The sequence below is a fragment of the Pelophylax lessonae genome, assembly GCF_965119305.1.
Source record: "Pelophylax lessonae genome assembly, chromosome: 3".
Classification (NCBI taxonomy): Eukaryota; Metazoa; Chordata; class Amphibia; order Anura; family Ranidae; genus Pelophylax; species Pelophylax lessonae.
In genome coordinates, this window is record NC_138770.1 from 644,447,332 (window position 1) to 644,519,420 (window position 72,089).

The 72,089-nt window shown below is 43.7% G+C and overlaps 1 protein-coding gene across 1 annotated transcript; it reads right to left on the reverse strand.

Annotated features, from left to right (window-relative positions):
* Positions 1 to 17,767: 17,767 nt before the first annotated feature.
* On the reverse strand, positions 17,768 to 45,509 carry LOC309551666 (calmodulin-1). Its single transcript, XM_082252346.1, has 6 exons — positions 45,388 to 45,509; positions 27,557 to 27,587; positions 24,777 to 24,920; positions 24,474 to 24,580; positions 20,315 to 20,450; positions 17,768 to 18,067 (listed from the first exon to the last, which is right to left on the reverse strand). Exons 1-6 carry the CDS (start codon positions 45,388 to 45,390, stop codon positions 18,039 to 18,041), a joined length of 450 nt encoding a protein of 149 aa, XP_082108472.1. The 5' UTR covers positions 45,391 to 45,509; the 3' UTR covers positions 17,768 to 18,038.
* Between the last annotated feature and the right edge of the window lie 26,580 nt (positions 45,510 to 72,089).

The following is a 72,089-nucleotide window of genomic DNA, read 5'->3' on the forward strand; positions in this document are numbered from 1 at the left end:
ACCCTGCACATAGCGCACCCCTAAACCCTGCACTCTGTACATAGCGCTCCCCTAAACTCTGCATTCTGTACATAGCGCACCCCTGAACTCTGCACTCTGTACACAGCGCACACCTTAACCACCTCCCACCCGGGCCATTGTACATATACGGCCGGGTGGGAGTCTCGTCCTTCTGAATGGACGTTCCGGAACGTCCTTCAGAAGGAGCGAGATCGCGCCGCCGCGGGCACGCGCAGCGGCGCGATCCCGATGTGCCTGTGTCCCTCGGACACAGCGCAACAAGATGCGTCAGGAGGGCCCTGTGATTGGCCCTCCTGATCACATGACGGCTGTGTCCAATCACAGCCGTCATGCAATGTAAATACAGCCGTTGTAACGGCTTCGATCTCTTCTCCTCCCTGACAGATCCTGTCAGGGAGGAGAAGAAGAGGATCGATACTGGAGCTGGGGTGATCAGTGAGTATTTCTAAGTACTCACTGATCACAGGGGGGGTCTGTGCTGGTAATCAGATGATTGATTACCAGTGCAGCCCTGGGGGGAGGGGATGCCACTAGAGCCACCAGGGATGCCCACCCATGACCACCAGGGATGCCCACCATGGCCACCAGGGATGGCAAACAGCCTGCCAGTAGTGCCCTCCTATCAGTGCTGCCCACCAATGCCATATATCAGTGCTGCTAACCAGTGCCCATTATTGCCATCCACCAGTGCTGCCCACCAGTGCCCATTATTGCCCACCAGTGCTGCCTATCAGTGCCCATCAGTGCCCCCCATCAGTGCCCCCCATCAGTGCCAATCAGTGCCGCCCATCAGTGCCGATCAGTGCCACCTATCAGTGCCCACCAGTGCCGCCGATCAGTGCCCATCAGTGCTGCCTATCAGTGCCCATCAGCGCTGCCTATCAGTGCCCACCAATGCTACATATCAGTGCTATCTATCAGTGCCACATATCAGTGTCCATCAGTGCTGCATATCATTGCTACCTATCAGTGCCCATCAGTGCTGCATATCAGTGCCACCCCATCAGTGCCACCCCATCAGTGCCACCCAATCAGTGTCTCCTCATCAGTGCCTGTCAGTGCGGCATCATCAGTGAAGGAAAAAACGTATCTATTCACAAAATTTTATAACCTAAGCAAAAAAACTTTTTTTTTTTTTCAAACTTTTCTGTCTTTTTTTATTTGTGCACCAAAAAAGAAAAAACCTGACAGTGATCAAATACCACCAAAAGAAAGCTCTATTTGTGGGGAAAAAATGACACAAATTTGGTTTAGGTACAATGTTGCATGACCGCGCAATTGTCATTCAAAATGCAACAGCGCTTAAGTGCCCAGTATTGAGGTAGTTAAAGTGATTGCAAAATCTTGTTTAAAAAAAAAAAAGAAAAATAGGTTATACCTACCTTCTCTGTGCAGTTGGATTTTCACAGGGCAGCCATGATCCTCCTCTTCTAGGGTCCCGCGTTGCTGCTCCTAGCCACTCCCTCTCATTGAGTGCCTCCACAGCAAGCAGCTTGCTATGGGGGCACCCGAGCCGAGCTGCAGCGCCGTGTGTCCATTCAGACACGGAGCTGCAGTTTGGCACCGCCCCTCCCCTCACTCTCCTGATTGGCTCTCTGACTTTGACAGCCGCGGGAGCCAATGGTGCCGTGGCTGTGTCCTAGAGAATCCGGAGGGAGAGTCTCGGGTGGCCGAGACTTGTGGACATCGCTGGACAGAGATGGACCTCAGGTAATTATTAGGGGGTGCTGGGGAGGCTGCTACACCCAGATGGTTTTTTATCTTAATGCAAAGAATGCATTAAGATAAAAAAAACCTTTTGATTTTACAACTCCTTTAACTCTGAACTCCATACATAGGGCATCCCTGAACTCCACACATAATGCACTCCTGGTATTTATTGTCCATTTAAGATGTGCAATTTGGCCACACCCACCGCTCAATGCAGCTCATTGGAGAGAGGGCATGGTGGAGTTCCTGCACCTATTTTCTCAGACAAAAAGCCCTGGGTAAATTTACAACCGGTCCTTTGAGGGCAACCATAATGTTAGTGCAGCCCTCGATGAAATTGAGTTTGACACCCCTGGACCAGGCCATGCAAGGACATTCACCTTTTTCTCCTTCAACCACTGTGTGGTAATTTTTGCTGTGTGCTTTGGCTCATTGTCATGTTGGAAGGTAAACCTTCTTCCCATGTACAACTTTCTGGCAGAGGGCAGCAGATTTTCCTCAAAAATTTCTTGAGGCCCAAAAATGTCCAGACAGTACAAATACCTCCCAAAAGACCCCTTTTTGGTACGTAAACAGTCCAAAGTATTTAGTAAGAAGCATGGCGAGTTTTATGAAGTTGTAATTTTTTTTTCAGTTTTTTTGAAAATTCACAATTTATTTCTTTTTTTTTTATAGTCACCAGTGCAGTACATCATCATATAACTGGTGTGACAGTGACCAGGGACACTGACTGGTGACAGTATGTAAAATAAATATTTTTTTCTTTTATATCACTTCTACGAACACTGTACTACTCTGGGAAGTGATCAGGTTTTCTTTTTTACACATTATTATTGCTTATACCAGACAATTTTACTGTTATAAGTAACAATTTTTACCTAATGAAATGGATTCATTCAGTGTTTACTACTGTGGTTAGCTGTAATTGGTCACAGCTAATCACATGGTACAGATAGGCTGTGATTGGCAAGGTCTGTACCATGCGACCAACACAATAGATGGCATAAATTAACTCCATTGTGTACAACGGTCATGTGATCTGCTGTCCTTGGTCACAGTGATCACTTGGTACCAGCAGCGGCTGGTCCACTGATTAGTCATCCGCTGTGTCTGGTGGTAAGGCAGTCTGGGAGGATATCATATGACGTTCACCCAGAACGGTAAATGTCCTGCCTGGCCATCATTTTACTATAGGCCAGGTGGGAACTGGTCAAGCTCTCTTTTTCAAAAGTGAAACTTCACCAAATCCTCAAAAATAAGGCCTGTTTACATACTGTCGTATCGGATCGCGGGCAGAATCGCCACAATCCCCAATAAAGTGCAAAGGCACCCAAAAAGCGGCGCGATTTGGCCCATGATTTGCAATGATTCTGGATAGCTGGCAGAGTCGCCACGTTTCTGCCCACGATCTGGGGCACCAGTATGTTAACGGAGCCTTAGAGTCTGCTTGACAGTGGTAATGCTCATTATATATGTTGGTGTGCTGTAGTGCACTATCCCACTAAGGGCCCTTTCACACATGGTGCACATAAAGTGTGCTGGTGTGCGTTTTGCGTGAACAATACATCGATATAATGCATGAGACTTTTTTTTTTTTTACTTCTAAAATTAAATTTATTCAACACTATATAGCGGTGCATTGTAATACAATTTATGTATGTACCATTTTTTGATATGCACACCAATGCAGCTCACACATGACAGAGCGGATTGAACATTACAACACGAGTATGAAGCCAACTTCCAGAATTTTTTGTCCTGGTTCCTTACCAACCACTTTCACGGTTTCACAAATAAGGAAAACTTTAACCTCTTCTGGAACGCCCCACACAGATATACTGCAGCAGGGCGGTGTTCTATCAGATTACCACTACCCATCATATATTGTAATGGAAGTGACATTTCCGTTAATTGCACATGCTATTCACCACTACCAGGTTTGCTAATCTGACAACACGTACAATCAGAAGGCGGCAGTGGACATCTTACTACAACCAGGTACCGCTTGATTTATTTTAGCAATAAAGTGAGCATATATAAATATAGTATATTGACATCCGTGATGCTGTTTTGATATTACATTTTAAAAGAAGCTGGACACCAGCAGTAGGAAGGTGGCGGAGGCCATGTTGGTACACCCCGCACTACTCAGCACTAAACCCTTTAGGCTTTCAAAATTATACATCCAAACAGCATCACAGATGTCAATGTAGCACTGTCCCCATAGGGCTTGCTGTATGAAGACTTGTTGGGCCTCCTCTGATTACAAGCACACACTTAAGGCCCGTACACACGTACCGATCGTCGGCATACAAACGTCGGTGGACGAAGGATCTGCCGATTGTACGCGTGTTAGTATGGTGCCTCCGACAGATGTCTGCGCACAATCAGCGGACAAAAGTCTTTCTTGCAAACATGAAAATTTTTGTATGCCGACACCAGAACGGACGATTGTTCGCCTGTCAGTACACAATTCGGCCGACAGACCGCAGATTTGCAAGACTGGGCATGCTCAGAAAATAGAAAACACAGGGAAAGTTAACCATTACATGACATCACTTCTGCAGTCGGCAGACAAAATTCTTGTGCTGTCCTTGTGCTGTCTTTGCACTTTTCAGCAGACACCGACATCCCGGGGAGAAAAGAGGAACATTTGTATGCCGACCATCGGTACGTGTGTACGGGGCTTTAGGGTACAGTTCACACATTCATCCTTATGCCCTGTACACACATGCAGATTATCTGCAGACTTTTGTCTGCAGACTTACCTTTTCTATGTAGTGCAAGGGCCTGCCAGATTGCATACAAATTGAAAGTGTTTAGGTTTGACCTCATATTATATGGTTTTGGTAAGTCTGCAGACAAAAGTCTGCAGATAATCTGCACGTGTGTATGGGGCATTACTCCCAATGGCTCGTTGCTAAAAAAAAAAAAAAAAAAACAGTCCAGGGGTATTGATTTTTGGTGTTTATTTTGGAACTTGGATGGGAGAGGGGAATAGTGGGATACTCCAACTGGAACTATGTACATTGGATAAGGACAACTCTTACTTGGCCTCACCAGGTTGCTTGTGAAAGCAGCTGCACTGCTTAAACCATACTGCCACATGTATGGAAAAGGTTAAGTCTCCTTGCTCTCTTTCCAGCAATAGACATGGTGAACTACATTATCTTTGGGATACTCTCTAGCATCCGCTTTACCGACACCCGTCCACTGACTCTTCTAGCTGCAGGGATGGCCCCCTCAGGATAGGCACCTTGACACTGCAGTACACTACTCACTGTACTGCAGAATCAGATCCATCAGGGTCTCCCCTTCCAGTCAGCTCTACAGGACCTCCGGGTTTAGTTCCTCTATAGCTCTCTCTAGGCCCTCAGGTCAACTACCTGAGGATGCATGGCCCTTCTACAGACGAAGAGGCAGCTGCCCCCTCCCTCCGGGACTCCGCTATCCAGCCAAAAGATCCCGAGCACATGTGCTCCTGGCATTTATACAGTATCCCAGCATGCACCAAGGCATTTTCCTCGGCCAAATCACCAGGGTTGTATCAAACACCTGTGCACTCATTTGTCAGGTTGCCTCCCACTGTCCAACATGCCTCCCTGTTGGACCAGTGTGAAACACTCTGCAGACAGACTGAGTTGCACCTGAGCACATTCAGCAGACCTCACTAACAGATCCTGCTCTCTGGTAGGCAGAGAACAATATAGATTTACTTGCAATCCCTCTGGTAAGCAGACAGGATTCAAAACTATACTCTCTCTCTAGCACCTACTTATTAGGGTGCTACATCAATATACGTTCACTTTATTGGTAAAATTACTCTGCAAATCAAGGCGTAGCTGGGTGTAATAAGATGTCTGCCGCTGTCTTCTGACTGCAGGTATTCTGTCGGATTAGCAAACCTGATAGCAGTGGAATACATGCGCAGCTGACGAAACATCACTTCCATTACATTATCTGACAGGTAGCAGTAATCTGCTAGAACAGCGGCCCTCCTGCGCAAAATCACGTACCTGTACATGATTTCGTGCACTGCGTTGGGTGCGCACCGACCTGATTTTCGCTGGCACCCCGCGATCATTCTCAGGAGAGGCAGAAAGGCAGTCTGTGAGAGAAGATGGAGATCTTGTGTTTCTACTAAGCAGGAACACAGATCTCTGTCTCCCCTCAGTTAAAGCACCCCCCCCCTTACCCCCCAGTTAGCAAGCACTCCCACGGAACACATTTAACACTTTGATTGCCTCTGATGTTAGCCCCTTCCCTGCCAGTGTCAATAGTACAGTTACAGTGCATATTTTAGCACTGATCACTAATGTCACTGGTCCCCATAAAAGTGTCAAGTGACTGTTAGTGTCTGATTTTTCAGCCGCAATGTCACATTCCCACTAAAAACCGCTGGACGCCGCCATTATTAAAAAAAACCAAAAAAATCCTATCGTTTGTAGACGCTATAACTTTAAACCAACTTGCAAACCAATCAATATACGCCTATTGGGATTTTTTTTTTTTTTTACCAAAAACGTAGCAGAACACATATTGGCCAAAATTAAGAAATTACATTTTTTACATTTTATTGGGTATGTTTTATAGCATTTAATAATGGGAATTTTGACATACTTTAAAATCTATTTCTCTGATGTTCATTGATGGACACAGCTTCAGCTCTTGATAATTGTTGGTTATACTGCCCCCTACAGGAGTTGGACAATAGGCAGAAAAAGTCTGGCTACGCCCATGAGCAGTCCCAGGGGATATACTCTCCCCCTCTCTGCTATATGTACTCAGTTCAGTTACAAGCAGTTTCAAAAAATTATAAATCCACAGAGGGGTGGGTGCCCACATCCAAGGCATGCAAGGAAATTACCTTTTGATGTTTAGGGGCCTGGGGCACAGGGAAGGCAACACCAATGTCTTCATTCAAATGAAAATCATAGACAACCTTTGGAAGGAAATAATATACAAGAATACCCCCTTGATATATGGGATTATAAAGGCACCGCTAACCAAATTGTAAAAAAAAAGGATATATTTTATTTATTCCATGTAAAAATTGCATATCGCATGATAGTAGTATAGAGACATACAAAACAGTGACCATCATAAAAAATCACAGCTATGAAAATTGTTTTATCAAAAAATGTTACAGTCTCTTTCTTGAAGGTATGTGCTCCTCCAGTACCCTATTGGGTACGCTATCCTTGGATACTGGTGGAGCACATACCTTCAAGAAAGAGGCTGTAACATTTTTTGATAAAATCATTTTCATAGCCGTGATTTTGTTATGATTGTCACTGTTTTATACATTTTTTTGATGCTTCTAGAATACCATCATTCGATATGCAATTTTTACATGGAATAAATACAATTTATACTTTATTTACAATTTGGTTAGCGGTGCCTTTATAATCCCATATATCAAGGGGATATTCTTGTTTATTATTTCCTCAAGGGGTGATGATTGGATACATTTCTTACCTTTAGAAGGAACGACAGACAGAGAGGAGGGAAGGCGTAGATCAGATGATACTGACCCCACGGGGCCACCAGCGCATCTGTGGCATCCGTCAGAGGATCCCTTGACCAAGCCACAAACCTCTGCACCTTTCTGTTGAGCCAAGACGCCAACGGATCCACCTCTGGGGTGACCCACCTGAGACACAAATTAAGAAACACGTCCGGATGAAGGGACCACTCCCCTTGGTTCAACATCTGCCAGTTTTCCACCCTGAGAATGTGTACTGTGGATAGGGCTGGAACGAATCATTCTGCTCACCTTACAATGTCGGCTATCTCCAGAGCCGCCAGGACACTTCTTGTGCCCCCTTGGTGATTTACATAAGCCACAGCCATGGCATTGTCTGATTGAATGAGCACTGGACAATCCTGAAGACGATCTGTCCAATAGTCCAGACAGTTTGATTGCTAGGAGTTGAAAGACATTGATTTGTAGTCTGGACTCTTCCAGAGGCCAGATCCCCTGAGCAGAATGCTTGCCGAGGACGCCTCCTCAGCCGGACAGGCTGGTATCCGTGGTGACCACTGTCCAATTCAAGGGAAGGGAGGATTTGCCCAGCCGAAGCGCCAGAGAACGAAGCCACCATATCAGGGACTCTTTCATTACCCGACTCAGCCGGATTTGATTGTCCTCCATTTGGTCAAAATCTCCCTTTGCACGGACCTCGTATGGAACTGTGCAAACAAAACTACCTGCACAAGTCCAGAGGGATGACCATCTGTTCGACAGCAGGAGACGACTTGCAGCCTGCAATTTCTGGAGTTTGTCAAGAGGACGGTACACTGGCTAAGGCCGAGTCCAGAGTCACGCCCAGATAGTCTAGCTTTGTGGACGGAACCAGGGCAGACTTCTGAAAATTCAGAATCCAGCTGAACTCCTGCAGAGCTCATATTGTGATCTCCAGGTTCTCCACCAGAGCAGAGGGAGACTCCACTCGCAGAAGGAGATCGTCCAAGTAGCCCAGTAATCGATCCCCCATTGGCATAGCAAGGCTAGCAGTGAAGCCAACACTTTTGTGAAGACCCGAGGAGCGGAGACGAGACCAAAGGGTAACACCATAAACTGATAATGCTCCTCTCCCACAGCAAAGTGGAGAAAACACTGGTAACTGGCAAATATTGGAATTTGAAGATAGGCATCCTTGATAACTATAGAGGCGAGGAAATCCTCCTGATGCAGAGATGCCACCACCGTTCGAATAGACACTATTCTGAACTTCTGTACTCGCACAAAGCAGTTTAGCGCCTTGACGTCCAGGATTGAAAATGCTTTGCCTTCCTTCCTTCCTGGGGTCTGTGAACAGGTTTGGGTAAAAACCCTGAAACAATCCGAAGTCGGAACCGGGACGATCACCCCTTGAAGGAACAGGTCTTGTACCGCCTCAAACAGACCCTATAACCGGTCTGGGGACAGGCGCAGGATGGAAGGAAAAAACCTTGTTGGGGGGACAAGAGCAAAAGTCCATGGGTCCAGAAAAGCAGCGAAGACGTCCCCCACCCCTGATACGGGTGAGGGCGCACCTTCATGCAGAAGGAGCCTTGTCCGCGGGTCTGCAGAAGCCTGTTCTCGGCTTGCCAGACCAGGTTTGTTTGGATCTGCCAGAGGAGGCCCTCAAAGGCTTCGAGCCCTTGTCAGTCGACCCTGAGGGACAAAAAAACTTCTTATGAGCCGAGAAGAAAGGTCCACGTCTATGACGAGGTTCCTTGCCCTTATTAGCTTGAGGAAGAAAGGTACTCTTCCCCCCTGTGAGTCCTTTAATGTCATCCAGGGTAGCTCCAAACAGGCGATCTCCTTGAAAGGGAAGATCAGTCAAGGCCTTTTTAGAAGTCTGGTCAGCAGACCAGCATTTGAAACAAAAGACACCCCGAAGGACCACTGCCAAAACAGAGAAACAAGCCATCAGAGGAGCTGCATCCAAAGAAGCATCACAGATAAACTTCAGCCCCTGGACCAGCTGGTTCGCCAGCTCAGTAGAGGCAGGGGGAAACCGTTCTTCCTGCAGGTCACGGCATAGTAGCTTAGCCCACTTGGTCAGAGTTTGCGACACCAGGATTCCATTGTGGAGACACTCAAAATAGACAGTGTTAGGACTGCAAGTAACACAGGGTGCCGTGTAGAGGCCTTGCAGCTTGCACATGCGTTTGCAAATGCGTGTCAACTAAACCCCTTCTTTATTTATATCGTGAGACAGGTCTACTTGGTCGGTGGCAGACTGGAAGGTGAGTACATTAGACTGGGGGCTGGCTGACTTCCATCCCACTCTTTTAATCCTTTCAATTCTCAGTTTTTCTGTCTCACTTAAAGTCCCAAATAGCCTATATTGTTTATGTAACCAGGGATGGAGACGCTGTACCTATGGGCTGGTGCCTCATTTAAAGTCCCACCGTGCGATTTTTGTGCGAATTTTGTGCGTTTTTGGTGGATGCAGCCTGATTTGACCTCAGTTTTTTCCTATACAGGGATGGAGACCAATAGCATGACCCGCTTGTGTCATTTAAAGTCCCAAATATTTTATGAAATTAGGGATGGAGGCGCTGTGCTTTACAGGCCAATGCCTCATACAAAGACCCAATCTGTGTTTTATACTGTATCCACCGAGGGGATGGAGGTGTATGCTTCTCAGCTAGTCCTTTTCAGTTTTGTACCATCACTACAACATAACTATTAGAGCTGTGAGATATTAGACCAGTCATAGATGGGAGCGGGTTGGCTGAAGTTTGGGCTGTCTCCCATCTATCTATTATCAGCCATGTGCTTCCATTGTAGAGACATTCAAAATAGACAGTGTTAGGACTGCAAGCAACACAGGGTGCCGTGTAGAAGCCTTGCAGCTTACACATGAGTTTGCAAATGCGTGTCAACTAAACCCGTTCTTTATTTATATCGTGAGACAGGTCTACTTGGTTGGTGGCAGACTGGAAGGTGAGTACATCAGACTGGGGGCTGGCTGGCTTCCATGCCACTCTTTTAATCTTTTCAATTTTCAGTTTTTCTGATACAGGGATGGAGACGCTGGGCATTACCTGCTGGTGTCTCACTCCCAAGTCCCAAATAGCCTATATTGTTCAGCCCCACATAAGTGACCTGCAGACTGAGTCAGGGCAGATTTGGTGACATTTATCGTCCACCCGAATTCTTGAAGGGTCTGAAAGGTGATAGAAACGTTGTCCAGCAGATCCTAAAGGGAGACTGCACGCAACAGAAGATCGTCCAGATATCCCACAATAGCGATACCTCGCCGTGTCAAGGCCAGCACGGGGGTCAGGACCTTGGTAAAAACTCTGGGAGACGAGACCAAAGGGTAACGCCACAAATTGAAAGTGCTCCTCTGCCACCGCAAAGCAGAGAAATTGCTGATTTCCCTCAAATATGGGGACATGGAGATACGCATCTTTGAGATAGATGGAAGCCCCATAATTCAAAGATGTCACCACCAACCGAATGGACTTCATTCGCAACTTCTGCACCCGCACAAAGCGGTTCAGAGCCTTGAGGTCCAGCCTTTCTGGGCACAGTGAACAGGTTTGAATAGAAACCTTGAGAGCATTTCTGCGGAGGATCCGGCTTAATCACCCCTTGAGCCAGATCTTGCACAGCCTCCCACAGATCCTTCAAATGCTTCTGAGACAGGTGAAGATACGACTGAAAGAACCTGTCCCCTGGTCGGGACCAGAATTTGATCTTGTACTCGGAGCAAATCAGTCCGCAAACCCAATCGTCCTGAAGTCCAGGGTTCCTGAAAGAAGCGCAGACGTCCCCCCACTCCTGACACGGGTGAGGGCGCCCCTTCATGCTGAAGAGGACTTGTCTGCCGCACCAGACTGGCCAGCCTTGGGCTTGCCCCAGGGCTTCTTAGCTCCTCCAGAAGTTCTGAATAGCTTACCTTTTTCTTGCACCCCTGAGGCATGAAAAAAAAACGTTAATGAGCAGAAAAGGAGGGACACTGCTTTGTATGGGGGTGTCTTACCCTTGGAGGATTGAGGAAAAAAAAGTGTACTCTTCTGGCAGTCAGGCCCTTGATTAACTCATCACATGAGTCTCCAAACAACCAGTCTCCCAGAAAAGGGAGATCAGCTAAGGCTTTCTTAGAAGCTTGGTCAGCCGACCATCTTCAACCAAACCATGCGTCTCAAAACAATGCCCACGGCCGAGACCCTGGCCACCAGGGGAGCCGCATCCATAGACGCATCACACAGGAACACCAGGTCCAACTGTTTCGGAGGAACAGTCTTGGGGTCCAAGGACTCCCGCAAACCCCTAATCCAGGGCTTCCCAAACTTTTTTGGGCCAAGACCCACTTCTGAACACAGTTATTTTTCGAGACTCCCTTGCTTGTAATTGAATATTGTAAAGTGCTACAGAATTCGTTGGCGCAATATAAATGCAAATAATGCATATTTTAATGGGAGGTGGATGGTAAATTAAAAATATCAATTTACTACTTTTCAATTTATTATGATCAAATACCACCAAAAGAAATCTCTATTTGTGGTGGAAAAAAAAGGACATCAATTTTATTTAGGTACAGCATCGCATGACCGCGCAATTGTCAGTTAAAGTAACAGTGCCGAATAGCAGAAAATAGCCCGGTCATTAAGGGGGAAAATCACTTCTCCACATATACAGGGGATATCTGTAAAGGTGTGACATCACTACTCTACATATACAGGAGACATCTGTACAGGTGTGACATCACCACTCTCCATATACAGGAGATATCTGTACAGGTGTGACATCACCACTCTCCATATACAGGAGATATCTGTACAGCTGTGACATCACCCCATATATGACATGGTCTCTCCTAATATCAGGAAATATATGACATCATTATAAATATAACAGACTGACCACAATACACTCCCGACAACCCGATAATCAGGATATGGGGGGGGGGGGGGGTCATCCTCAGACCTCAAAACAGAACCGTCCCCCGCACACAGCTCAGGGGAGAGTCACGTGGTGACATCTGTGTATAGGAGGGCGGAGCTGTGTGCTGATTAGACGATCTCGGCTCTGTCAATCATAAAATGTATACAGGGATGATCATCAGTTGACGGGTAGAGGGAGAGAGTACAGGATGGAAGAGTGCAGTATATAGAAAGAGAAAGTAAAATACGGCTCAGCGCGACCCACACTTTGGGAACTCCTGCCATAATCCATTCCATCACCATCTGTGATAACACAGACAAAAAACGGTTTCAAAATGAAACCCGCCAGCACATGAAGATGGCGAGAAAGGGATTCCACCCGCCTGTCCACTGGATCCGTAAAAACTGGGGAATCCTCCACAGGCACAAGGGTAGATTTGTTCAATCTGGAAACAGGATGGTCTACTTTAGGTGGCACCGTCCAATGGTTGGAGATCTTTTCAGCAAAAGGGTACCGCCGTTTAAAGCGTTTAGGCACCACTAACATGTGCTTAACACGCTGCCATTGGTCATTCACAGTATCGTGAAAGGTGTCGGGACAAGGAAAAACCCTGTCAGCTTTTGGAGACTTCTGAGAGCCAAAAGCCACCCGCGTCCCTGCCGGCGTGGGCTTATCAGCCAATTTTAAAGTATCCCGCACTGAAATAATCAGGGCTTTCAACTAAGGCGCGTTCCTGCACTGCAGCTGAAGACCGGTCCTCTTTACCATCTGATTTGCGAGGACAGCACTTAGGTGGGGGGGGGGGGGCGTCCGGGGCGAGAAATGCAGGAAATGACCTCGGCTCAGCAACAGGAAATCACTACACAGGAAGTGATGTCACCTGAATAAGGTTACAGTGCTGAGCATAGCACCAGGGCTACACAAATATGGATGCCCATACAAAACAAAAGGAACCTACAGGGAAAATTGCTGCCCCATACAAGTCTATGGGAAAAAAAAAAACAAAAAAACATTGCCCACACTTAAGATGGCAGTGCCCACGAAGACTATAACAGAGAGGGAGTATACCTAATGAAAAACAAATCCTGTCCTTGGGACTGCCCATTGGTGTAGCCAGAAGTTTTTTTTCTGCCTAGTGTTCCTACTCCTGTAGGGGGCAGTATAACCCAATAGACAAGAATGAACAAAAGAGAAAAAAGGACATCAATTTGGGTACTAAAGTATTGCACAACTGCACAATTGTTAAAGTAATGCAGTGCTATAATGCAAAAAATTGGCCTGATCATGAAAGGGTGCTGAAGGTTAATTTAGAAATTTTTTTTTTTACAAACTTAATACAGTTCCAGCTTTTGGATTTACTAGAATGTCATGTTTTGAGCGCTGAAACTTCAGGTGTATTTTTATTGAAAAATTGGATTTTTGACTTACCGTAAAATCCATTTCTCGGACGTTCGTTGATGGACACAGCTCCTGAACTTAACCATTGGGTTATACTGCGCCCTACAGAAGGACGACACTAGGCAGAAAAAAAAAAAAAGTCTGACTACACTTATGGGCAGCCCTAGGGGGTACACTCGCTCTGCTATAGGTACGGTTTTGTTACAAGCAGTGTCAGACGCATTACAACTCCAGAGGGGTGGGTACTGTGTCCATCAATGAACACCAGAAATGGATTTTACGGTAAGTCAAAAATCCCATTTTCTCTTGTTCATTGACGGACACAAGCTCCCGATTCACCATCGGGACCTCCCAAAGCAGTGTTAAACATGAGGGGTGGGAACAGTGAAAAAAAAAAACAAAACCCTAAATTAGAAAACCAAGTAAACAGGAACTCAACCAAAACTGGAGCGGACCAAAATGAATTAAAAAAAAAACCCCCGAGGGCCAGGTTCTCTAAACCGCAGCCTGCAAAAAAACCTTGCGGCCAAAGGAAGCATCCGCAGATGCCAACACATCCACTTTATAGAACTTTGTGAAAGTGTGCACCGACGACCAGGTAGCCGCCTTGCAAACCTGCGTCACTGATGCCTGATGGCGGAATGCCCAGGAGCCACTGAGCGCCCGAGTAGAATGCGCCTTGACAGGGAATGGAGGAACTTGACCCTTGGGAGTAGATCTGAACCATCTGGAAATGGTCAGAGGAAGCTTAAAACCCTTTCCAAGGCCCATCTGTGAGCACAAAATAGTGAGTCCAACTTCATAAAAGACTGCGTAGCGGGCAGGTACACCCTAATGGCCCAGACCACATCCAAGGCATGCAAAGATTCTCAAAAGGAGACTTCTGGAAGACCTGAGAGCACCAAATTGAGTCCAAGGCAGCAACAGAGACGGCACTGGAGGGGGTCAAGTGCCTAACTCCCTCAAGAAATGTACGTACCAGGGAGTATATGGCTGACACCTGGCCCTTGATCATACTCGAGGCCAGTTTCTGCTCAACCCCCGTTGAAGATAAAGATCTGAGCCACAGAAAAAGTGTGAGGATGAACCCAAGATACTCACGCCACACAATGCAAGTCTTCCACGTACAATAGTAGATCTTCCTAGTAGTAGTTTTCCTAGCTTTTAACAGCGTTGGAATCACCGACTCAGACTAACCTCTATTCATCAGCACCTGGCCTTCAATAGTCAAGCAGTCAAAGCGGATGGAAGATTGGTCCTTGGGACAGCAGATCTTCAGAGAGGTAGCTTCCAAGGACCGTCGGCGACTAGCCTAACAAGATTAGCGTGCCAAGCCTGGCGAGGCCACCAAGATGACCAGATGACCAGGATACCATTTGCCTCGATACTTGCGTAGAAGTCTTGGCAAAAAGCTTGAAAGGGAAGGCATAAATAAGACGATACTGACCGCACGGGGCACCTAGAGCATATGTTCAGAGGATCCTGTGACCAAGCCACAAACCTCTGCACCCCTTTTGAAAATTTCAGAAACCAGCCAAACTCCCTCAAAGTTCATATGGGCATCTCCAGGTTTGCCACCAGAACAGTAGGAGACTCCGCTCGCAGAGGTCATCCAAGTAGCCCAGTACCGCGATCCCCAGCTGGCATAATGCTAGCACCAGGGCTAACAGGAGCCTCAGAGGCAAGACCAAAGGGTAACACCACGAACTGATAATGCTCCTCTCCCACGGCAAAGCATAGGGAGGGCTGGTGATAGACGTATTGGAATGTGAAAGTAAGCATCCTTGATGTCAATGGAGGCAACAAAATCCCCCACCGTTTGAATTGACTCAATTCTGAACTTCTGCACCCGCACAAAGAAGTTCAGCGCCTTGAGGTCCAGAATTGGATGCCTTGCCTTCCTTCCAACTGTAAACCAGGTTGGAGTAAAAAACCCTAAATGTTCCGAAGTTGGAACCAGGACAATCACCCATTGAAGTAAAGTCTTGCACCACCCAAAAAGCCAGTAAGCAGACTGGGGACAGTCGCACGTAGGTATGAAGAACGGGTAAGAACAAAACTCGATCTTGTAGCGGGACCATGACCTCATGGACCCACTTGTCTTGTACCAGGGAAGTCCACGGGTCTAGGAACCAGCGAAGATGGCCCCCCTCCCCCCATAAGCTATACCAGTGAGGGCGCACCTTCATGCTGAAGGGGCCTTGTCTGTGGGTCTGGTGAATTCTGTCACAATAGGAGGTGAAAGAACACCGTTGCTGCTCTGGGTGGCTTGTGAGTGCCTAAGGGAAACCTGTGCCTCCATCTTCAAAGTCTCAAGCACAGATAGTGTGTCCACTAGCACCTTTTCATGTGCTGTTGTGGAAGTGGAGAAATCCTCACTATGAGGATTCAGAGCACGTGGTCTCAGACCCAGTAGGGTGACCCCACATCCCCCAAATCAGATTCAGGATCTGAGGCAGGGCGCTTTATGCCAGCCTGTCACCCACCATCAAAAACACCACCCAGAAGGCTGCACAGACCTGGCTGCTGCCGTTTTCTATGGCAGACCACTGCAAAATGGCAGCCGGACTCACAAAACCTGGAAACTGTGCATTAGAGCACAAGGCTACAACATAATGGTGACCCTGCACAGCGCCACAAGTCTGCCAAGCACCCAGGAGGGATCCCTAGTCCTCAAGGGCAGGAACTAGTCATAAGGACCCCCCCCCCCCACACACAGTACCAAGATCAGAGGGATAATACCCCCTGGGAATGCCCATCAGTGTAGTCCGACTTTCTGCCTAGGAGTAGGGGCAGTATAACCCAATGGTTTAGAACAGGAGTGGTGTCCGGCAATGAACAAAAGAGAAAAGATTTTGATAACCATTATGGGACAATCAGTAGTCCCATCTTTTTATTCTCTCATACGCTTTATGGGGGGGGGCCTAGTGCTAACATTTCTTTATAAATTTAGGCCAAAGTGCATTCTGCTACATTTTTTTTTTTACCAAAAAAACTCCCAAATTTGAGGACACTAGAATACTGCTGACTGACCAGGAACCTGAGACTATACTAGTAATGGCAGCAATTAGTGACGTGACTGGTGGCTAATCAGGGACAGGAGCCGACACTGGCTAAGAGGGATGCTGAAACAATTGGATGTTGCTAGTGACCCTTATATAGGGATCAGTAATACTTGAATTAGTGACACTTACGAACAAGCAGGGCAGTCAAGCGAGTCACTGTGCCATTTTATTCATAGGCTGGCTTTCATCCCCAATTCCAGCTATGAACAGCAAGTGAAATCAGGGATAAGAACCACCCAGATCTGGTGTGACACACACACACACACGTGCTGTAAAAGCAATCAGCAGGTTCACAGCCAAATCCATTGGCCACAAGCCTGCTGACAAACTCATGCCGTGTCCAATCACAGCACAAGGAGGCGCATGCATGTAAACTAGGAAGTTTACCCATGACTTACAGGTATGTGAGGAACTGGGGGGGGGGGGGGTAACAAGACATTTTTGCCTTAAATATCAGAGCGCTATAAGAGTCAAAACCTGTCCTCACTGCCCACAGCAACTAGTTCCATTGTGGTGCAGAACAGGGACACTGCCATCAAGACCAAAACTACTATGACCCATAAGCTAATCTATCAAGATGGCACATCTGTTAAGACTACATTAGTTGCGGACCATGATCAAACCAACGAAGGTCCCTGCCCCAAGCTCCAACTTCCAGAACCTTTTTTTACCAGTAACTCCAAACAAACAAGACATATGCAGAGGTTTTTTTTTTTTTTTAATTTTTATTGTAAAACAAATATACAACTTGGAATGGATTTGAGGCAAATTGTGCCATAAGCAGGTTTTCTGAAAAGTGGCTAAACCAAAAGTAAACCTTTAACTGGTGAAGGAGTTTACAAATCACATGCAGACCCTTCACAACAGTGGAGAGAGAAATAGAAAGAAAAAAAAAAAAAAGTAAAAAGCATAGGTGATGTTCCATACGTAGGTCTGGAGCAAAGTAATGGGAGAAAAGGCAAAAAAAAAAAAAAAAAAAAAGGGAAGATACAAGACATGTATCTGGATATACCAGTTTTGCATTAGTGCAACATAAGTTCAATATTGTTTAACTATCTGTAGTTTAGAGTTTTTACTCCACATTCCAACAAGCAGACAAGTTACTTGAAGAAATCCAACTTTTGGAGAATAAAGAGGAAAATAAAATCCGTAGAGCCCAGATATTCCATTGTGTGATCCAATTCATCCAGCTCTTCCATGTGCACAAAGGGCTTTGAGAAAAATCCAGAGTAAGCCACATGCAGCATTTGTTACTTTATCAACTTTTCATGGAAACCAAAAAGAGTAAGATGTAAAGAAAAAGACAGTGACAGTATGGGAAACATGTTTGGAATTCTAAAATTACTATACATGCAATCTGACAGTAAAGGGGGAACATTTTACAGATAAGTTACAAACAAAGAAAGGCAAATAAACATCTTTGTACAAGAAATTTAACACATTCTGTACAGTCTTCACTTTGCCGTCATCATTTGTACAAACTCTGCAAGAGAAACAAAAACACTAGTCAGTCAATGTGAAAACTCAGCAATTATTCAAAAGTGGTTATTTGACCAGCCAATAAAGAACCCACCACTAGCTACATTATCCAACAGCATTTCAAGTTTTTGAACTCCCAAACACTTCAGGATTTTCCTGGCTATATTGGGGGGTCACAATTACCTAGAGTGATGGCATCTCTGAAAATAAGTTTAGATCAGAGGACAGACATCTGACAGTCTCATTAGGATCTCTGAAATCTTAAGCCTGGTAGAGGTTTACAGTAAACAGAAATTGGATGACATTGGGTCAGTGTTTACAGCAGCCTGTCCAACAGAAGCTGGATGAACATCTGGCTTTTGTTGAATGGGCATGCTGGAAAAACAGCTTCTGATGAGGGCTTGCAGCCACCTGACTGGCATACTCAGAGTGCATGGTGGTCCCCCTGTCTGACTACAATAGCTGAGCAGGGAGATCACAGCACCAACATTGTATAGTTAAGTACAGCGAGCCTCTGTCAGCTCAGAAGGCTGAATTAAGATTTCTAAACACCTAAAAACATTAAGGCTAAGTTTTTCCTGTGAGGTATTCTGGTGTAAATAGCTAAACAAAAGTTTCCATTCAAAAGTACATCCTGTCTCAAGTGTCAGATTTACTTCTCATTCAGCTGTACAAGCTCAGTGCACAAAGCCTACTATATACTGAGCTTATGTGACTAGTGTGACTGCCATGCTTTGGATGCAGAGATTATAGTGCCTGCCACAGTCCGAGTCCCATATTTTCAAGGCAAATCAACTTGAGTGACTTTATGCATCTTTTTATAGTAAAAAAAAAGATTTTTTTTTTTTGGGCAAAAATAAGTATGCTTCGAGCCCTGGTGCCCAACCTGCTGCCCAGAGGCCACGTGCAGCCAATGGACCTCGTAGTCTGAAGTGGGAACACCAATAGGGTTAACAGCATTGATCTCTACTAGCCCCATGTAACAGGTTTTATTTTTGTATCGTTTTATCCCCAGCCACCAATGTAGCATGTCCACACTGACACCAATTTCCTTTATTAGGGCGGCAGTTTTGACAATCCTCTCAAAGCATTACATAGATTGAAAATTATGCGTGGTCCTTTAGCATGTCAGGGGCTGCATTTGAAGCACCCTATAAAAGCAGTGATTGTCAACTTATGAGCTATAGACCAGCACAGATTTTGACTTGCTAAAGTTTAGCTTTCAAACAAGGCCTTAAGCCACCCCTCCCCACTGCAGGGAGAAGCAGATTGACCAGAGTAGTCCATGTTCACACAATCTAACCCAGCTTTGTTCCTCCTCCAGCAGTGACTAAGTATTTGCTCCAGTGTTCTCTAGCTACATGTGCTCCATTCTAGCCATAGTACATTGGTATTTATGGTCTATGCTGCAGTAGGAACAAATTGGAACTGACTTAATTCAGTGGTCTGCCCAACCAAATCCCACAAAAAGTAACACTTAAAAAGAGGACTTCTACTGGAGAGGCCGTTAAGTGGTTTCAAAGTTAGTATTTTTGCGTTAATGCAATATGGTAAAAATCATCTCACTAGCCAATAACTTTCCCTCTTCACTACCAAGTCCTGTATTGAGCCAGTACTATGCCCATCTACAGCAGCACAACTCTGCCTAGTCTCATAGGGCAGATTGATAGGAGGCACTGGCTTCTGCTGCAATCAAACAGTGGCGAGGGGCAGGGCCAAGCCATGCTGTGGACACGGCCTGCACTTCTGCCTCCACTGCAAGTAGCTTGCTATGGGACAGACATGAAAAAGGAGCAGGAAGTGCTTGTAGCTGACCCAGCAGAGGTTTGGGGCTGCTCTGTGTAATTCTAGTGCACAGAGCAGGCAGGTATACACTTTTTCCTAATAGAAGGGTCTTTACAATCCCTTTAAAGCTTCAGGTCAGGCAATTATGGTTGTATAGTTGAGCCTTTAGTGCTGCTGTGTCCAGATGCAAACTGGATTGGGAGCTGCAGCCAAAGCAGACAGCTCTAGAAAAGGAAAAAAAAAAAAAAAAAAAGTCCAGGGACATTCAGAGGCCCTACTGCATGGTTACATGCAAACAGCAGCAGAGCAGGCCATTGATTTGTACAAGGCGGGCCTCACAGTTTTGGAATAGCTTCTCTGCCAGGAACTGCATACAAGTGGCAACCGGTATTAACGAGGCTCAACTTCCCAATACCTTATGTAAGCAAAGTCCACTTGTTCAAAGAATAATCACAAAGCAACCTACCTTCGTAATTTACTTGACCATCTCCATCAATATCTGCTTCCCTGATCATTTCATCAACCTCTTCATCCGTTAACTTCTCACCGAGATTTGTCATAACATGACGGAGCTCAGCAGCACTAATGTAGCCATTACCATCCTAGAAACAGAAAACAGTTTATGTCATGTCTTCAGCAAAAGATAGTGCATGGCTGAATAATGAATGGTTATAAGCAAATGTGTTTCCTCATAATGAGCTGCTGCCTTCTCAATCCCCAAAAAAACTTTATTAGCTCTTGGAGGATGCACAAGTTTAGGATAAGGTCACCTTTGGTAACATGTTTAGGGTTGAACAAGTAACATGTTCCAGGTCCCACAGCCTCCCCGAAATTGCGACAGCAGGCTGGGGATCTGAGCAACACAATCATTCATTCACCACAGTACTGCAGGGGAGGGGGGGGTGGGGTAGCTCTCAAACTACCAGTGTGCCGATGCGTGCTCTAGGTAGTTTTATTAATGCTTCCAGTCATTCAGCAACTGCTTGCCCATTCTAGGTATGGGCAGACATGTACACCCACAATCTGCAGGAGCCCAACGTTAAACCCACAATCTGCTGATCACCAGTGCAAGGTTTTACAGTGACTGAATGAATGTGCATGAGGCCCCATTAAGTGTTAAGCCTAGGGCTGCAACTAATGATTTTCATAATCCAAGAAAAAAAAAAAAAAATATAGCGTGGTGTATAATTTCGTTAATATGCAAAGTTAAGGCAATTTATTCTTAAATATCTATATGCAGTGGTACATATAAACTATATGGTTAGGGAGCAAAATCTCTACTCCACTGCAAACACCAGAAGAGATACTGTATATACCATTAGAGGTTGAATCTGGTAAATAGACTATATATGCGCCGATTGTCAGAACTTTAATATATTTTGTATGCCATACTCCCTGGTCATAGACCGGTTCCTTGATAAGCTTCCTGCGTCTGCTGTCACTTATGCTGGCCATACAAAAAAGGTCTTCCTTCAAATTTATAATTTAAGAACTTAGTTGGGCACAAAAGGACATTCATTTTCGACCACAGTGACGGGAAAATTAAAGGAGCAGACTAGAAAACGTCTTGGTCAAAAAGGTATATGTGGTTTTTGTTCAGAAATGACAGTAATTTTAAAACTGAAGGTAAATTGTTTAGACATTCATTCAGCAAATTTACAGATTGTTCCTAGGAATATTATGGTCTGAGGAAAAAAATAAAAAAATAAACTGTATGGCCAGCTTAAGGCTTGGTTCACACCTATGAAGTTTGCTTTTGATCCGTTTATGAAATGCTTTTTTGGGTTTGCATTTTTCTCTTTAGCCAATTCATTGTTGGGCAGATAAGAAAAAAAAGAAAAAGAAAAAGGCAAGTCGCTGCACAAAGGCACTACATGCTTTTCTACAGCTTCTCCATTGAAGTTGACTGAAGCAAAAAACTGCTTTGTGTTGAAAATAGGCAGTGGCTGAGAGAAAAAAAAAAAAAAAAGTGAACATGTGCTATAGGAAATCATGTTAAATGAACTGTAGAGTTTCTGCAAAAAGCACCTAAAAATGCATGCGTGATCCAGGCCTAAGACAGTTAGTAGAAACATGCTTTTTTTTGTATCACCTGTCATAATGGAGGGGGGGGGGGGGGGGGATTAAAAAAAAAAAAAAAAAATATATATATATATATATATATATATAGCCCTTTTATTGTACAAGAGCAGATAAAATCGCTAATATAAGAGTTTCAATTATACTGTGAAACAGTGAATATTATATTACTTAATCATAATAAATGCGCCCAGACGTAGGATATTTGGGCATTTAACTAGGAGGCAGACAAATCTTATACTAGTAGTAAGAGCTGAGCTTTCCATGGATAGGATCATTTTAAATGCACAATACTGGTAAGAGTTTACCTGAAATGTAATTTTAATGCCCTATATTACCTCCAGTCTATCAGCCTCCACCTTCTCAGGGTTCAGATGCTGATCTTCCCTGCAGAGTCTTTAAACATGTATATTATACTTACCTGCTCTGTCCTCTTCTGGGGTCCCCCACTGACTCCTGCCTTCAGAGTGCCCCAATAGCAAGTTGCAAAGTATAGTATAGAGTGCCCGTATAGCAAGTAAAAACAAACCTCTGCCTTCAGACCCACTCACTTCCTTCCCAGGACTACATGTCCCATGAGGCATTGCTCCTCACATTCACAAGTTCAGGCACTTATTGATGTGTATGGATGATGTACTGAACTTTATTTCCTGCAATGTAAAAAATGCATTCTGTATGCAGGCCAACTAAAAATTGCTGAAAATAGTTAACCATTTTCATAATGGATTAGTGGTTTCTGCCCTAGTTAAACCAGCCTAAAGTCTTTCCTTGTGTAAAGCCAGACCTAGAACAAAAAACCACCACTTCACAGGACCAAAAGAAATGCTTCTACCTGAACACAGTGCAGATTGTCAATATTCCTGATCTGAAGGAAGCCTTAGCTCATGCATTGTTACATTTCCAATTTGCCAAACTTGTCAGATCTGTACAAATATGTAGACTGAACTGACCTGCATATTCTACTAAATATTTCCTCAAGTGTGCAACCGGTGTACTTTCTTTTACATGCAAGGTTAGGGGCAAGTTCATTGAAATCAATGTTGCCAGACTGAGTAAAACAAAGTTTATATGGGAGTGTCAGACCTGGCACTTTCCACATATATGCACTTTTTTGGGAAGTTTCTGGAGTGCCCACTGGAGGGGTAGCCTTGTCTGTTGTGAGCAGCCTAACCTGAGCCAGACAGCTGTTTAATGTTTTTGCCCTCTACAGGTGGTCCCCAGGCTACGAACAAGAGAGACTATTAGTTCGAGTCTGTTGGCAAGTCGGAACAGGTACATTTTTAAATTTTAGCGCCAGCCAAAAGAAAGTTTTTTTGGATAGCATAAGGAAGGGATAATAAAACTGTACCATTTGTTTTGCTGTTTGTACCTTTGGTCTGAAGATTTCACCTCACTTTTTCCCTACAACTGTATTTTGATAATTTTGGGCTGTGGAAACAAGGATTAGTGCTAAAGCTTCAGTGAAGACACCTTCTCCCCATCATAACTTACAGGCTGAATTTCCCTTTCTAGGGCTAGACTTCTCACTTCCTGTTGTCTCCTGTTTGCAAATCAGATGTTTGTAACCTGTGGGACTGCCTGTACTTAACACAAAGTCCCAGCGCCTCTTGGATGCCCTTTTCATTACAGTAAACCAAAGTGAGTGCTGGTCCAGCAACTGTGCTTAACGTCAAGCTGGAAAGACACAGACCTTGTCTACACTTTGTACATTCCTAATGCATACTGCTTTAAGGTCTACATATAGTCCCACAAACCACACACACACCTGGTTCAATGGTCCTGAAATTCACAAAGGCAACCATGAACGCTCATTAAGATTAATCAGTGTTTAAACTTGGATATGTACCAATCCAATCAATAGCATGGACTATTCTGCCACAACTAGTGTGCAGTGGTTCATTCTTTAGAAGTGGATATGCGCTCAGCTGTAGTGGCACCCTGGAGTGAAACTAGTCAGGTGCTCACAGCCATATTTTGTTCACCTCAACTAGCAATGTTATTGTCCCAACCCACCGCTTTAGCTGAAAAGCTTGATCTTCAAATGTAGCGAATTCAAATATCCCTAAATTCATTCCCACATCACATACGATGGGAGAAACCCTATAAACTTCAGAACGGTTTTACTTGATTGCCCAGAATGCAGCCACAGTTCTGTGAACCAGTCTTTGCTGAAGGAGACTCAACCTTACTGTGAGCAAATAGTGGCAATTTTGTGGATCTACCAGTGTTTCATAACTCCTTTAAAGCTAGGTTCACATGAGGGGTAAAACCACATGCGATTTGCACAGAAGTCACACTGCATTTCTGTGTGGATCACATGCAACGACTGTGGTGCGATTTCAGCCACATTTTTGTATGGCTTAAATTGCATACCCCAAAACGGTGCAGGACCATTTCTCTTCACCTGAACATGGCATGGGTGTTAACATCCTGGCAAATGCAGTTTTTTCATCTGTTTCAGGGTGTCAAGATACATTGACACCCACAGCAGATAGCTTGGACGTCATACAATTGCTTAGAGTGCAATGTTAAAGACAAGACATTACCTTGTCAAACACACGGAATGCTTCTCTGATTTCCTCTTCACTGTCTGTGTCTTTCATTTTCCTTGCCATCATAGTCAAGAATTCAGGGAAGTCAATTGTTCCATTGCCTGCAAAGAGACAAGACCTGTATAAGCCTTCGTTCAAATGTTCACCAGAATAGCATAAATTGAGAGCCAGTGCAAGTCAATGACATCAATTTTGTGAAAGCCACACTCACAACTGGATTACATCCTGTAGATCTTAGTTAGATTGCCCCCTCTGTTGCCAAGTCCTCATTCGATTTTGCCTTTGTACAGGACTTACCATCTGCATCTACTTCATTGATCATGTCCTGCAGCTCTGCCTCTGTTGGGTTCTGTCCAAGCGACCTCATCACTGTGCCCAGCTCCTTTGTTGTAATAGTGCCATCACCATCCTTGTCAAATAGTGAGAAGGCTTCTTTGAATTCTAGAAACAGAAAACCATGTGTTAAAAAAATGCATATAGCCACATCAGTGAACTACACAAAAGTATGAAGACTCCTTAATTTTACACCAATTGCTACAGATAAGCAGAAGTTACATTGCATACATCCAATAAGCACTCAATTTAGGTAGTCACCTCGCCTAAGCCGTTTAAGTAGCATCAAGTTACTGACAGACACAGTTATGGTGGAAAATACCCATTTTCCTTCTGCCATAAAATCTGCCTGATGTTTATGAATTGCATACAAATAGCTGCATGCAAAGCTCAGTGTAAAATCCAGGCACTCGTACAGAAGTTTATCCCAACATCTGCAGATGTCTCGGAGTTGGGTCACCCTTTGCCCAGTCAATTAAGGCAGCTGAAGAATCCTGAACACAGCAACAGATGGCCAAGAAACCAAAAGCTCTGGCTAGAGTGACAAGGCAGATCTGACAATGCTAAAGTGGCACTTTACAAAAAAGTTCCCTAAAATTAGCTGTGTATAATTTAAAATTTCAGGCCAACAGGAACTTGGCATTGTAAAACTCCCGTCAAGCAACACCAGTGTTCCCTTGCTCTACTTTAGGCAAGAAAGCAACAGTTTGAGTTCCTTCTAGTGCCTGTAAGTATCCATATTAGTCTTCAATCTATGGGGTCCCCATGGATTCTATGCCCAGGAAGTGTACAGCATGTCAATATATTCAAGATTAAGCATGGTCCATATTCAAAGAACTTCAACTGCCAAAATGCCAGCTGAATTACAGGGGGAGCTTTAATCTTATTGGGGTTGCTGTCAAGGATCCATGCATGACCAGCACCTAGGGTTCCACATGGTCAAGAGCAGGGCTTGCAGACTTGCTTTGAATCTAGGAGCCAGCTAAAAAAAGTTAGGAGACACACAAAACACACACAATGTTCCTGAAGGTAAACATTTAACCCTTTCACAACCATTTTTGCACACAAACCGCCACCCCCCAGCATTCGATATATTCTGAAGGAAGACACCCTAGGGGGAAAAAAAAATAAAAAAATAAAAAAAAAAAAAAAAAAAAAAAAAAAAAAAATCGCAGTAGTTCCAATTTTTTTTTTTTTTTTGGTCAGGCAATATCACGCAAACGTAAAAAATAACCCAATTTTTGGGTTAAAATATAAAAGCTGTGCCTGCACAGAATGGATACCCAACATGTCAGTACCCTATATTTTCCATAGGCGCTTGTTATGAAAGTCTGGTGCTAGAATTTTATTGCCCTCATTCCAGCATGCGTACTGATGTGCAACATGTGTATCGTAATTGATGCTTTCAGATCTAGGAACACTATGTGCAAATATGCGAGGGCCTCTTTTTTTTTGGGGGGGGGGGGGGACAGGTTAGAGTTGTGCTTGAGTAATTTTATAAAGTAAAAAAGTTCCCAACCCTCCTAAAAGGCCCTGCACGTCTCCTCTGCTACACTGAATGGAATGTTCTTTCCCAGCCTTAATAGCCGGGGAAACTGGCAACGGGAACCTGGAAAGGACACTTCATTTCTAGGTCAAAAGCTAGGAGTCCACTCTACTCCCTCCCCAGCAGCACCCGCTATGCAAGGCCTGTAGATCAACAAGTGGAGCCCAGCATACATAGCAAGAGGGCATTCAAGCTGCAGCCCAGGTTAAAATTCTAGTTGCCATGGCAACCGGGCGTCTGGGGTTGGTCAAGTCCCAATCAAGGCAATGCAAATTTGATTCCAGTGGTGACCTAGCTCTAAAGCAAAGTTGTCAAGGGTGCCTAGAATTACAATACCCCAAGGCTGGCTTCACTTATGAGCTGCTGTTCCCAGCAATCTATACAAACTCGTGCCGACAACTAAATGGTTCTGTATCCCAATTTGGGCAGGGGGTAATCTGGCACTTTACCACTACAGGTCCCATGAAATACTGATTGTGGGATTTGTAGTTTAATTGAGTGGTAAGACTGTTTTTCCTGGTTTAGGGCAATGCACTGGACATGAATAGGCACCATCATAAAGGCAAACTCATGTACGTTTTGAATAGATTTAAATGGGTCTTCTGTTAGCTGAACATGGTCACGTGAGTAGAACTAAGTGCATGCCTGTAACCTACAGGAAGTAGGACCAAGAACTTGGCCATACTACAGACTTCCTTATGGCCCATTTGTTCTGTCACACCATTTGCAATGGTATGTGCAATGAAGTATTTTCTTCATTGTAGTGTACGCCAATGAGCTTTGGTAAACCTAAATAGAATGTATTTTGTGACAATCAGGGGGGGGGGGGGAGGGGGGTAAGAAAAGCTGATGTTCTAACCAGCACTGTACTCTGCAGCATACAACGCAGTCAAGCCCTAAAAGCAGACCTTCACTCAATTACAATATACAATGATCCTAGCCATACCCCTTGTTGCATTTGGGTGGGGAGCAGCCTTTTCAGCAGGCATTTTCTCACAATTCCTCACCTAGTTGAGGATGACCCAACCCTTAGTATGTGCATCCTTCAAGGAAGCATCAGGGCCATCTCCAGAGCGCACATGTGAGAGCTGGCTGTGAGTCACCAGGAAGTGACTGCTGGCTGGGCTCCCAAATGCAAGATGTGAGCAATGGAATAGGCTAGCTGTAAAACAAGTGTTAGGAAAGTTTAGAAACCTACCTGCAATCTGCTCTTCTGTCAGTTGATCAGCCTGAAAAACAAAGACAAAGTGTTAGAGGTGTCTAAGCAGTATACTGTAAATTCAGAGGGGGACGCAACAAGCCAAAAAAAAAAAAAAGTCACCTGCAAAGTGACAGTCCAGTGGTAAAGTCAGCCTGACTAGATTCCACAAGTCTAATCCTACAACCAGCTATTTCCTATAACTAAAACGTATTGTACATAGGTTAATAAAAGTTAAAAAGTTCATAAAAGTTCAAAACCACCATTTTTAAGTACTTCACTGCCAGAGGAAGATTCAAATAAAAAAAGTTTTTTTTTTTTTTTTTTTAGATACATACTTTAGTGGATGCAGCATCTGTCCCCTGGCGCCTCCAACACTGAACTGATTGAACCCTGCAGATCGCTTGGTTCTCCCAGCTCACTGCTCCACCCCCTCCTTGCTCTCTGAAGTCCTGGGAAGGGCGGGAGCAGCCAGCTCAGGCTCTCAGTGGAGAGCTGGGTGCTGGCAGATCCTGAATTAATGGATCTTGCCTGAGCCTGGACTGGCTGTGACACTAGCAGGCTTCAGCCCACTGTCTACTAAAAATGGGTCACAGGAATGGAGAATGAACTACACTCATAAGATCTACAGCCAAAAGATCTTTGGCTTACTCCTTGTTAACCATCTAGTAAGCAAAACAAGATGCCAAACCCTGTAAAGGAAGCCATTCGAATTCCATGGCCAAAAATAAGTCAAACTAAATCCTCTATACAAAAATGGAAGTTTAGCCTAGAGCATAGGAGGGTTATAACTGTTCGAATATTTTTGCTACCTATATCCTATTGCAGAGATGGCCCTTCACTTCATTTCCAATAGCCAGACAGAAGTGAGGAAATCCCTGCAAGTGAATCCCTTAGGGATCTCCTGGTCACCAGAACTAGTGCCCCATTGGAAGATTTCCACTCTTTTCTGGGATTTTACTTTCAATAACAGGAAAAAAGGTGAAACTCCTTAAGGAGGGGCACAGACAGCAATAGAAAAAGAACTGTCCTAATCCCATCTCCATGCTAACCAAAAGTACAAAAAAATAAAATGAAGTCTCAATTCTACTTAATGTAGCATTTGGTTTCTTCAGTTTTCACCTTATGAACTAACTGGCAGCAAACAGAAAACACTACCTTAGTGAGCGATGCAGCAGCTAAACAGCAGTCGCTGAGGCTTGTAATGCAATGAGCAGATTATATCAGATTATCCTATTCATGGTCAAGGACCATGCTGACCTCTGTACAGGAGCCATCTAAAGAAACCCTTTAAATTTGTGTGTATCATCATGCACTAAAATTTAGACCAAGAAACCATAAAATAAGCTTAAAGTGAACCCCCACCACCACATAAAGCCAATCCTTGTCAAAGTAATAAGGACATTTCAAGCAGCGTTCAAAAAGACCAATACCGCTTTCAAATCCTGGTGGGCATTTGGGTCAAGCCACATGGTCCAGGCACAGAGCCCAGTTTAGGAGAGAGACACCACATCTGCCGATCACTGGCGGGGGACCCCAGAGAGAATTTGGGGGGGGGGGCACTCTGCAAAGCTATGGCACAGAACAGGCAAGTATAAAAACTTAACGAAAAGTTTCCTTAAGAAACTAAAAGCAAAATCCCTCCCAACAACCAAGGAAGCTGCCATCTTTGCATCTTATCTGTAGTTGGCATGGTGCTGCACATGTCATCAACTGACAGCAGCCATTTGATGGCTCTTGAGATCAAACATGCCACAATAGTAACTGATTTATAAGCAAGCAGGCAGCAGTTATTTTAAGAGGTGTACTAAGCTATACCAAAAGAAAATGGAGAGGGAAAAAAAAAAAAACACCCATTAAGTAGTTAGAGCAATAGTGTGAACTGGTGTTCAACTCCCAAGGTTAGTCACTAAGCCTAGGATAAGTCGTGTTACTGGCCAAGCAGCAACTGAATATAAAAATAGCAAGATGCCTTTTATTCCTGTTCTGATGACAATTCAATGCAAATGAAAGCTCCCTAGCAGAGAGAAAACAAAGGCTGAAATTGGTTCACCTACATTTCAGCAAAGCCAAACTACAAAGCAATTTAACAGAATTGTGCACACTGTGGTAGGATCCTGTTAAAATGTGTGAACAATCTTAAATTTCAAACTTCTTTTCCATCAGATAAGCCATCACATGTGACGTGTTCGCTGACGTAAATCCTGCTTATGTGTACAATTTGCATGATAACTTTTAGTTTTGAACATAAAAGTGCAAGAACCTACAATAGAAGGCAAGCCTATTTCACCAACCAGTACAGGGCTTGAATAATTTGCTTTGAATCTAGGAGCCAGTTTAGCATAGGTCGTCAGCGCGAGGGGTAAGACAAGTAATTTGCACCCCTAACTTACCGCAGAGCGGCCAGTCAATAACACTAACGTAACACCATTATGTCAAAGTTTATGGACTGGCCAGAAACAAGAATGACACTACACTAAATGCATTACATTACACTAAATGCCAAATGCATTGTGACTGGCATGTAAAACCCTCATCTGCTGCCTATTGCAGCTTAAGGGTGGCAAAAACATGTCTACTGCACATTACCATACAACTGCACATCTAAAGTAAGCCTTGACACTTCAATATAAAATAGGATGAAAGTAGTAGCTCAGTGCTGCAGATCTTCTGTTGTCTCTTTGCAGCCACTTCCTGCCTACATGTATCCCACCGGGGTGCCTATGCCTTGCTCTGGTGAGTTTCTGATCATGAAGTACCAGAGTTCAGCTGTGTACCATACAGTAGAATGGCAAGTTTCTGGTACGCAGGGCTTTATCATAGTACATAAGACTAAAGCAAATCTACCTGCCTCTTCTCCACCCCACAGTAAACTTTCGGAGTACCGGCTCTGCATGTCAGTGCGGGCACTGGAACACAGCCCAAGCAGCTCCCGTGCTCCATCCTCCAACAGAAACCTCCAGCTAAGAGTACCGTCAGCTGGAGGTTACATTCTGCCGGGTCACCCTCTGCCGAGGCCCGATGTCATCCCACACCATGCAGGTGGCCTCTGGGGGGGCGAAGAGAAAGGCAAGCTTGGCAGCAATGCGGCATGGGCAGCAGGAGAGCCAATACTGCTCCCCCAAAGAAGCGGCTTATCCTCAGACTCTGCTCAAGCATGGGAGCATGGGGGGGGGGAAGAGGAGACCAACCCCCTCCCATGAACGATTGGCTTCCTGGCACCCTGAGCTGCATGTCTGGCCTGTCAGCAATAGCTTGCAAAGCATTTACCACCATCCCAAGTTTGTTGTAAAGAGCAAAAAAATAACCAAATTATAGAGGTTGATCTGCAGGGCCTGCAGCAGTGATCGCTCCCCATGGAGAGAGAACAGCGGTCTGCTGTTGTAAACACTGCAGACTGCTGTTCTAACAGCAATGAACACAGGGTTCCTGTGTTCCTCCCATTTAGGAACACAGGTCCCTGTGTTCATTCCACAAGTCCCACCCCCACACAGATAGAAAGAAAGCACCCCCTAGAAACCACTTGTGTTAACTCCTACCCCGTCAGTACAGTAACTGAGCATTTTTTTAGCACCGATTACAGTAGTAATGTCACTGATCCCGTCAAAAGTTGTTAGGTATTCGATCTGTTCCCCGCAGTCCCACAAAAAAAAAAAAAAAAAAAAAAACACACACGCACAGGTGATAAAAGCTCCATTTGTGGGGAAAAGGACATCAATTTTATTTGGGTACAGCGTTGCACAACCTCACAATTGTCTGTTAATGCAGAAAAAAATGGGCTGGCCATTAATGGGGAAACCCTAAGGGAGTGAACACTTCCACAGAGCACTGAATGTGAGGGGTCAATAATTTACGTGTCGCTATGGGGGCTGCGCTTTCTGTTTAACAACGCAGCACATAGGCCTCAATTAGATGTACAGTTGAACTGTTTTAACGACCCAAACTATTCCTATAAGAAGAACTGATACTCCTTTACAGCATTGGTCAATTTGGATACTTGGGTTATGACAATCACTTTACATTTTTTTGATAGAGCAAGCAAGAGTTCTAACCACCTGTGTCTCAGTGCAGAGATGTTCCTTCACTTACTTTCCCATAGCCAAACAGGAAGCAAGAGGAAATCCCTGCAAATGTAAGTGTTACTAAACTTATACAACAGTAAAAAGCAGTCTGTATATGCAGTAAAGCATGCCTTTTATGTGTACTGTACTGTGGAACCTAAGGTATTAATCCTCTGCATTGTGTAAAAAGGCTGTTTGATACAGTCTTCTTATACTCCCCTTCCAGTCCCCAATCCGTCTCCTGATGGAACAGAGCCTTTGGAGTCACTCTGCACATGCTCAGTTTGGTGTGTAGGTTTGCTAGTTTTTCTTCTTGGAGTGTATGATCATCACTGGGCCAATCAGCACTGTTTAGGCAGAGGCCCTGCAGCCTCATAGGAAAGTCAGAATGAAAATTTCTAAAAGCTTTAACCAGTATCACAAGACTGATTCTGCTGGAGAAAAAGTTATTTAGTGGTTACTTACTAAAAGAATAGCATTTCTGTGTTTTGTACTGTTGGAGACCAGATCTAGTGAATGCAGGCTGCTGGGTTTAGAAATACTTAAAGGGAATTCCTTGGGGACTCCTGATCACCAGAACTAGTGCCCCCACTGGAAGATTTCCCCCTCAAAAAAAAAAAAAATTTTTTGAATTCTTACTTGCACTTTAATAATGGTATACAGGACAAAAAAAAAAAAAAAAAAAAAAGTTTAAACCCTCTTCAGTCTCACCAGTCTGGGACACAGACTGCAACAAACAAAACAGGTGTTCTAATCCATCTCCACTGTCCAAAAAACGAAAAGTTTTGCCTTTAGTTAAATTTTACAGCAAGTCCATTAAAAAGATGTACAATTTTTTTTTTAGATCCATACCTACCTAGGTGGATGCTGCATCCATCTCCCAACAGAGCGATCGAACACCGCCGATTGCTCAGTTCTCACAGCTCAGTGAGCGGCTGACTGTCCATCAGTAGCTCTGCCCCCTTACTCACTGGGCAGGAGCAGCCGGCTCAGGCTCTCAGTGACGTAGTCACGCCCTGTGGGTGGATCCCAACTCTATGGTCATGATGACACCCTGTGTGTGGATCCCAACTATATTGTGATGACGCCCTAGCCTGGACCACTTGAAGACGAACCGCACTCCTGTGATCCACAGCCAAACAAGCTTTGGCTGTACCTCCAATCCAACCCCCCACCCACAAAGTAAATTGATAGACCCTCCCATTTAGGAGACCTCTGTAGAAAATAAAAAAACTGCTGCAAATCTTTTGAAGTAGAAGTTCTGCCCCAGAGAAAAAATACAAGTTGGCTCAAGTTAATCAAAAACAGCTTTGCTTTAATACCGAGTATCAGTAACTGCCATCCCACTTGACAGGGAGACTTAGTCATAGGTAAAACGATGACCAGAACTCCCATTTTGCCGCTTGTGCTCAGTGCAGAACTTGAAAAATGCAACATCCACCCAATTTAAAAAATGTTTTGGTTGAATGATAGATTTGGGAGATCCATCCTCTTTGCAGTTATCTATAAAGTAAGTGTGTGTGTCAAACCAAACCCCTTGGTCGTCCCCACAATAGTAATAGAATGGAAATCTACCAGTGAGAACACTAGTCCTGGTGATGACCAGGGATTCACTCACCTTCCTGTGACACAACTGAAGGTAAATCTCCCCATGGGGACACCGAGGGCAATAACTGGCTGGGGTTATAACCTTCTTACCCCATCCAAAATAACAGTTTGCCTATAGTTCTACCTTGTTGACCATTTCTAAATGCAACTGTCTCTCCAAAAAGCCAAAGGTTATACTTCCTTAAAATCAAATACAGAAATGTTCGCAACAGTCTTACTGCCTACCAAATTCTGCATAGTGTAGGCTACATTCAGGGCATGTCTCTGGTAATAACTGGCTCAACTGCCAGTTAGTTCATGTCTACTCAACCAAGCTTCAAGCACTCAATTGCTGGTGTCATAGCTAGTCACATGCGCAGCACCATGGAAGCTGTGGATCTAACCAAGGACAAGATTGCAGCTTCTTGGGCAAATCAGAGGGTCCAGTTAAAATAAGCCAGAACAGAATGGAAGATTTCAGGAATGCAATTGTGTGGCGTTTCCTGCATTCATTTATTCTCATGTTAAAAATACGAGAGGCTTTGTGTTAAAAACACTCACACAAGCACCATGTAAGGAGTCCAAGACTTTCTACCCCCCCGCCCCCTCTACAATGACCTTGCACTGCAACTCACATCCTAGTTTAGTCATACTGTGATAACCATTGCCTTCCCTAGCAAAGAATAGGCAGCGCTGTATGCGTGCCTTCTGGCTTGTCACATTTGACTGTAGGGCAGGACTAAAAGCCCTGTCCAAACACCTTTGACACAATCTCTTCTGCTCAACTGAGCATCCTTAGGTTAACATTTCTTCTGGTTCCTAGATTTTGTTTTATCTGCTCCAGTCAGTATCAGCTGGCCTAGCTGTAGTACAAGTAGCAACACACGAGGCCTAGGTTTAATAGTGCTTAAAGTAGCTCTGACCCTCCCTCTGTTCACATTGGAGCAAATTGTCATTTGACATGTCAACTTTCATGACAACTCACATCCTATTGCCAGCAATGGCACTGTTCAATCGGTGCAACGCTGACTTTGTGTTGCCGCACCTAGCTGAAAAAGTACATTGACTACTTTTAGCAATTTTGGGTATGACTTCAATAGACCTCTGTGAATGAAGCCATACAGATGTCTCCAAAGCCAGTCATGTGAATGGGCGCCAAATCCTTAAGGGGGTTGGGAAACCCATAGATTTAAAAGTTACATTTCTTTCATGTGCCAGAAATGTAACTCATATTGGTGGTGCTCTCAACCAAACTGTCAAGCCATCCAATGGCTGGTGTCCTAACTGATCACATGTGCAGCATCATGGTAGTTTCAGATCAAACAGGTCAAGATGGCAGCTTCCTTGGATGAAATTAGGAGAATTTACTTTCACTCCAAGTTTATACCTTAATGCATTCTATACATTAAAGGGAAAAAAAACACAAAAAAACTTGTGCTGCAGGATCCCCCCCAGCCTCCGCTTCCTACCTGAGCCTGATCTCTACCCAGCAATGCATGAGAGCAGCAGCTCTCTACCTCCTCACTGGGCAGACTGATTGCAGTGGTAGTCATTGCTCCTGCCGCTGTCAAACAAATCCTGTGACAAAGGAGCAGGGGTAAGCTGCCCTGTCAATAGATGCAGACAGGACAACTCCAGAGCAAGCCTGCATGAGTGCTCCCATAGAATGCAGACTTCAGGATCAGGGCAGCTCTGCACAGAGCAAGTTTACATTTTTTTAATAAAGCTTTCATCACCACTTTCAATTTAAAAAGTTAAAAAGCCCCGTCATTAACTAAATACAGTTAACACAAATCAACTTTTGTCTACTTGTAGTGTTTAGGGTTCCAAAAAATGTGTCTTTACGTTAATACTCCAGGCAAACCAATTAGCACAGCCATCTTCCCAAGATCATACCCTCCCCTCCATGCAGGTGCTAGGACACACTAAGGGGGAGCCTGTCAGTTGAGTGACTGCAAAATCTGCTGGGGCTACTGCCATCACATCCAATGGCAACCTCAGATCTTTTGGATACCTTAAAACATTTTAGATGTTTACAAAGTAGTGCTTAAGCTGAGTTCTGGCTTCAAATACCCCTATAAAAACGAATCCACCGCCCTTAACAGAACAGCTATTCTCATACTTACAAGGTGTATAGTATTGGATTTTAGTCACAATCTTACTTTTAAAAATGCTGTCTGAGCGTGGCCATCTTGGATGTTGGCATCTGAAGCTGCTGTGTCCTTCCTGATTCCAGGGAGTGTTCTGGGAGTTCTTCCCAATTCCAGCCTCCAGGTGGAAGTGATGTCAGCAGCCACAGAGGGGGGGGGGGGCCCGACGAGTACAATCAAAAATGCCCTGAAAGGTAAGGGACCCCCAAAAAAACAATTGAAAATGGCCAAGTGTTGCATAACGAGCACTCCAGGAATCACTAAAGTTGCAAAATAGGCCGGAACTCCGCTTTAAATTGACATAGAAATGTTAAAATATCAAAGGGTTAGTTCTAGCTTAGTTACCAAAAACTGCCTATGCAGATAAAGGGCATCTGTAGCTAAAACAGCAGCTTGACTAAGTTTAAATAATGCCCTTACTATAGGTGTACATCATTTATGTACCTCCCAAAGCCTGAGAAACTCAGATGGCATCCAGTCCTGACTTGGAGGTTGCCTATAGACTACCAGCTGTTACTGCACACCATCACAGGAGTGATGTTTCTAACCGCTGCACATGTCCACCATCTCTTCCATAGCAGCACTACTGGAAGAGGACAGCGCACACAAAGGGGTTTGAATGAGCTGGAAACATCTTACCATCCTAGCAAGGCGGCAGGATAGAATGATGCCATCTCTGGAAGAAATGCAAGGCCTACTCTATAGCAAGGGCATTCTGCCACTTCAGTCAAAGCTGCATAGTTTACTTTCATCTACAGACAACCCCAGGTTTTTGGAAAGTGTTTCAAGTCTTTGTTGCTAGACTGGAGACAAGATCTTGCAGTGTGAGTGTCACAATCTGGAGTACACAGCAGGCAAGAGGGGGGTTTATATGTCCACAACTTTCCTCAGCTGCAGCTTTCACAACCAAATTCTAGCAGTGTCATACAAATCAGACTACATTCACTGACCACTAAGAAAAGGCCTATTTTAGTCCATTCAAAACAGGCAATCCCATTATACAAGTTATTCAGGGAGAGTAGCCGACATGACCCAGTTTAGAATATTTAGTCTATTCCAGTGTGACTGGATAATCCTTGAGTAGAGGCACTACCCACTGCAAAGCTTTCTCTAACAGAATTACCACCTGTAGCTGCCCCTACAGTATAGGAAGCATTCCACCTTTAATGTGTTTGTGCTAGTAGTATGGTATAGCCATTTTGGTCTCAATGAATTATGTTTGTTCTGTTCAATTGATAGAAAGAGCGCAAAAGAAAAAGAAAAAAAGCTTCCCACACAAGACTGTTGAATACCTGCAAATAAATCTGGTGTCAGAGGCGGCTAGCTTTGGTGCAAGACTGGCCGTGGCAATCTTCAAACAGGCTCAAAATTCAGCAGTTATGTTGCCTGAGATACTTTGGGACTACAGCACAAATCTACACAAATTAAAATGTGATCCATTTTGAGGTGAATTCCATCCTCCCTAGTCCTTTCTGCTTTTGCATTCTGTTCTTGGCAATAATGCCGTTTTATTTTTTACCCAGCTCCACTGTCTTCCAAGTTGGAAGTCTGCAGATGCCCAGCCTCTACTGCCCACTGCCTTAGGCCTCATGCACATTGGTGAATTCCCTACACATGCGTTTAGGAGCAGGAAAGTCTATAGCCCTGTTCACATCAGCGTGACTTGTCAGCTCAAAACAGAAAAAGTTACAGGTCGCACCCATTTGTGCCTATAAAACCATTCAAATTGACATCTGTAAATGACACACTGAGCAGACCCTTTGAAATCATGCAGGATTTCAAAAGCTTCGGTGTGACTGAGGGCTCAACTTTCATGCCCCATGCATAAACTTTCAAGAGTTTTAGGAGCAGCTGTGTTTATTTAGACTAGAGGCAGTTAATGCTCCTCTCCTGAACGCAGAATTGCATTCAGGAAAAGCATTTGACAGACAGCAAAAATGTGTGTAAATGCATCTAAAAGTGTAACCTTGTAGGCAGTAAGTACAGCCTCAATTCTAAAGAGACCCAAAGCAATGCTGCCAAACCAAATCAGCCCCCCCCCCCCCCCCAGATTTGCATGATTAATATTGTGCTGCTCACTGATCTTTACTGAAGACTATAATACAAGCAGCAAAGTCACACCTCTACCATGATGGTCACCTTACACCTCACTTTGTTGTGTCTGAAAGTGAAGAAAACCGGAGAGGAGTTTTAGCCATTCCCCAAATTCTGGCTTCTCAGACACAGCCATGTACTAGGAGCCTTCATTATCAAATCGTCTACCCGCAGTCTAATAAGACATTGCACTTTTGCTAGCTCAGTTTAAAGCAGTTTATTGATTTCCCTTGACTAGAGCGTTCATTACCTGGCGTTAAGTGACAAAGTGTCCGAACACTAGCACCATAGGCCAGACTTCTCACAAGAGTCAACATTGTAGCAGGTTGAGACAGCAGCTATTATCGCTTTACACAGGTTAGAAGACCGTATCTGCCTGCAGCTTGAGTGTTATGCAACGTACAGCCATTACATTAGTGAAATCTAAACCTTAACAGCCAAAGAAGCTACAGTTTTAGCCTCTGATCTACAGTTGCCAGGGAGCGGCACATGTGATCAGTTATGACACCAGCCATTTGATGGCTTTACAGTTAGTTAAAGCGGAGTTCCACCCAAAAGTGGAACTTCCGCTTTAGGTATTCTAACCCCCTGACATGCCACATTTGGCATGTCATTTTTTTTTGGGGGGGGGGGAGAGGGTACCTAGTTTTGACAGGTACCCACTCCCGCTCGGAGCGCCCTGAACGGAAGTTCTCCTCTCCCCCCCTGCAATCTTCTGGGACATGTCAGAGGTCCCAGAAGATTGCCGGCCAATCAAGACGCGCAGCGCGACTCGCGCATGCGCAGTGGGTACCTGGCTGTGAAGCTGCAAACTGTCACAGCTGGGTGCCCATAGCAGTGATGCCGGCGCCGCCGAGACCAGAGGGGGAGGATCGAGGCTTTGGGCGGCCGCATCGCTGGACAGGTGAGTGAAAAGGCTGGAACTCCGCTTTAAGAACACAAGCAACTGACAGGTATCCCATGGCTTGCCTAAATTAACAGTTCAGGGAAGACATTAAATTGACTAATGTACAAATAAGATCTGGAGCCAGAGCCAACTGTAAAGCAGCACAACTGGATGAGTCCAAACATGGTATTAAACCTAAAACAAAAAGCAATATACCGCAGCTTGACACCAAGCTTTAGATATGGTGGCTGCACCTGTGATCTGACCAGTAACACATTAGAGTGCCCCACTCTGGACGAATAGGCACATTTGGACAGCTGCATGCATTTTCAGTCTGGGGGGGGGGGGGGGGGGGGGGGGAGATTAAAATGGACTAGTAGATTTAGATACACCAACAACCCAAAGTCCATCTCACACTCCCAGTTACAGCAGTTTATTTTGGGATAAAGATTTTATATGAATAAATAAAAGCTAATCCTTGTAAGCACTCCTGTCTGGGATAAATGGTTAGGTCTTGACCCTACGATACACTTGCAGAACTTCTGTTGAAAGACTTACTAACAAGACAAAAAAAGCAAGCTAATGCATGCACCACATCTAAGATTTATTAAGCTGCAATAAAAGATTTGCTTTTGGGTTTAAAGAAAACAAGATCATATTCTTGATGTACCATGTACTTGTGTAAAAACAAACTGTTCTTTCCATTCCATTTCTTCCCTTGTGTGATATACCCGATGATCCCGCTAGTCCTGCTCTCCTTTAACTGACCATTCTAGGTGAACAGCCTGCCTCAATGGCCAAGTCTTGTGCTGACCCTCCTGCACAGCCATTCACTGAGATCAGTGCCCTGCTGTTTCTCCTCCCCCACCTCAGCTGCATAAGGGGTTTGGAGAGAACAGATCATGTGAAAGTGATTTACACATCTATATGCACACAGAGAAAGGTTTGCCTTGAACTATTTTGATACAGCTAGAGCTTGGTGCCATTTAATCAACACTGGCATTTTTGCTATAAGAAGTCAGTTTCGGTTATAAAATTTAGCAAATAAGTAATTTCCTTTACTGATGGGCACTGATTAGGCTGCACTGATTATCAGCGTAAAGTGTCCCTTATCAGAATTGCCAGTTACCGGCTCTCCTTTCCTTACGCGAGTAAAGGAATGTCAATAACTAGCAAAAGTTTGCTTACATGTGATCAGCTGTGATTGGATACAGCTGATCACATGGTAAAGGGCCACTGTGATATGCCCTTACTGCAATCAGCTGTGTCCATAGGATATGGTGATCACAGAGCGTGCTGGTGTATGGTTCTGGGAGGACGCCCTCGCTTTAACCGATTTGGGCTATAGCAAGGTCAGGAAGTGGTTAAAGGAGAAGCACTCCAGTGACCTCTCCAGAGTCTGGACTAGCCAAGTGACATCAGCTGGAATCTGTCCAGATGCCCAACTGTCCTGGCTCCACATTGCTGAGAGCCTGAGCCAACCGCTCCCACAGCCTGGCACTCCAATGAGTGCTGGATGGGCAGAGCAGAGAGCCAGTTACAGTCTGACAATACCTCTGCACAATGTCATAAGACAGAAGAAATGTTAAATCAGTTGAGGTAGCTCCATAGTCCCCCCATGTATTTTAAATACCAGTACTGCATCAGCATGTCTGTCACTGGTTAGCCCACATTCAGTGGGGTGAAGTTTACAGATAGGGTGCATTTGTGTGCTTCCAGTGCAGTGTATGCTGGCATACAAGACATCTTTCACTCCAGCAATGCAGTTGGGGGGAAAAAAAAAAAAAAAAAAAAGCCTAAGCCACCGTTGACTATTAACCAGTCTGAAACAATGTGCAAGGCATGATGCCCTACAGGAGCCAAATTCCAAAGTAACATTCTAGACCAAAGAAAAGGCAAGCAAGTGGATGCTATGGAGCTCCATTTACTTTGCTTATCCCAGTCTATGATAAAGTCCTAGGGATAGGTTGTCAATGGCTCCCAGTTATCCTGGGACCAGTTTGCTCTCAATGCCTGCTGGCTTCAGGTGGTTACTCCAATTCACACCCCCAATGATTTCAGAGTTCCTTTAAATGCAGATGGCTCATTTGCTTAGCCAAATATCGACCAGGTTAGTCTTAACATCCAACCTCCAGCCTCAGTTGTACAGGTTCCCCTACCTGTACAAAAAAAAAAAAAAAATTAAAGACTGCCAAGTGCCAACCCCAAGTTCTCTGTATATCCAGGCTTCTCAGAGTGCATTATAAGCTTCAGCAAATCTGAAGCCACATCATTTCAAGGCTTGACATCTAGCCCTTCAATCCCCACCTTTTCATTCACTGCATTTGATTTATTTCATTCAATCAGAGGCTCATCACATGATAATGTTACATAAGGTGGTTTTAAAGCCACTTAGCAAGACAATATTTGTCCAACTCCACCCAACCTAGTGCTCAGAGTGAATAGCTCCTTGGGGGAGGGGGAAGTACTGAAGCAGGTAGCTTTCTAAAACATCAGAGCATCAAAACCCTGCATTGCATACAGAAGCACAGACACTCAATGTCATTAAATCGAAATATGAAGGGGGGGGGGGAAGCACCAGACGTTAGAAAGATGTATACTTCAGCAGAATGGTTGGTATCACTTAATGGGTACCTTGCTCTATCATATTGCTAGAGAAACAAACACCTTGTAAACCTTCACATGACTAGAATAGACTACTGTAGGCCACTTCACTGGCAAGACTCTTGCTACTCCCAATCCCATGCTATACCTCGAGAACCAAAGACCACCTGTCCAACTACCAATTATTTTCCTTCTATACACAAAAAGAATGGTCAATTTCCATCAGGGGAATGGCCTAGGTCAGCAATATTCTAAATTGAAGCCAGGGGAAGATCCCAGAACAAAGTCAGCAAGCCTTCAATTTTACACCAAATGGAATCTAGTGTCAAGAACACATGCATGAAGTATGCAGACCATGAGCTCTGACATTGCTCTGGTTCCAGCTGCAGAATGCTTGTTCTGGGTGACTGGCATCCTACATCACGAGTTCATTGTTACAGGTACCAAATGTGATTCCATCTGCAAACTGTCCCGTTTGTGAGAACTAAAGTACAATAAATCAATAAGTCCATGTTTTGGCTATCTATGCCATGTATGTAAAAACATAACATGGCTACTTTATGGTAACACATGGTAGGTACTGTATCATCCCTCAATGATAGGCTGGTGTGCTGTAAACTAGTAATCTTGGAGGTCTTGGTAGTAGGCAATGTTATCTACTTGACCAGGCAGCCAACTGAGAAACAAGTGGTATCAAGAGCTCAATACAGAGTACCTGTAGTCAAAATACAGCCATACAGAACTGCAACTGATGAAAAACACCAACTTTGTTGGTTCCCCAGAGCTTAAGAGTCTTGCTACAGCTGACCCCAACTGGAAAGGCTCCCACAATGTTACTTGTCCGTTTATGCAGAGTAATGCACTGTCTTCCTGGAATCACATTCCTTTTTAATAGCACCCTAAAAAAGGTGTTCAATTAAAGCATGTAAACAAAAACAGGTGTGGACCCAGCCCAAAGGAACAGCCTTTTGGATGCTATAATTATTGTCATCAGCTTTAAGAAAGCTGGCCACTCCAGGAACCCCAACAGTCCTTTTAGGTATCAAACATGCTTCCGACTACTCAAGGGAAACTATACTCCCACTTCAGTGAGGTGGTGTGCAGGAGCTCCTTGCCGGCGACTGACATCTCCAGCCAAAATTCTTGCAGGTTTCAATCTTCAGCTGTTTGATTAGCTGGCCTGAGATGACTCACAGGTGCAGGGGTTTGGTCACCTCAGCAGATGCTGAAACTGTACACCAACACACAGCTCAGAGTACAGCGTGAATAGAAAGGCAATATTGCAATATAGGACACTTAGCATGGTCTATTCTGTAATAAACATTCTGCCTTTGACTAAAAATCCACTTTAAAGCAAAAACAGAACTGAAAATAGAGGTTGCCATAGGTGATCTGATTATACTAGTTTGACCATTAGTATTTTGAGACAGTGACACATGTACAGAGGTCAGAATAGCCAGCTTTCCGTATGCTTGTTCTGTAAAACCAACAATGCAACTCATACTATCAGTGCAGGTTCTGTATGACAAACCAGCCATTTTATTCAGCTTTCCAAGTCCTTAGAGTACCTTTACTCAGGAAAGCTAAAAACTAAAATCTGGAATAAATCCTGTTCAAGTGGACCTCTTGGAGTTGCTTCCACATCAGATGTCGCCAAGGCCTTGGGTATGCACAATACCATTGCCCACATTAAAAGGGAAGACTGATTTGCATTTTAGCTGCCAAGTGTCAGCATCCAGGTGAAATTTTTGACTGCATGCCCAACAGATCTGAAAAAAGTTCAAATGGTTCTATTGGGAAAGTACATGACCAGACTTCCAAGATTTTATACACTCGGGATGTCCCTACAACATCACATATATTTTGTAAACTTCATGCTATAAGCCCTAACAGCTAGAGTGCACAAAATCAGTTCTTATAGGGATTAAAATTGGCCTTGTAGCATAAAATGGATCAGGAAAGGAAAGAATTTGATTCAGACTTCATGAAGCACAGTCCCAGGGGGAAGCTACAACACCCAAGACTAAATGGGCAGGACTGAAACCCTTCCTGCCGGAAACTGCAGCACAATGCGGCTGGACCCACCCTGATCTAGGGAGGAGATGACTGCCTCTAACAAGCCTTGTGGCCAACTCCCTCTAAGGAGCTTGTTGAACTTCCCTGCTGAACTTTGGCCAGGATAGCATGCCAATCCTGCAATCATTTATTTTTTAAAATTAAAAATGCGAATCAGGCCATCCTACAAGCTGTTTGCCATTTACCTAAACAAAAGAAAAGGACTTCCTGCAATCTTGCATCAAGAAATACTAATACTATGAACATATTAACAATCAATCAATGAGCACATTTTGAGCTGTAGCAACAGCGCAGCAGTTACCTCAAGAGCCAAAGAAAATCCCAACTAAAATGACAGCTCAGGGCTCTCCACAATCACCGATATCCTAGAGCATCGCCGGTTACACGACCCAGTTTTAAACAGGTTATTTCAGATTATGTAACAGCCACTCTAGAGCCTCTTCAGGCTACAAAGAGCCTGTCAGTCACCGGCAGGGCGTGGGAGGAGATCTGCATGCAGCAAGCCCTGGCTTTATTCAACCTTAACAAACCCTGGTAACTAGACACCTTCCTGCCCTGTTCTTTATGGGCTACACCTAGTAATGCTGAATGAATGACAGTATTCGTTGATTTACTAACACTGCCTAGTCCACAAACTCAATAAGCCCCACTAGTACACAACCAGAACAAAACCCGATGGTAAGCCCCACTAGTACTCACCCAGAACAAAACCCGATGGCAAGCCCCACTAGTACTCACCCAGAACAAAACCCGATGGCAAGCCCCACTAGTACTCACCCAGAAAAGCTAGTGGGCAAGCTCCCATCAGCCTCCAAACCTAGCAGAAGCAAAGAGGCAACCCCCTCCCCCCCACCCCATTAGTCCCCAAAGCTAATAGGAACACATCACTAATCCCCAAACACAATGACCGCTCCTAACTAATCATCAAAAGTCAATAGACCCTCACTAGACCAAAACCCCTACTAAAAAGTCATGTCAGGACAGATTAGACTGTACTTTTTACTAACTGGTCTTCTATGCAGACCATTAAAGATGTCCCCTAGCCTTACAAATATCTGCAAGCTGAACACATGTACAGACCATTTATTCGGTATTCCCCATAGCAATGTTATTTTAGCCAATCACCTATAGGTCAAAAATCCCTTGCCAAACGGACCTGTCATCTACTCATCTGTCACTATGATAGACAGCTGTCCTGCAATGGAACCAGCTCCCTATACAAGCAACATACCATTCATTTAATGCCCAATCATAGGGCTGTCACCCCATTGCAGGTCTGTAGAATCATTTCTAGTCATACTACATGTGCCAAGTCCTGTATCCAGCCGCCACAATTCAACATTATATACAACCCACCACTCAATTCAACAATGTACTCAAACACTGCTTACCGCAACGAGGTAACCAATCAGTAAAGTTACACATAAAGATGTATCCAGTCACCAGATCACTATCACAGCCAACAGATAAAGAGTGGTACGATCGAAGACAAAAGGGTTGCATCAGGGAAATGCACACACTATACAATCTTAGATTTTAATCTATTGTATGTGCATGTAATTAAGGAGGCCTATTGCATGACAGATCTGATCACATACAGCCAGCTTTAGGCTGAGCATACCAAGTACAATAGTGTTACCATTTATGAAATCTATAGCAATCCATACAAACACAGGGAGGCCCATCCCATCACAGATCTAAGGATTGTATACGGCCAGCTTTAGTTGTCATGCAATGGGCCTCCCCCCTACTTCCATATGAATGAAATGCTATCAATCTGATAAACTTAAGATTGTACCAAGTACGCTCAGCCTATAGCAGTCTGTGATTCGATCCGTCATGCAATGGACTTTCTAACATGCAAGTGAAATGGGTCAAAAAAGTCTAACAATTGGATTGTATACAATCTGATTGTACAATCATTTGGATCTGTCATGCAATGGGGGCCTCCCAGCTGCCATACACATTAAATAGGTCACTATAGATCTGAGATCGTACAATTGGAAAGCATACAACCAGCTTTTAAGGTATTATCTAATACAAGCTGCCATTGTAATGGGGAGATCATACAATCAGATTGCACATGGTCAGCTTTAGGTTCCCATAGAGGAGGACACACCTTAACAAGCTGGCCCTTGCACCATAGAGGAGATTGTACGGTCGCCTAGACAACCAGCTCGCTCATGGTGCGTCAACCTGCACACGACAATGGCCGTAAGGTGTGCCTGCGGTCAGATCCCCGGATGACAGGCGCCCTCGGAGGGGGGTCTGAGCCCCCATTGGTTACGAGGTCAGTGAGCCCTCCGGGGGAGGAGGGGGGTGACCAGGCGGATATCCCCGGCTCAGGCTGTATGGTGGGTGGTCGTCACTCACCATGTCGAATGGATGAAGGTATCGCGCAGCTCCAGCAGGATCAGCAGTCACAACCTCACCCCTCGAAGGCTCGACTCGGACTACTTTCCCAGCCGCCGCCAACCGCTCCTCATAAACACCTCCCTCCGCCCCGCATCCCTCCGCCGCCGCGCTGGCTCCGCCCACCCCGGGAGAAATCGATGGCGCGGCTCTCCTCAGCGCGGGATCCTCTCCGCCGCCTTTCTCTCTCGTCCCCGGGGCCGGGTGAAACTGGAAACGGCTAGCGGAGGGTCGGGAACCCTTAGCCGGCGTGAACGTCGGGCGGCTCGGGGCGATTAGGCGGACGGTGGCGGGGACTATTTTCTGTGGACGCGGATCAGGCGAGACGGCTGTGAGGAGGTTAAGAGCTGGGCGCTGATTGGTCGCTCGGTACCTGCAATGCGTCACTCGGACATGCACAGTGTGGTCGCAGCGCCCCATGCGCAGTACGGGCTGCTGATAAAAACGCAGCAGCAATAGGGAGGGGACTGTAGGCTGAGGGAGCTCCGATCACTGACAGAGCCGTGCCTCCCAACTTCTACAGTACTCTGCCAACACATGAGTCTACTGCAGACCTTATACAGCCTCGTCTGCAGCAGCCATGACACACTATATCAATACAAATAGAATATATTCATAAATAGGAATACAACACACAATACAGTTCAATTGGGCGACAGTTGAGGTGGAAACAGTGTGTGGTATAATGCAAACATTGCCTGAGGTAGAGGCCGACCTGCCTGCAAAGCTGGCACTACAGTCTACTTAGACAATAAATGGTGCCCAAATGATTAATTTAGGGCCCCTGAACATCCCAATGAACTTTCCTAAATATGTATTCACACAACTTTCACTCAGAATTTAATTGGGTGACCTTTAGCCCCGGTTCACACTTGTGCGTGTGCGGGATTCGCATGTAATGTCGGAGCGCACTGCTCCGACATTACATGCGATCGGCTGTGCGGTGCGAGTTTAGCCATACAGTTTGTATGGCTAAATTCGCACCGCAGCCGCTCCAAACACGCACAGGGACCCTTTTTGGAAGCCGCATCAGGATCGGATCGCACAGCGGTTCACACTTGTGCGATCCGATCCTGTGCGAACTGCACGATCGCACTGCGATATGCGATCAAACTGGGGGTGTCGTTAAGATTACATTGACACCCCCAGCGTATCGCATATGGCAGTGTGAACTGCCGGGGGTGCGTGTGCGATGCGGGAACAGGCTGCGGATTCGCAGCCTTCCCGCATCGCATAAGTGTAAACCGGGGCTCAGGCTCCTTTCACACGGCCGCTCCGTGTGAAAGGTCCGCTGCGGGACTTTTTTTTTTTTTTCTTCCACGGAGCGGAATGGGATGATATCCATGTGCCCGCATATCATCCCATCCGTTTGCGGATGATATGCGGACATAATGTAAGTATATGGCACTGCGGATGTCAGCGGATGACACCGCTGACATCAGATTTTCCTTCCTTTCCCGTTTTTTACACGGAAGGAAAAATGGGGTTCTGTTCCATTTGTAAAAACGGAACAGAACTGAAAGGAGGAAAATCGGGTGTCAGCGGATGGTATTCCGCTGACACCCGCAGTGCCATTCACTTACATTATGTCCGCAAATCATCCGCAAACGGATGGGATGATTTGCGGACACACGGAGCGGCCGTGTGAAAGGACCCTAAAGGTGAAAACTACAGTCTACTTAGACAATAAATGGTGCCCAAATGATTAATTTAGAACACCCAAACATCCGTAAACTTTCTTAAATATGTATTCACACAACTTTCACTCAGAATTCAATCAAGTTGAGGTGAAAACATAAGTACATTGTGTGTTATAATGCAAACACTACCTGAGGTAAAGGCTGCCCTGCCTCCAAAGCTGATAGTACAGTCTAGTTAGTCAATAAATGATCCCCAAATGAATCATTTAGGGCCCCTGTACATCCAATAAACATTCCTAAATATGTATTCACACAACTTTCACTCAAAATTTAATTGGGTGATCGTTAAGGTGAAAACATAAGTACATTGTGTGTTATAATGCAAACACTACCTGAGGTAAAGGCCGCCCTGCCTCCAAAGCTGGCACTACAGTCTAGTTAGTCAATAAATGGTCCCCAAATGAATCATTTAGGTCCCCTGTACATCCAATAAACGTTCCTAAATATGTATTCACACAACTTTCACTCAGAATTCAATCAAGTTGAGGTGAAAACAAGTACATTGTGTGTTATAATGCAAACACGACCTGAGGTAAAGGCCGGCCTGCCTCCAAAGCTGATAGTACAGTTTAGTTAGTCAATAAATGGTCCCCAAATGAACCATTTAGGACCCCTGTACATCCAATAAACGTTCCTGAATATGTATTCACACAACTTTCACTCAGACTTCAATTAGGTGAAATTTGAGGGGCAGCCTGTATAAGAGATGAGAGGTTGCTGTGGTTGTATTGTGCACCTTTTATAGGAGATATTCATTTATTCTCACAACTTTCACTCAGAATTTGATTGCATGACAGTTGAGGAGAAAACGTAAGTATGTTGCCGTATTTTGCAATCACTACATGAGGTAAAAGCCGGCCTGCCTAAAAAGCTGGTGCAGCTGTTTAGTTAGTCAATAAAGGACCCCCAAATTATTAATTTAGGGCCCTTGAACATCTAATAAACTTTCTTAAATATGTATTCACACAACTTTCACTCAGAATTAAATCGGGTGAAATTTGAGGTGAAAACATAAGTACATTGTGCGGTATAATGCAAAATTCGCCTGAGGTAAAGGCCGGCCTGCCTACAAAGCTGGTGCAGCTGTCTAGTTAGTCAATAAATGATCCCCAAATGATTAATTTAGGGCCCTTGAACATCTAATAAACTTTCTTTAATATGTATTCACTCAACTTTCACTCAGAATTCAATCGGGTGAAAGTTGAGGTGAAAACATAAGTACATTGTGTGGTATAATGCAAAATCGCTTGAGGTAGAGGCTGGCCGGCCTTCAAAGCTGCTGCTGCACTCTAGTCAGCCAATAAATGGTCCCCAAATTAATCATTTAGGCTCAGTTTCCACTACCGCGGCTACGAAGTCATGCTACTTCTAGCGCGACTTCGTAGCTAAAGTTGTTTGCGGCTTTCAGTGAGACTTGTCCCTCATTATAGAGGGAAGTCGCACTGAAGCCGGCTCAAAAGTAGTGCACAAACTACTTTTGAAGTCGCCGCAACTCAAGTCGCGGCAGTGGAAACGGGCCGAATTGAAATCAATGGCTTTTGACTTGCTGTGCGACTTGACATGTGTCAAGTCGCACAGCAAGTCGCACTAGTGGAAACCGAGCCTTAGGGTCCCTGAACATCCCGAATCACATTACTGATATGTATTAACACAGCTTTCAATCAGAATTCAATTGGATGAAAGTTGAGATGAAAACATATGTACATTCTGTGTTATAATGCAAACATTGCCTGAGGTAGAAGCCCGCCTCCCTCCAAAGCTGGCATTACAGTCTAGTTAGACAATAATTGGTGCCGAAATGATTAATTTTGAACCCCCGAACATCCATAAACTTTCTTAAATATGTATTCCCACAACTTTCACTCAGAATTCAATCAGGTGAAAGTTGAGGTGAAAACACAAGTACATTGTGTTTTATAATGTAAAAATCGCCTGAGGTAGAGGCCAGACTGCCTTTAAAGCTGGTGCTGCAATCTAGTCAGCCAATTAATATTCCCCAAATAATCATTTAGGGCCCCTGAACATCCCAGTGAACATTCCTAAATATGTATTCACACAACTTTCACTCAGAATTGAATTGGGTGATCGTTAAGGTGAAAACATAAGTACATTGTGTGTTATAATGCAAACACTACCTGAGGTAAAGTCCGGCCTGCCTCCAAAGCTGATACTACAGTCTAGTTAGACAATAAATGGTGCCCAAATGATTAATTTAGAACCCCTGAACATCTGTAAACTTTCTTAAATATGTATTCACACAACTTTCACTCAGAATTCAATTGGGTGAAAGTTGAGGTGAAAACATAAGTACATTGTGTGGTATATTGCAAAAATTGCCTGAGGTAGAGGCTGGCCTGCCTTCAAAGCCGGTGCTGCAATCTAGTCAGCCAATAAATGGTCCCCAAATTAATCATTTAGGGCCCCTGAATATCCCAATGAACTTTCCAAAATATGTATTCACACAACTTTCACTCAGAATTTAATTGGGTGACCGTTAAGGTGAAAACTACAGTCTAGTTAGACAATAAATGGTGCCCAAATGATTCATTTAGAATCCCCGAACATCCGTAAACTTTCTTAAATATGTATCCACACAACTTTCACTCAGAATTCATTCGGGTGAAAGTTGAGATGAAAACATAAGTACATTGTGTGTTATAATGCAAACACTACCTGAGGTAGAGGCCCGGTCTGCCTCTAAAGCTGATACTACAGTCTAGTTAGTCAATAAATGGTCCCCAAATTAGTCATTTAGGGCCCCTGTACATCCAATAAATGTTCCTGAATATGTATTCACACAACTTTCACTCACACTTCAATTAGGTGAAAGTTGAGGGACAGCCTGTATAAGTCTATGAGAGGTTGCTGTGGCTGTATGGTGAACCTTTTACAACAGATATCTATTTATATATTTATTCTCACAACTTTCACTCAGAATTTAGTTGGGTGACAGTTGAGGTGAAAACATAAGTACAGTACATTGTGTAGTATAATAATGCTGATGTAGAGGCCGGCCTGCCTCCTAAGCTGATTCTACTAGTCAATAAATGGTCCTCAAATTAGTCTTTAAGGGTCCCTGAATGTCCCAATAAACTTTCCAGAATATGTATTCACACAGTTTTCACTCAAAATTCAGTTTGGTGAAAGTTGAGATGAAAACATAAATGCATTAGGGTTGATTTACTAAAACTGGAGAGTGAAAAATCTGGTGCAGCTGTGCATGGTAGCCAATCAGCTTCTAACTTCAGCTTCTTCAATTAAGCTTTGACAAAATTACCTAGAAGCTTATTGGTTTTTATGCAAAGCTGCACCAGATTTTGCACCCTTCAGTTTTAGTAAATCTACCCTACTGTGTGGTTTAATGCAAACCTGCCTCCAAAGCTGGCTCTACAGTCTAGTTAGCCAATCATTGGTCTCCAAATTAGTCATTTAGGACTCCTGAACATCCAATAAACTGTCCCAAAAATGTATTCAAACAAAGTTCACCCAGAATTCAATCGGGCGAAATTGAAAACATAAGTGTATGTTATAGTGCAAACTTAGTCTGAGGTAGAGTCGGGCCTCCTTCCAAAGCTGGTGCAGTAATATATTCAGTCAATAAATGGTCCACAGATAATTCATTTAGGGCCCCTGAACATTCAAATACCTTTCTTAAATATGTATTCACACAACTTTCACTCAGATTTTAATTGGGTTACAGTTGAGGTGAAAACGTAAGTACATTGTGTGGTATATTGCAAACATTGCCTGACATAGAGGCTGGCCTGCCTCCAGAGTTTGCACTACAGTTTAGTCAAGATATGGTCCCCAAATTAATCATTTGGGTCCCCTGTACATCCAATAAGCTTTCTAAAATATGTATCCACACAACTATCACTCAGAATTCAATTGGGTGAAAGTTGAGGGGCAGCTTGCATAAGTCTATGAGAGGTTGCTGTGGTTGTACGGTGCACCCTTTATAGGTGCTATCCATCGATACAGTTATTCTCACAATTTTCACTTAGAATTCAGTTGGGTGACAGTTGAGGTGAAAACATAAAGGAGAGCCCAAGCCTGCCTCCAAAGCTGGCACTACAGTCTAGTTAGCTAATAAATGACCCCCAAATTAATCATTTAGGGCCCTTGAAAATCCAATAAACTTTCTAAAACCTGTATTCACACAACTTTTACTCAGAGCTCAATCAGGTGAAAGTTGAGGTGAAAACATAAGTACGCTGTGTGGTATAATGCAAAAATTGCCTGAGGTAGAAGTTGCCCTGCCTCCAAAGCTGGTGCAGTTATCTATTCAGTCAATAAATGATCCCCAATGATTCATTTAGGGCCCCTGAACATTCAATAAACTTTCTTAAATATGTACTCAAACAACTTAAACTCAGATTTCAACTGGGTGACCGTTGAGGTGAAAACATAAGTACATAGAGTGGTATTTTGCAATCATTACCTGAGGTAAAGGCCGGCCTGCCTCCAAAGTTGGCACTAAAGACTAGTTAGTCAATAAATGAGTCATTTAGGGCCCCTGGTCATCCAATAAACTCTCTAAAATGTGTATTCACACAACTTTCACTCAGAATTCAATCAGGTGAAAGTTGAGGTGAAAACATATGTACATTGTGTGGTATAATGCAAAAATTGCCTGAGGTAGAAGCAGGCATGCCTTCAAACTGGTTCTAGAATCTAGTCAGCCAATAAATGGCCCCAAAACAAATCATTTAGGGCCCCTGAACATCTCCATAAACTTTCCCAAGTATGTATTCACACAACGTTCACTCAGGATTCAATCAGGTGAAAGCTGAGGTGAAAATATAAGTACATTATGTGTTATAATGAAAACATTGCTTGAGGTAAAGGCCAGGCCTGCCTCCAAAGTTGGCTCTGCAGTCTAGTTAGCCAATAAATAGTCCCAAAATGAGTAATTTAGGACTCCTGAGCCTAGAATAAACTGTCGCAAATATGCCTTCACACAACTTTTGCTCACAATTCAATCAGGCCAAAGTTGAGGTGAAAACAGTGTGGGTTATAATGCAAAAATTGCCTGAGGTAAAAGCCGGCCTGCCTCCAAAGCTGGTGCAGTAATCTCTTCAGTAAATAAATGGTCCCCAAATGCTTAATTTAGGGCCCTTGAACATCTAATGAACTTTCTTAAATATGTATCCTCACAACTTTCACTCAGAATTCAATTGGGTGAAAGTTGAGGTGAAAACATAAGTACATTATGTGGTATAATGCAAACAGTGTCTGAGGTAGAGGCTGGACTGCCTCCAAAGCTGGCACTACAGTAATGTTATTCAATAAATGGTCTCCAAATGAATCATTTAGAGCCCCTGTGCTTCCAATAAACTTGTTAAATATGTTTTCACACAACTTTCACTCAGAATTCAGTTCGGGTGAAAGTTGAGGTGAAAACATAACTACATTATGTGGTAGAGGCTGGCCTGCCTTCAAAGCTGATGCTGCAATCTAGTCAGCTAATAAATGGCCCCCAAATGAATCATGTAGGGCCCCTGAACATTACAATACCAATAAACTTTCTTAAATATGTATTCACACAACTTTCACTTAGAATTTGATCGGGTGACCGTTGACGTGAAAGCATAAGTACATTCTTTGGTAAAAGGCAATCGTTACCCGAGTCGGCCTCCAAAGCTGGCACTACAGTTTAGTTAGTCAAAATATGGTCCCCAAATTAATTATTTGGGGCCCCTGTAAATCCAATCAACTTTATAAGATATGTATTTACACAAATTTCACTCAAAATTCAATTGGGTGAAAGTTGAGGGGCAGGCAGCATAAGTCTATGAGAGGTTGCTGTGGCTGTACGGTGCACCTTTTATAGGAGATGACCATTTCATACATTTATTCACACAACTTTCAGTCAGAATTCAGTTGCATGACATAAGTATATTGTGTGGTATTTTGCAATCATTACCTGAGGTAAAGGCCGGCCTGCCTCCACAGCTGGCACTACAGTCTAGTTAGTCAATAAATGATCCCAAAATGAGTAATTTAGGGCCCCTTAACAGCCAGTAAGCTTTCCCAAATATTTTACACAACTTTCACTCAGAAATTATTAGGGTGAATGAGGGGTAGCGGTGAACAGCTGCCGGCAACATGTATAAGTCTATGGGCTCTTTCACACGGGCGATCCGATCAGATCAGCCTGTCAGTTTTTTTAGGCGTATCTGATAGGATCCTCCATGCAGCTCTATGGGGCAGCGGATGTCAGCAGAGACACCTCCGCTGACACCCGCTGCCATCCGTATCCGATCCTGTCCGTGAAATCTGGATGGAGGGAAACCCTATTTTTCCATCCGTTTAGGGATCGGATTGGATGAGAGCGGACAGGCGGTCCGCTCTCATCCGATCCCCCATAGAGAGCAGCGGGAGCTGTGACACCTCCCTCTCCGCACTGCAAGCGGAGACGGAGCTGTCATCCGCCGGCTCAGCGGGGATCGGCGGATCGATCCCCGCTGGGCAGCACGGATCCGCCTACGGAGGCGGACCGTGTGAAAGAGCCCTATGAGAGGCTGCTGGGGCTATACGGTGCTCCTTTTATAGAAGATGTCCATTTATAAATGTATTCACACAACTTTCACTCAGGATTCAATTTTGTGATAGTTGAGCAAAAAACATAAATATTTTTGGGATGACTTATTAAAACTGGAGAGTGCAAATTCTGGTGCAGTTCTGCATAGAAACCAATCCGCTTCTAGTTTTTTTTTGTTGTCAAAGCTTAAGGCTCCATTCACGCCTGGGCGTTTTTGAGCGTTTTTCAGCTCCAAAAACGCTAAAAAAAACGTTCCAAAATGCCCAACAAGTAAAACCCCATTCATTTAAATGGCCCCTGTTCATATCTGAGCGTTTTGCAAAACGCTTGTAGCTTCTTTTTGGGCTGATTACCAGCGTTTTTGATAGATGTCAATGCCTGCCTCCAAAAACGCCTGAAAAAAATGCCTGAAAATCGCGGTAAAAAAAACACACGAAAACGCTACACTCAAGTGTGAATGCAGCCTAATAAACAAGCTGAAGTTAGAAGCTGATTGGCTGCCATGCACAGCTGCACCAGATTTTGCTGAGGTAGTCTTGTTTGCTGGCCTGCCTCCAAATCTGGTGCTGCAATCTAGTCAGTCAATAGATTGTCCCTAAAGGAGTATTTAGGCCCTTGAACATCCCATTTCCCAAATATGTATTCACACAACTTTCATTTAGAATTTAATTGGGTGAAAGTTGAGGTAAAAACAAATACATTGTGTGTTATAATGAAAACATTGCCTGAGGTAGAGGCCAGCCTGCCTCTAAAGCTGATACTACAGTCTAGTTAGCCAATACATGGTCCCCAAATGAGACATTTAGGGTCCAATAAACTTTAAAAAAAAAACGTATATTTACACATCTTTCACTCAGAATTCAATTGGGTGAAAGCTGAGGGGAAAAAAAGTACATTCTGTGGTTTAAGTGTACCTTTTATAGGAGATATCCATTTATACATTTATTCTGACAACTTTCACTCAGAATTTGATTGCATGACAGTTGAGTTGCCGTAGTTTGCAATCACTACCTGAGGTAAAGGCCGGCCTGCCTCCAAAGCTGGTGCAGCTGTTTAGTTAGTCAATAAATGATCCCCAAATGATTAGTTTAGGACCCTTGAGCATCTAATAAACTTTCTTAAATATGTATTCACACAGCTTTCACTCAGAATTCAATTGGGTGAAAGTTGAGGTGAAAACGTAAGTACATTGTGAGGTATAATGCAAAAATCACCTGAGGTAGAGGCTGGCCGGCCTTCAAAGCCGGTGCTGCAATCCAGTCAGTCAATAAATGGTCCCCAAATAATAATTTAGGGCCCCTGAAAATCCCAATAAATGTTCCTGAATATGTATTAACACAGCTTTCACTCAGAATTCAATTGGATGAAAGTTGAGATGAAAACATATGTACATTCTGTAGTAGAATGTAAACATTGCCTGAGGTAAAAGTCAGCCTCCCTCCAAAGCTGGCATTACAGTCTAGTTAGACAATAAATGGTGCCCAAATTATTAATTTAGAACCCCTGAAAATCTGTAAACTTTCCCAAATATATATTCACACAACTTTCACTCAGAATTCAATTGGGTGAAAGTTGAGGTGAAAATATAAATACATTCTGTGGTATAATGCAAACATTGCCTGAGGTAGAAGCCAACTTGCCTACAGTCTAGTTAGCCAATAAATGGTCCCCAAATTATTAATTTAGGACCCCTGAACATCCAATAAATGTTCCCAAATATGGCTTCACGCCTTTTACTCAGAATTCAATTTGGTGAAAGTTGTGCGAAACTATAAATGTGTTATATTGCAAACACTGCCTGGTGAGAGAGCCAGCCTTCCTCCAAAGCTGGCACCACAGTCTACAGACAATAAATGGTTTCACCCAAAAATCCAAACCTCTACCAGTGCAAAAAGAAATCATTTAGGGCCCTCGTACACACTGGGCATTGTGCCCCGTACATGAGATCCCGATGTTTAGGAGCTGGTGGAAGGTACCGGTTACAGCCCTGCTGCCGACAGCTTGTATAAGTCTATGAGAGGCTGACAGCTTCTGTGGATTGCGGGTACTCCTCTTGTAGGAGATGCCCATTTATAAATGTATTCACACAATGTTCATACAGAATTCAATTGGGTGAAAGTTATGTGAAAACCTGAAAATGTTGCCTGAGGGAGAGGCTGGCCTGCCTTCAAAGCTGGCATTACAGTCTAGTTAGCCAATAAATCATCTCTTCCAAATCCCAAACTTCTACTAACACAAACATGAATAATCTAGGGGTCCTGAACATCCAATAAACTTTCGCAAATGGGTTACAAATATTAACCACTTCAGCTCTGGAAGATTTACCCCCCTTCCTGACCAGGCCATTTATTTTGAGATACGGGACTGGGTTAGTTTAACTGACAATTGCGCAGTCGTGCGACGCTGTACCCAGATAAAATTGATGTCCTTTTATTCCCACAAATAGAGCTTTTTTTGGTGGCATTTGACCAGCTCTGTTGTTTTTTATTGTTTGCGCTATAAAGAAAAAAGGCCGACAATTTTGAAAAAAAAAAACAAACAAACAACAAAAAACAATATTTTTAATTTCTGCTATAAAACATATCCAATAAAAAAAAGGAAAAAATCAAATTTTTCATCACTTAAGGCCATATGTATTCTGTGACATGTTTTTGTTCAAAAAAAAATCCCGATAAGCGTATATTGATTGGTTTGCGCAAAAGTTATAGTGTCCACAAACTAAGGGATTTACTTATGCAATTTTTTTTTTTTTACTAGTAATGGCGGTGAAAGGTGACTTATAGCGGGACTGTGATATTGCGCCGCATTGGACACCTAAGTGACACTTTTGGCACTTTTTCAGGGACCAGTGACACTAATACAGGGATCAGTGCTAGAAATAAGCATTACCACTATACTAATGACACTGGCAGGGAAGGGGATAACACCAGGGGCAATCAAAGGATTAACTGTGGGCCTAACTGGTGTTTTACTCTAGTGTGGAAGGTGCTTTTACTCAGAGATGTATAGTAACGAAGTAGAACTACTTAAGTACTGTACTTAAGTACCGAAATGCGGTATCTGTACTTTCCTAGAGTAGAATTTTTTTCTCCTACTTCTACTTTTACTTCACTACATTTTTTCGATGATTTCGATACTTCTACTCAAGTATTTTTTTTTTGTGCTGCATAGTTACTCGTTACTTTTAAAAAAACTACCACTGCCAGAACAGTAGATGGCAGATTGCATAAAGCTCAAAAAAATGTGTATAATGTCATTTGTAAATCAGCGCATATGAAAATAAAGGCTGTGTATAATAAAAGCTGCTATACCAAATCTTTCCAATAAAAAGAAAATATGAAACAAACAAATAAATGGTGCTACAGCGCTTAAAGTGCATCAAGAAACTACTAACAAACACAGGTTAATCATTTGAATAAATCATTTGAAATAATAAAAACAATATGATGTTCATACTTTTGACTTCTTTCTTTAATAACTACATAACACAGTACTTGTACTTCTACTTTCAGTACTTGAGTAGAAATTTTTTTTCAAAACTACTGGTACTTTTTACTTTTAGTACTTAAGTAGCAATTTTTTTGAAAAAACTACTTGCAATACTTAAGTAAAAAAAATGTTGAATACTTTAGTACTTCTACTTAAGTAACTTTTTCTGCGAGCACTTCCACTTCTACTCAAGTAATTTTTTGATCGAGCACTTGTACTTTTACTCAAGTAGAAATTTCGAGTACTTTATACAAGTCTGCTTTTACTAGAGGAAGGCATAGATCTGTGTCCCTGCTTTGCAGAGACACAGGATCCATGCCTACCTTACTGACAGAATGGCAATCTGCCTTGTTTACATCAGCTTTGATGATCAGCAGGTGCCAGTGCACATTGGGTCCACGGGACCCGCTGATTAGCTCCCATTGTGCAGATTTACAGCGGGAGTGCGCCGGCGGCGGTGCGCACTCGCTCCCTATACCCAAAAGTGCAGGATCATATATATATATATATATATATATACGCGATTCTGCGCAAACGCCCTGCCACAGTAAAACTGCTATAGGGCAGTCGGCAAGTGGTTAAAGCGTTTTTTACCCCAACACTTCATATTCCTGATATGTGGCTGTTGTACCATGTACTTGTGTGGCAAAGTCACGGCACAGGGCTCTGAAGAAACGGCACAGGCGGCCATTCCTTCAGATCGCATGGACCGATGACGTCATCAGCTGTCGAGGTATATTTAAACCAGCAATTGTAAAACACCAAACATCGGTTAGACTCTATTATGTAACTTGATATGTTCCCATTTTAATATTCTCTTAGGACCATCCGTCCTTCACCGATCGGGAACCAACAACACAATTCCCAATCCCCTTGGGTAAAAAGTCCTTTTTGATACAAATACCACAAGGTATGAGCACAACACATACACGGTTACTGCTAACTTTTTGACACAATCTAACCACAATACCCCATTGAAAATATGTACATATTTACTTTTCAGAAACAAGTACAACCTCTTCTACCTTCTGACTCTCAGCGGAACAGACACACCACAACCCCCTTAATCATAGGTGCTGAGACAATTGCCAAAAGGTATCCCTATATATTTTTTTTTTTCTTAAATCCATCTGGAAAATATACTGGAAAATATACTATCTACGCAGAGAACACAATGCGAATCATTCTTTTGCATATACATTTATACAGACGCCAGTGTGACCTCAACATAGGCATCCTCGCTGGGGCCACATACGGGAGGGCCTACAGCCTCAGGGTTCCAGTGGCACCCACGTCGGCATCCAACACAGCGGAACTCTCTTTTTTTCTTTCCTTTAACAGCCGTGACTCTCTCGTCACTTCTTTAGTAGCCTACAGGTACGAATTTCTAAGAATCCAAGCCATGCCTACACGTGCAATATATACAATGTGTATCTGATAATTTACTTACACTGTATTTGATAAAACGTTTATGCAATTAATCTAAACAATACTTATTATGTCATGTAGGAAATCACAAATCTCCCCACTTCAGACCCCTGAAGAAAGGCCTGCGTGCCTGAAACGCGTCGGGTGGGAGGATTTACTTCAAGAAGTCAACATGTACCATTGAGTATATGCAATACAATTCTCTTCATTTCTCTTTTGAAAATTATACCTATATACACTATCTGTACAATCTATGTGACCCGTTTGATCTATGTAAGATCAATTTTAAACCTTGTTTAATAAAACGATTTATTTTTATCTACTTGTGGAAGTGTGTTTGCCGGTAAAGTCCCACACCCTAGGGGGACCCCCCCATTCTGCTTGTTCAGTCTATAGGGATGTTGGCAAACCACTTCTAAGCTTTCACATAGCTGGGGTATTAAACTTCTAAACGAAAAATTCTCAGAGATCGCTGCATCCAATCTTGCTTTGTTGCTAGGACATTGCTAGGAGACTCCAAGCTGTTACTATTCATCTCCACCATCACAGGAGTGAGCTCCTTCCCCAATTCAAATCTACTCACATGCTCTTTCTCTCCCCTGACCAACCTCCTAGCAACAAGGTAGGATGGGATAATGCCATTTCTGGGAGTTTTTCAGTCAGGCTTCAGGAGTTATATAAATGGCCTGCGGCTATAGCAAGGGTATTATTCAACTTTGGTCAAAGCTGTAAAGTTTGTTTTTATCTACAGACTTCCCTTACCTGCATAGGCTGTTTTAGTAAAGGTGAACTATGCCTTCAAGTGTGGTTAGAAGGTACAGGTCCACTGTCCAGCCCTGCTGCTGACAGACTGTATAAGTTTATGAGAGGCTGACAGCTGCTGCGGCTGGATGGTGCGCCAAGTGGCATCAGCAATTAGGGCAGTATGTGTCCAGGGACAAATTTCCAGAACTCAAACTGCTAGCATTCTGGGCATTCCTTCCTGGGTGCATACTGCCCTGAACATACATACTGCTTGGTGCACCATCCAGCCACAGTAGCTGTCAGCCTCTCCTAGAGTTTTGCATTCTGCTGGATGCTGCCTGCAATTGTAATTTCTAACCTCATTTAAACACCGGAGCTTCATGCACTGGGGCTAAACCCCCAGTGAGCATAAGGCCCTAGTTTTTTATTTATTTATTATGCATGTATGTGCTCATTATTTGGGAAAAAGCAAAAGGCTCATGGGGCTAAACGCCCAGTGGGCATGAGGTCTAAGAAGACAGATCTATAATGTCCATATTGCATTTGATAAAATGCTTATAAGTGCAAAAACATATGAAGTCTCCTTCAGCAATGCAAAGTCTGCGAGCTACCTCAATGGCAACGGCATCGGCATCTTCTCCCCAGGAGTCTTAAACTGGAACTAAGCCATCCAATGCTCACCTCCCTTCAAGCAATGCAATACCTGCATGCTCTCTTGGTGGCAACCAACATCTTTTGCTTTGCTTCTTCGGGGTTCGAAGTCTTTGGTTATCTTGTTTTCTTGGGTTGGGATGGTGTAATTCCCACACATTTACACAGGAGTTCATCCCAGTTCATTCTTGTGTGTCTTTATTTGATTAATGGCGACGTCCCAACCATCCAACCTTTCAGGTGGCGCTACCTGAAAAAGGATCAGGCAGGACCTCAACATGTTGAATAGTTAGGACCTCAATTTTACTCAGCAGTACAGCTTTCTTTCTGGCTATTTTGTTTTTTTGTGGATTTTCCACATGCACAGTTCAGCGTGTATTCTCGGAACACCTCAGTGCTAGGACGAATGAGCTCCCTTCGAGTGGGAGTTGTCATCCAGCCCTGGGCAATCAATGGCTGGAGACCCTGAACCTGGAAGAAGATGTCGACACCAACAAAGAAACATCACATTGCTGGAGGGGAGTATTGGAGAGTTTAGTTCCACTTTAAGACCTCATATAGCAGGAAAGTTGGCCACCACTGGTCTAACTCCTAAGTGCCAAGCAATACAAATAATAGGTAAGCAAAAAGGCCATTGCTGAAAACATATACAATATATCTACAAGGTGATCCTGTGATGGAAAATGCACAAAGGGCAAAATACAATGAAAGAAAGCTCTAGTGGTAAAGCCAAGTCAAATAATAGCGAGGTCCTAACAATCCATTGTTTCAGGAGGTCCTCCCTGAAAAAAGGTCAGATGGTACCCTGTTGTTTGATTGTTAGAACTTCACTGTTACCCGATTTGGCTTTGCCACTACAGCTTTTTTTTTGTTGGGATTTTACCTTTTGTGGCATTTCCATCATATGGTCACCATGTAGGTATCGTATGTTTTGTGTTTTAACAATGTCTCCTTTGATTACTTATCATTTGTTTTGCTTGCCACTCATGTGTTAGACCAGTGGTGGCCTCATTTCTTGCTATAGGGGGCATTAAAGCAGATCTAATCCTCCAGTACTTACCTCCCCTTCAGTGACGTAATGTCCGCAAGCTCCCTCAATGGTGCCAACATCTTCTCCACAGCTTCTTCCAGATTCTGGGTTTTTGGTTAAGAAATAGTGAGGTCCTAACCGTCAAACATTTCTGGGTATACTGACCATTTTTTTCATTTTTTTTTTTTTTTTTTAGGGAGGAACTCCTTAAACATTGCATTATTAGGTGAATAAAGTGACAGGTACTTCTTCAATCCGCAGGGCGGTATACTGGAAGTGACGTCAGACGCGGAGAAAGAGTCCGCAGTGAGTCTGTACTCGGTTGAAGGCTTGTATATTTCTGCTTATACGTGAGTGTAACATTTTTTCTTACAAATAAATGATTTTATGGAAATACTGCACTATATAAGCACTTTTCTTTGAGATACCGTGGATCACCTTGTGAAGATTCACCCCGACTCAGACATAAGACCATTTTCATCCCCTGTCTGCGGAGTGGTTAAGAGGAGATGTGGAAAAGGAGTACCATATAACTATAAGGCGCATTCCCCTATAAATTGAGGTGAGCGGCTAGTACACCCCTAGGGGGTCTAAGACTAAAGAGCACCCCCTTTATCACTTGGTGAAAGGTGGAGGTTAAACAGTGAAGAATTAAGAAGAAATTCCGCCTGTGTGGGCTAATTTAATTGATTTGGACATTTTTTGGGCACTTCAAGCACTTTTTTTCACTCATAAGCACCTTATGTATGTTTTTTGGATTTATGCGGATTGAAGAAGCACCTGTCACTTTATTCACCTTTATTTGATAGATTGTCAGTTGATTATTTATTTTGTCATTAGCACGAGAGCACTTTATGTACATTGTATGAAGACTAGAAGTATATACACCTTGATTGTTTACGCATTAACTATAGGTCACTATTTTATATTCACCATTTTAGTTTAATTCAGTGGCATTTATTGATTTATACACAATATTAGAATGAATTTTTAGCTTTTTACACTATTATCAGACTGTTACACTTCTTTTATAGATATTTATTCCCCCTGAAGCGCGATACCTCCCCCCCTCTATTTATTGTCTACTTACTGTATGGTTTACAGAACGGGTATTCGCAGCTTTAAGGAGTGGTTTATTTATATTTAAAAGTCCTCTGGATAGGGCGAGACTCATATCATACTATATTGCATTATTAGGACTTTGCTATTAAACAGCTGAACCTAGAAGAAGCCATGGAGATGTCTGCACCATTGAGGGATCACTGTAGGGGAGTTTAGTTCCTCTTTAATGCCCCGTATAGCACAATTGGCCATCAATTGTCTAAAACGTAGCAAAAAGGCTGTTGTTACAAACATATACAATAGTTGTACAAGGTGATTATATAATGAAAAATGAAACAAAAAAAAAATTACCCAAAAAAATAGCAGTAGTGGTAAAGCCAAGTTGAGGATAAAGCGGTTCTAAAGATCCAATGTTTCGGGAGGTCTTCCCTGAAAATTTTCAGATGGCACCCAGAAACTTTGGATTGTGAGGACCTCACTTTTACTCAACTTGCCTTGCTTTTTCTTGTTTTTTTTTTTTTTTTTTTTTTTTGCTTTTGTGGGTTTTCCATAATATGATCACCTTGTAGATATATTGTATGTTTATAACATGGACTTTTTACTCACTTGTTTGCTGAGCACTTATGTGTTAGTTCAGTGGTAGCCAACTGTCTTGCTATAGGGGAATTTAAAGCAGAAAAAAAACTCCAAAAGTCTCCCCCCCCCCCCCCCCCTCTGTCCAGTGGTGCAACATTGGCCAGCATCCTTTATTGGCACCAAAATCTCCACAGCTTCTTCTGCATCTTTGTTTGAGTAAACAGTAAAGTCCTAACAATCCATCATTTCAGGAGGTCCCCCCTACAAAAAAGGTCAGACAGTACCCCAAAACGTTGGAACCTTAGGACCTCACTATTTTTCGACATGGCATTGCAACTACTGCTATCTTTCTGTGAAGTTTGCTCTTTGTAGATTTTCCATCGAACGTCCAACATCCTGGAACCCTTTGGCTCTTATTGTGTGGCTCTAGGTTCCCCTGCAAACATAGTCTGTGTTTTTCCTCCCTAGGTGCTTAGTCAGGCAAGTGAAGGAAAAATACTCTTTAGAATGGCTTCTATTAATAAATGGCTTGTTTTATTTCTTTCACACTATATTTCATCCTTCTGTGCTGTGCATTCCGTATCTCTTATGTTTTTTTTCCCCTCTGATCTTTTAAAATTGATCTTGCCATGGCACAAGTAGTTTTTAAGTGGGCTATAGGGAGCACAAATATGAAGCATTGATTTATAAAGGGGCTTTAATAGCAGTGATTTCTAGCACTCTAATGTAATGTGTCTGCAGACTATGACGGTCTTCTGAAGCATGTCCCCAGACTCCAACAACTCCTATAGTATGTCTGTAGCCTTTGACCATCTTCTGTTGCATAAATGCAGTCTCTAACAGTTTTCTTTAGTATTATGTTCGCTGATTATTATGTGCAGCCCATTGTTAAAGTCAAAGGGCTGCAGTTAAAGCAGAACTTTACCCAAAAGGAGAAGTTTTACTTTTTTGCTTACCCGCTCCCACTTCCGGTTAGATCACCATGGCGATTGGAGTGGAAGTTCGGCTCCCCCTTTCCTCCGCAGTCTTATGGGACACATCACAGGTCCTGGAAGACAGGGTGACCATTTACAAAGCACAGCGCTGCTCGCGCATGCGCAGTGGCAAGTTGGCTGTAAAAACGGCAAGGCTTCACTGCTGGTTTCCCTTAGTTAAAATGTTGGTGCATGGACCTGATTGAAGAATTGGCCCACGTGAGGACAATGCTGGATCACTGGACAGATAAATGTCCTTATGTTAAAAGTCTTCACCTGCAGTATTTGTAGCTGCTTTGCGGGGGGACTGGAGTTTCTCTTTATTTAAAAACTTTCAAGCAGGAAGGATTTTTATTGCAGAAGAGACACACTAAGGGATCTTTGTATGAAAACTTCTCTATTTGAATGTGACAAACATTTGCACAGCCCCAATTAAACTTGCCCGTTTTTGTGTAATATAATTATCTCCTATGATCGAAATTGCCATCTGGTGGCTATAATGTGTGTGTTTTTTTTTTTTTGCTGATAGAGGTTTTAAAAAAAATACCTAATTATTGCCATTAGATGGCACTTATTATCATAGGAGATAATTATATTGCACACAATGTGGTACCTTTCGTTGGGGCTGTGTGAAAATGTTTGTCACATTCAAACAAAGTTTGAAATAGTCCCCATGTTATAAAGATGCTTTATAATGCACACTGATCTGCAATTCTCCAGCTCAATTTACATTCTTGGTACTCCTTGGTGCTGGGATGAATGAACTTTTGTGGGTGCATGCATGGGAGCTTCATTATCCCAGCCCAGGCATTCAAGAGGGCCAAAGACACGAAACTCATAAGAAGATAGGGAGAAAATGGCAATGCCAGTGAGGGAGCTCACGGATGCCGCAGTGGAGATGAGATCCCCTAATGAAATTAGGTTGGCCACTACTAATCTAAAGCTGGTCATAGATAGATCGAATTAGCAGGGTCTGATTAAGATTTGATCCATCTATAGGCAGGTTGATTTTACCCAAGTTGATCCATCAATAGACTTGGGTACAACCAGCATGTTGAATCTTTTAGCATGCTAATATTGCCAGAGGCTATAGCCACTAGTAGTAATCACTGTGTTCTCCCAGCAGAGACGGCTCCCAGCGCCCCCACCGGGAGAACACAGTAGCTCTGCGGAAGGCATTTCCCCATCAACACTGACTGTTTCAATGGGGGGACCGAGCGATTTTCTTCCATGCAACACATAGGTGCTCAACAAAACATGTAATAAGTAAGCAAAAACAATCTATGGCCAGCTTTATACATAGGTGCTAAGCAATACAAGTAATAAGTAAGTTAAAGGCCATTTACACTACATCTACAGTGCATCCGCAAAGTATTCACAGCGCTTCACTTTTTCCACATTTTGTTATGTTACAGCCTTATTTCAATATGGATTTAACTTTTTATTTTCCTCAAAATTTTAAAAACAATACCCCATAATGACAACATGAAAGAAGTTTGTTTGAAATCTTTGCAAATTTATTAAAAAAAAAAAAAAATCACATATGTACATAAGTATTCACAGACTTTGCTCAATACTTTGTTGAAGCATTTTTGGCACCAATTACAGCCTCAAGTCTTTTTAACCACTTGCCTACTGGGCACTTATACCCCCTTCCTGCCCAGGCCAATTTTCAGCTTTCAGCACTGTCACACTTTGAATGACAATTGGGCGGTCATGCTACACTGTACCCATATGAAATTTTTATTATTTTTTTCACACAAAGAGAGCTTTCTTTTGGTGGTATTTAATAACCTCTGGGTTTTTTATTTCTTGCTAAAAAAAAAAAGAAAAAAGACAGAAAATTTTGAAAAAAAAAAAGTTTTTCTTATTTTCTGTGAGTAAATTTTGAAAATAAATACATTTTTCTCCTTCACTGATGTGCACTGATGAGGCGGCACTGATGGGCACTGATGAGGTGGCACATATGGGCACTGATGAGGTGGCACTTATGGGCACTGATGAGGTGGCACTGATGAGGAGGTACTAATATGCCGCACTGATGAGCACTGATAGGTGGCACTGATAGGCGGCACTGATGAGCACTGATAGGTGGCACTGCTGAGCACTGATAGGTGGCACTGCTGGGCACTGAGAGGCAGCACTGACGGGCGGCACTGATGGGCACTGAGAGGTCGCACTGATGGGCACTGAGAGGCGGCACTGATGGACACTGATGGGTGGCACTGATGGGTGGCACTGATGGATACTGACGGGTGGCACTGATGGGCAGCACCATCAGTGCCCACACTCAGTGCCCATAGTGCTGCTAGTCAGTGTCCATCAGTGCCTAGATGAGCAGGCACTGATGGGCACTGACTGGCAGCACTATGGGCACTGAGTGTGGGCACTGATGGGGGGCACTGATGGCGGATCTGTGGGCAGTGATGGCATTTTTTTTTCTCTTGTGTAATCAGGGCACTGGTGATCAGTGCCCTGATTACATTCCTCTGTGTTCCCCTTACCGCTGACGGCTCTCCTCTTCCTCACACTGCAGTCTCTGTGTGAGGAAGAGAGCTGGCGATGAGAGATGATCTCATATGTTTACATATGAGATCATCTCTCATTGCACGGTCCGATCACGTGGTAAATGGCCGCTGTGATTGGCAATTCACCACGATCTGTGATTGGCTGTGTCCAAGGGACACGGCCGACACAGATTTTCCCCCATGCGCACTCGCGGGAGCCCGTTTAAAGACGGCCTCCCGGAAATTCGAGTCCGTGCTGTAGCCATCAATCGGCTATAGCGCGGGCGGCAGGTGGTTAAGTATGATGCTACAAGCTTGGCACATGTATTTTTCGGCAGTTTCTCTAATTCTTCTTTGCAGGACCTCAAGCTCCATCAGGTTGGATGAGGAGCGTCGGTGCACAGCCATTTGCAGATCCCTTTAGAGATGTTCAAACGGGTTCAAGTCTGGGCTCTGGCTTGGCCACAAAGTTGTCCCATAGCCACTTCTTTGTTATCTTGGCTGTGTGCTTTCAGTTGTTGTCCTGTTGAAAGATGAACCTTCGCCCCAGTCTGAGGTCCAGAGCGCTTTGGAGCAGCTTTTCATCAAGGATGTTTTTGTACATTGCTGCATATATCTTTCCCTCAATCCTGACTAGTCTCCCAGTTACTGCCACTGAAAAAAATCCCCACAGCCTGATGCTGCCGCCACCATGCCTCACTGTAGGGATGGTATTGGAGGGGGTGAGTGGTGCCTGATTTCTTCCAGACATAATACTTGCCATTCAGGCCAAAGAGTTCAGCCTTTGTTTCAGCAGACCAGAGAATTTTGTTTCTCATGGTCTGAGAGTCCTTCAGGTGCCTTTTGGCAAACTCCAGGCGGGCGGTCATGTGCTTTTTGCTAAGGAGTGGCTTCCGTCTGGCCGCTCTGCCATACAGGCCTGATTGGTGGAGTGCTGCAGAGATGGTTGTTCTTCTGGAAGGTTCTCCTCTCTCCACAGAGAAAGGCTGGACCTCTGTCAGAGTGACCATCGGGTTCTTGATCACCTCCTTTACTAGGGCCCTTCTCCCCCGATCGCTCAGTTTGGTTGGGCAGCCCGCTCTAGGAAGAGTCCTGGTGGTTCCAAACTTCTTCCATTCATGGATGATGGAGGCCACTGTGCTCATTGGGACCTTCAATGCTGCAGAAAATGTTCTGTACCCTTCCCCAGATCTGTGATTTGATACAATCCTGTCTCGGAGGTCTACAGACAATTCCTTGGACTTCATGGCTTGGTTTGTGCTCTGACATGCACTGTTAACTGTGGGACCTTATATAGACAGGTGTGTGCCTTTCCAAATCATGTCCAATCAACTGAACCACAGGTGGACTCCAATCAGGTTGTAAAAACATCTCAAGGATGATCAGTGGTGCACCCGAGTTCAATTTTGAGTGTGATGGCAAAGACTGGGAATATTCATGTACAGTATATGTGATTTTTTTTTTTTTAATTTTTAATACATTTGAAAAGATTTCTAAGAAACTTCTTTCATGTTGTCATTATGGAGTATTGTTTGTAGGATTTTGAGGAAAATAATGAAGGTAATCCATTTTGGAATAAGGCTGTAACATAAAATGTGGAAAAAGTGAAGCGCTGTAAATACTTTCTGGATACACTGTATAAAATGTAAAATACCAAGAAAGGTTTCTGTACTGACAAAGCCAAGTTGAGTAATAATGAAGTCCTAAAGATCCAACATTTTGGTATACCATCTGACCTTTTTTCTTGGGGGACTTCTAGCATTATTGGATGGTAGGGTCTCCATATTGGGTAGGACGGTGTCAAATATCCTTAGATTTTGTTTTTATGGTTGCTCCATATTACTCAACTTGGCTTCACCACATGGGCATCCGCAAAGGGGCCCGCCCCTCCCCCCTAGAAATTTCCTGGCCTGCTCTAAGAGGGGAATCTATGGGGGACCCGGGCCTGCTCTAAAGGGGAATCTATGGGGGACCCTGGCCTGCTCTAAAGGGGGATCTATGGGGGACCCTGGCCTGCTCTAAAGGGGGATCTATGGGGGACCCTGGCCTGCTCTAAAGGGGAATCTATGGGGGACCCTGGCCTGCTCTAAAGGGGGATCTATGGGGGACCCTGGCCTGCTCTAAAGGGGAATCTATGGGGGACCCTGGCCTGCTCTAAAGGGGGATCTATGGGGACCCTGCTCTAAAGGGGATCTATAAGGGACCCTGGCATGGCCTGCTCTAAAGAAGGATCTATGGAGACACTGGCCTGCCCTAAAGGGGATCTATGGGAATCCTGGCCTGCTCCAAAGGGGGTCATATTGGCTAAATAAATATATATTCTTTGCAGGGAGTACCTGGTGGTGCAGGAAAACCTGGTAGCATGGGAATATAGGTGAAAAGGTAAGACTAAAGAGGGATCTATGGGGACCCTGGCCTGCTCTAAAGGGGAATCTATAGGGGCCCTGCTCTAAAGGGGATCTATGAGGCGAAAAGGGGTGGAGCATGGGGGACCTTAAAATGATGCCCACCCCCTGAAAAAAGTTCTGTGGACACCTATGCTTCACCACTACAGCTATCTTTCTGGGTATTTTACACTGTGTGAATTTCTATCATATGATCACCGTGTAGATATATTGTATATGTTGGTAACAATGGCCTTTTTGCTTAATTATTACTTGCATTGCTTAGCACTTAGTAGATATTGCATTAATGTAGTTGAGTGCTATTGGAGCCACATTTGTACAACTTCACATATAATATAAGCATTATATCAAACGCATTGTTGTGGGTGTGCCCATTCTTTTATCTACTTTATTGATAATATCTTAGTTCTGTCAGGATTTTTTTTTTTTTATGCATGCATATGTGTGTCATAAAGAGGCAAGGCACACAAGACACTGCACAGCCCCAACCTCCTGAGACTGACACATTTTTTTTTTTACATTACAGGTATTTATATGGCGCCAACAATTTACACAGTGCTTTACATATTTTACATTCACATCCATCCCTGCCCTCAAGAAGCTTACAATCGAAGGTCCCCATCTCACATGCATACTGTACATACACATACTAGGAATAGTTTAAACTATCAGGACATCAGGTGTCAGTCTCCTCAGGTTTGACCAATTTAATCATTTCTGCAGGAAATATATTGCAGTAGAAGCAGATTATTTGTTACCTTCTCCCCACCTCTTTGGTACCCTATACCCGTGGTGGACAATTTTCTTTATGAAATGGCCCTCAAGTGCAGCCCTTGACATCACATAATACGGTCAGTAAATATAATGCAACAGAAAGGTGTCAGGCCCTGCAGTCATGCTACAGAAGATGGACAAAGACTATGGGCATCCTACAAGAGAGGGTCAGAGACTGCAGACATACTTTAAGAGATGGTCACAGACTGCGGATATGATACAGAAGATGATCAGAGACTGCCGACATGATACAAGTTATGGTCAGAGACTGTGGACATAATACAAGAGATGATCAGAGAATGCAGACATAAAAAAAGAGATAGTCACAGACTGCGGATATGATACAGGAGATGATCAGAGACTGCAGACATGATACAAGTAATGGTCGGAGACTGTGGACATTATACAAGAGATGGTCAAAGACTGCTGATATCCTAAAAAAGATGATAAGAGCCTACACATATAGCACAACAGATGGTCAGAGAATGCAGACATACTACAAGAGATAATCAGAGACTTCAGAATACTACAAAAGATGTCCAGAGACTACATACATACTACAAGAGATAATGAGAGATTACAGACATACTACAAGAGATGGTCAGAGACTACATACATACTACAAGAGGTAATGAGAGATTACAGACATACTACAAGAGATGGTCAGAGACTACATACATACTACAAGAGGTAATGAGAGATTACAGACATACTACAAGAGATGATCAGAGACCACATACATACTACAAGAGATAATGAGAGATTACAGACATACTACAAGAGATGGTCAGAGACTTCAGACATACTACAAGAGATAGTCAGAGACTACAGACATACTACAAGAGATAATGAGAGATTGCAGACATACTACAAGACATAGTCAGAGACTTCAGACATACTACAAGAGATGATCAGAGACCACATACATACTACAAGAGATGTTGAGAGACTTTAGACATACTACAAGAGATGATCATATTGGGACGCCTGCCTTTACACGCACATGAACTTTAATGACATCCCAGTCTTAGTCCGTAGGGTTCAATATTGAGTTGGCCCACCCTTTGTATCTATACCAGCTTCAACTCTTCTGGGAAGGCTGTCCACAAGGTTTAGAAGTGTGTCTATGGGAATGTTTGACCATTCTTCCAGAAGTGCATTTGTGAAGTCAGGCACTGATGTTGGATGAAAAGGCCTGGCTTGCAGTCTCCGTTCTACTTCATCCTAAAGGTGTTCTATTGGGTTGAGGTCAGGACACTCATTCATGTCTTTATTGACCTTGCTTTGTGCACTGGTGCGCAGTCATGTTGTAACAGGAAGGGGCCATCCCCAAACTGTTCCCACAAAGTTGGGAGCATGAAATTGTCCAAAATGTCTTGATATGCTGACGCCTTTAAGAGTTCCCTTCACTGGAACTAATGTGCCAAGCCCAACCCCAACCCCTGAAACACAACACCACACCAAAATCCCCCCCTCCACCAAATGATTTGGACCAGTGCACAAATAAGGTCCATAAAGACATGGATGAGCGAGTTTGGGGTGGAGGAACTTGATTGGCCTGCACAGAGTCCTGACCTAAACCTGATAGAACACCTTTGGGATGAATTAGAGCGGAGACTGCGAGCCAGGCCTCGTCCAACATCAGTGCTTCTCGAAGAATGTCTATGGGTCTTTGGGCCAACTCAATATTGAACCCTACGGACTGAGACTGGGATGCCATTAAAGTTAATGTGTGTGAAAAGGCAGACGTCTCAATACTTTTGACAATATAGTGTACTACTAGAGATGGTCAGATAATGCAGACATACTGCAAGATATGGTCAGAGACTACAGACATACTACAAGAGATAGTCAGAGACTACAGACATACTATAAGAGATACTCAGAGACTGCAGACATACTACAAGAGATACTCAGAGACTGCAGACATACTACAAGAGATACTCAGAGACTGCAGACATACTACAAGCAGTGGTGTATTTAGGTTTTGTGCTGCCCTAGGCCTGACTAAACTTGTATACCCCCTAAATGAAATATGACCCATCCCTTCCTGTAAAGGCCACACTCCTTCCTGTTTATGACCCGCCCTGTCATCTGTAAACCGTAACCACAGTCTATGAGTGCCCATCAGTGTAGCCTCATCAGTTCCTATAAGTTCAGCCTCATGAGTGCCGCCTTATCAGTGCCCATCAGTACAGCCTCATTACTGCCCATCAGTGCAGCCTCATCAGTGCAGCATATCAGTACAGCCTCATCAGTGGCCATCAGTATAGCCCCATCAGTGGCCACCAGTGCAGCCTATAAGTGCATCATATCAGAGCCCATCAGTGCAGCTTATCAGTGCTGCCTCATCAGTGGCCATCAGGGCAGCCTATTAGTGCCCATCAGTGCAACACATTAGTGCCCATCAGGGCACCATATCAGTGCAGCCCCATCAGTGAAGCTTATCAGTGCCGCCACATGCCCATCAGTGCAGCCTCATCAGTGCCCATCAGTGCAGTTTATCAGTACCCGCCATTGGGAACTCATTAGGAGCAATCAGAGCAGCATATTAGTGCCCATCAGTGCAGCCTATTAGAGCCCATCAGTGCAGCATATCAGTGCCCATCAGTGCAGAATATCAGTGCTGCCTTATCAGTGCAGCCCCATCGGTTCTTTTAAGATATTTGGACTTGTGTTTGCTGCCACTGATTGTAATCATAGGATTATGTCACTTATTTGTATAATAAATAGGAAGTCCAGAGTCATTATACAAATAGTGAAATAATCAGTGGCAGCA

What these genes read in the sequence shown, in the direction of transcription:
- LOC309551666 (XM_082252346.1), bottom strand. An exon ending in GACAGAAGAGCAGATTGCAG is followed by an intron (nt 24,921 to 27,556) that starts GTAGGTTTCTAA and finishes TTCTGTTTCTAG; the next exon opens with AATTCAAAGAAGCCTTCTCA. An exon ending in CAATGAAGTAGATGCAGATG is followed by an intron (nt 24,581 to 24,776) that starts GTAAGTCCTGTA and finishes GTCTCTTTGCAG; the next exon opens with GCAATGGAACAATTGACTTC.